We start from the raw sequence: 72,089 nt of genomic DNA, 5'->3' as shown, positions 1-72,089 counted from the left end.
CATATTCACAGTGATTTGACTCCAGTGGCATTAATATAAATGGACTGATGGAGAGAACAACCAGAATTAGACTATGTGGTATGATGCATTGCCCTTTCAGGCAGCTTTACAAATGGTGAGCCCTATATCTGCACAGAGTTTATGTTACATTTAGGCTCTTGTCAAGGAATCCAATCTGTGTGGGAAGTCTTTCATGGGTGCATAGAATTCCATTAATGACAGCAAGGGCCCATCCAGGCAGCAGTACATGCATGTGTCTAGGTAAAGGATGGTGGGAAATGTATTTATTTATTTATCTATAATGAAAATGCCATCATTAGTCACAAAAATGTTTTATTTCCAGGGTGAAAGAAAGCTCTTTCACACTCATTCTGCTGTGGCACTTCAAGACAGCTCTGAGTGTCTTATCAAGCCGATGACACTAAGATAGTGGAGGATCATATGGAAATTATGTGCCTGGAGTTTTGCCAGAGCTACTGTATCACACGCTTGGATCTTTCTAAAAGCAGTTGTGCTCTTTGGAACCTTGTACCATTAAGCCTGTACTGGCCATTAGCATGGTGCTCACTTTTCACAGCCAACTACGAAATAGGTGGAAGGTTCTTTTCTTCTGGCTTTATCATCCATGTATCTGGAAATTTGGGTAGGCAGAGACAGTCCTATTCCTCTGTCACATGCAAACAGGTATGCTGTGACATAGGGCATCTGTAGCAGCACTTTTTAATTTTTTTCAGGTAAGAAATCTATGTTCAGAACTTGTTTCTGAGAGCCCAATCAAAGGGAAGAAAACCCTTTATTGACAGCACGCTCCTGTATGCTAATTAACTGATAGGCAGAGGAAGTGGGAACTGTCCTTGTACCCTCCTTTAATCAGTTGGTGGTGGAAATCTTCTTTATCATGGCAGCAAGTGGAAAAATATAGCAGAAAGAGGAGCATACTTTCTGTGCTGACTTGCAATTGTGGCAAAGGTTTGATTTGCTTGTAAAGCTCTGCCAGTGCAGTGGCAGCTCAGTGAAACTGGGCTGTTGTAATAAGTGTGATTATTTGCAGCCTTGTGTATGCCCTTGGGTGACTCTGTAGCCATCCATGGGGGCTGCCAAGGTCTTCTCTAAGCAACACCCCTTGTTCTCCACTCTAACAATAACCTCACTGCGTAGCTTTGGCTGGCACCTCGCTCGTGACTGTTAGGCAGGGCTCTGTTTGTAATTAGATACAACAGGCCACTTTCAGAGTGAATGCTGAGCCTGCAATTACAAATTCATGCCTACAAAACCACAGCTACAGCATGGCTATGATGGTTTCTCAGAGGTGTTCTTGCAGCAGAATGTGGCTGGGTGTGATGACTGATGTGTGGGGTAGGTAAACTCATACCTCTATCTCTTCATTTGTGGTCTCAGGCTGTGATCAGGCATGTTACTTGAGATAGAATTGCACCAGGGTAAGAGGTTATCATCCCTGTCTGCTTGCCATGATTCTACTGACTACTCAGGGTACTCCCATCCCTATACCTCCTGAAATAACTGCTTTTGTGGACCCTGCCTTCTCTAAGCTTCCCTCCTCACCAAATAGAGAGGGCATTTAAACTTAATGACATAAGTAACATATTTATTTATTTATTTATTTATTTATTTATCTCTCTCTTGATTGACTGGTTTTCTGAACAGTGTGGTTTTGGAAAAGGTAGTTTAAGATTGGTCGATACCAGTGGGTTGGTGAGATTTTTTAACAATTTACCCTTCCCAAGTGAAGTTTTACCACTAACATGGCCACACTCCTGCTGTTCCTCTTGTGCTAAGCTCAGGTGATGATCACACATATGCATGAACCTTTTGCTAATTGAATGAGCTGACTCAACTCTCCAGAAGGGTAAAGTGAACACTAGAACTGGTGAAGGAAAGGCCTGGACTGTGCAGCTGGGGCAGAGAAAATAGTGTACAACCATTTGCTGACAGCTTGTGCCTACAGATGTGGGCAGATGAGGCAAGCATGGGAGCTCCTTGTACAGCTCCACTGCTAGATGTGAAGAGGTGGCAACTTCAGGATATGGCAAGAGACTGATGATGAGTTGATGACCTCCCTACTAAGGCTTCTGGATGCTTAGCAACTTATTAAAATGTTCAGGGAGATAGAGATCACTAAATGCATCCTTTTGAGAAACTAGTCAGGAGTTGGTAGCTTCTCCAGGCTGCAGCTGGGAATACAATTTGCATTTGGAACCATGGGAAGTTGTTTGGTTAAAGTCCTTGCACATGCTTTATTGGAGGGCTGCCTCAACAGTGCCTGTTTCTTGAGGTTTGATGGGATTCTGGTAGGATGAGGACATGAGGGCCTGGTGGGCTCTCCCCATGCCAGGCGAGAGTGGCTTGGCAGACAGCTGATCCAGTGATCCAGTGAATTGCAAATTGAACTGTCCTGCAAGTGATGATGAGCATGAAAGGCAGGAATAGCAACCATGGAATTTAATTACAGTATTTCAACTGGTTTCATTACCTATGCCCTGCATCTTCAGAATTCCCACCCTTCTAGAGAAGAATGAGGAGCTGTCCATGACCAGTGCAACACACTTGGCAGGGCAGATGTATATCTGCGCGCCACTGAATGGCAGATAAACATCTTTGCTGTTGTATCTCAAGTGTAGGTAAATGAGAGGATTAAGTTCTGATTTTCCTCAATTTTCAACTCAGGCATGTCTTTGTAACCCAGCATGCTCCTGTTTATACAGAGAAATGCCAGCTCAGCAGTGATGAGCAGTATGATTTCCCACTCTCCTTGGTGCTTAAGTTGGGACATTTTGTTACAAGTGATTAGCCCATTAACTCACCAACTCAAAACAGACTAAGAAGGAATGAAATGCTGTGGGAAAGATTTGTTCAGTAGTGTTTTAACTTGCTCTGTTCCTCAGGGCAAGATCCATAAGCCTCGTGGATGTAGCCAGAGACCTGTTCAAATAAACCCTGACCCTGGGCACTTCATTGGTGAATGCATTGTGCAATTTCACCCACTCTTTCCATCAGACTTTTCAGACACCTCCTGTGCAGTCTCACCCTTCATAAGAGCTGAGAGCTACAGTAGCTATAAAACTTGAGGAGTAATGAAGCTCATCCCTAATTGAAATGAACACCTCAGATTATATGTTGGAGCTTCCTGTTTTATTAGACGCTGTTCCCTTCCCCTGTGTTGTCATCCAAGAAGTTACACGATGAATTTGCAACTTCCCCAAATAATGAGGACTTTCTGATGGAAAAGCCTGGGCTGGAGGAGTGAGAAGCCTGAGAAACTCGTCATCGCAAATACCCCATCTCCCACACAGCCAGGGTGTGTGTGAGCCTGGAGGATTTCCGCAGAGGGAGGTGGTGATAAGGCAGTCCTGTTTCACAGCTCCGCTGGTGTGGAGCTGTGAGATTCCTCCAGCAGAGAGTTTCGCTGATCCCTGGCTGAGATCACTGCCCATGAGCCAGCCCAGTGGGGAACACGCCTGGCCCTTCCAACCCCACTGTGGCACAAGCTGCCAGTGCAGCTGTAACCTCAAACCCATCAGTCCAGAGAGGGATGTGGCTCAAGCTCATGGCTCAGCTCTGTGTCTACCGTGCTCTTTGGGGAGAGGAGGGCAGCACTGCAGTCCCCATCCAAGATTTTCTATTTCCTCCATTTTCCAGCTTCTCTCTTCCTTGAAGACAAGTGATGAGCCAGATTCCCTACAAAGGTCCTGACACCCTTCTCCCAGCTGCCCTGGCCTCCCCTCACCTTCTGCCCTTGTGTGTGTGGGGGCTCTGTGGGGGCCCATGGCTCTGTGGGCAGCCTGTGCACCTCACCTGTGAGATACCCCCAAGAATATGGGGGCAGGATAATAAAGTCATGGAATCATCAAAGACCTCCGAGGTCATTGACTCCAACTGCTAACCTAGCACTGCCAAGGAAAGCCAGCGCCCCATCTCTGTCAGCTGCATGTTGCCCTTTCAGGATTTATTTTGTGCCACTTTTGTAATTAAAATGTGTTAGAAAGGATGTGCAGGCTCCTTGTTTTTGCAGAAGGTCTTGGCTTTTTTCCATGTGTTCGTGCTGTGGGCTGTGTGAAGGAAAGCAGAGTGGAGTCTGCTGTGATCTCATGCTTGGCTTTCACCAGCTTGTCTCTAGAGACACACAAAATTTTGGCTAGCAGGGGCTTTAAAAAATCTTGAGAATCTGTAAAATGTTCTATAGAACAGTGAGTGTGGAGAGGTGATGCAGTGGTTCTTAGCTTCTCATCTGAATTTTGTAGCTGAACCTAAATTTTGGCTTTAGGTTCAGTGTGCCCATCTGGGAAGTGGGTCCTGGAATGCTAAGGTGGGTTCCTTCAGCTCAGTTTATTCCCACTTCCACAGCTTATCTTGTAGGAGATGTGGGGAGAGACTTTCATCAAGCAACAGGCCAGACTGTCCCTGTCTCTGTAGGTTAATGTGCTCACAGACTCACTGCAGTAGAGGTGGGAGGATGACCTCCAACAGGGTTGGTCTTCAGCTGGCAGTATGGAACAGGCCTCTGCAAAGGGAATGGTTCTGCACAGCACATCATTTTGGTGTTTCTTTGCAGCGACATGGGCTTGGCTGGTCTGATGCTTACAAATTAAAGTCCCTGTCATAGAAACACCAGGGAAGCATTAGACAATGAAGGCAACACAGCCTTCATGCCTCTTGTGGGTGGGTGGAAAAGAGAACCTTGTGTTTCCTCACACTGAGATCAGTGCCATTCAGAGAGCTTTAATGAGTTACACAGAAAGAGTTAGGAGTAAAACAAGGAAAAAGAAACAAACCTCGCCCTTCTGTGAAAGCAGAGTCACAAAAACCCCCTGAATCTAGATAGTCAGGACTGGAAAAGAAAATGGCCTCACCCATAATTTATGGCTCACTATATAGCCACAGAAGCTTTGCCGCTTGCAAATACGACCCTTTGTGGGTTATTAACCCGAGTCTCAAGCGGCTCACGTTAACACATTCATGCTGTTAATTAATTAGCTGAAATATGCATGCCTTCCTCTGATGCTAGCTTGCAAAGGGTAACATGAATTTTGATTATACTTAATCCCATATGAAATACAACAGACGCTCACACTATGTAAACACTGACGGGGAACTTAGAAACCTCTGTGATCCAACAGGATCTGATCACAAGTGCTGGTGTCTGGCAATCCAAAACAATATTTCAACACAGAACTGCCATGGTATTAAAAATAAAGTGGTGTTTGTTTCATCATAGGCTTGTTTTTGTCAGCAAGGGATGCAGCTGTAATACCAATGCCAGTCAGGCAGTCATGTTACAGAGGCATTATCAATACACTTTTCAAACTTTGTGGAAGAGGCATAAATTTATTTGCATCCAGAAGCCTGCCATCTACAAAGCTGCTATAAAGCTTTGGCAGTGAATAGCTGACTTCGAATGTCCTGCTACACACCTTTCCCAAACATTTGATACACAGCAGGTGAATGTAAAAGGCTTATCAGTCCAACCCAGTGTTATTTCCTGTCATAACTTTGCACAACAAAAGAAGTTTCTGTCCTTGCTGAGCTTTGGTGTTGCGATATGTACTGAGGTTCCTCCAGAGAAACCACTTTAATCCTTGGGAAGTTGAAATCACAGAGAAAGGGACAGGGATATTGCTTCTGCAAACTGCAATTTTATCAGCACCCAGCTATATCAAAGTGTGCGACATGGGAGGCAGCATGAGCGATGGAGGGATGCTTGCCCAGACTTCTGCCTTAGCAGAATAAAAGAGAGCCTGAACCATATTTCCAGTGTTACATTTTAGTTTCCCAGTGCTATAAAACAGGAAACAAAAAGAAAGTCTAGGACTTATATTTAAACCTATTTGGTTAGAACTTCTTTTAGGGAGACATCTTTTGAGGAAGATAAAGGGATGATGCATTGACCAGTATGCCACCAGAACAATTATTTTCCCTTAGGAAACTGCTGTGACTTTGTAGTACAAGTAGATGGGTTTTGCAATGCCCTGTATATTTGGCATAGGCATGAGAGGGGGAAAAAATGTATTCATTTAAAGGGGACTTGAGATCTGCTGCTTTTGTGTGAATAGCCAATTCAGAAAAAGAGCTGGGCTTCCTGTGATTTCATGACAATAGAAATCTTGTCAGCCCCTAGATTTGCCCTTGAAATGTTGTTAGGGCTGACAGAATGCTGCTTCTCCTCTTCCCCAGTAGCCCCATCTGATGTGGGGGAACACACTGTAGTTCCTTGTCCTGTAACCAGAGGCTGGGAAGAGGTAAAAAGTAGACCTGACCCCATCTCCAATAGCTAAGGGGCATAAAGTGGCAGTGCAAGGCAGTACAGCAGGGACTAATCTAAGTGCATTTGCCCTTGGCTGTTCCTTGTCCTGAACTGAGTTGCTGAGAGGGCTGAGGTCCCTGTCCTGCCTTGTGCCCACTGGGGCATCCTCCACCACAGAGCAGAGCAGCGGGGGGATCACAGCCTCCACAGGCCTGTTATGGTGTGCATGTGCCTTCAGCTGTGTTGGAGGAAAACAGATGTGAAAAAAGGGAAAATAGGTCTTCTGAAGATCATAGAAGCATAGAATCATAGAATATCCTGAATTTGAAGGGAACCATAAAGATAATTGGGTCCAAATTCTGGCCCTGCTCAGGACAGCCCCAAGAACCATATGATGTGCCTGAGTATGTTGTCCAATGCTTTTCCTAATATCCAACCTAAACTTCCCCTGAAACACCTTCACGATGTTTCCTGGGATCCTGTCACTGGTCACCATAGGCAAGAGATGAGTGTCTGCCCCTTCCTTTTCCCCCCATGAGGAAGCTGTAGACAGCTGAGATCTTCCCTCAGTCTCCCCTTCTACAGGCTGCTGATGCCTTACTTGTGAAGTCCAACTCAAAATAAAACTACTCAACTTTCATGAGCATAAATGTGAATATAACCACATTTTTTTTTTTTAAATGTCAAGGACCTTTGCTGGATATTAGGCAAAATGTAGGAAAATTTGACTGAGGCAGGAGTCTGTAAGAAATGATGTGTGTATGTGTGCACATATAAGCCCATATGTGTACACACATCTGTCTTTGAGGTGCAGTGCCTTATGCAAGTGCAGAAAGAGGCATCTTCTGCAAGGGGTTTTATTCTTTCAAATAAAGCCAATGATGGTGTGTGCTAAATGGAAGTCTGTCTGCATAGGCAAATTGTTACAATTTAACTAAATAGGTTTCTAAATTAATTTAGTTTAGTCAGTACAACCCCTTTAGTAGCTAACATTGATTCAGCTTAATTGAGTTTGTTCTCAAATTAAGCTAAATCAGCATAAAGCACTCAAAGCATTAAGGGCTGGCAATTTCTGCATGTCAGCCAGGCCTGGGTGAGCTGGGGGGGGGGTATCCTGATATCCCCAGTGTCCCCTCTGATGGTGAAATGACCAGGGAGTGCTGCTCCACCTACCTGGTGGAGGTGACTTTGGGACAGCCACCTTGAGGATCACATCAGGATCTTGATTTGTTCTTGGTCCTAAACAGGGCTCCTAATGTGTGACTTTGTAATATTATTAGAGGTTGGTGTCACTTGGGAACTTCTTCCATGACAATTATGTGTTAAGTGAACAATAAAAGTTTCTCTTTCAAGACATTGGTAATGGATTTTAACCAGAGAAATATAGTAATAATTTAAAGTACCCAAACCCATTTTTGAGGAGAAAGTAGCACAAATTCTCTTGTTTTTCTTTTGACCTGGAAAGTAAAATTCTTAAAATCATGGGCTGACAAAATCTCCTTTATGTTCAAGGAAACATAAAATATTGCTCAAGAAACAAGCAAAAAAAAAGATGTAAAATGCAGACAGAGCTGGCTTTTCACTGTATTATTTCCTCCAGAAGTTTTTCTTGGATATTGCTGTAGTATATATTAATAATGGGACAATATTTCTTTATAGGGTGTATAATTCAATGAAACATATTAATGAGATAGTCACTTTAAAATAAACATATTCTTCACATCAAATGTCAGAAAAGAAAATGTTTTGTTTTGTAGATGAATCTAATATGTGTTAGCCAGAAGCTGACTGTTAACCAGGGTAACATAAAAGCTACTGTAAATGGTACTGGAAAACCAAGGGAATAAAACCCCCATCCTTTCATATTCCCTGAGAAATGTTGGTTCATTGTGTTGGCTTTAAGGCAGAGTACTACAATTCAGCCCACAGGGTAAGTGGATGTGTCTGTAGTAGGTCATTTGGCTTCAAATGAGTGTTCCCACTTCCATCCTTTTTTTTTTTTTTTTTTTTAAGTAAAGTAGGATTTCTGTCTGACAGGTCAGACTGGAAGTGAAAGAAGAGATCAGCAAAGGGGGACTGAGCTCTGTTTTTATACCAAAGACTTTGTGGGCTTTTATAGCAGGAAAGTCTTTAAGACTTTGAGGACTTCAAGAGATCATGAAGGCAGGACAGCAGTGGAACTGCCTCTTCAAGGGCCCCCTAAACGGTTTCACGTCAGGCACGTGTTGTGGACAACAGAAGGTCCTTGTTTAGTAATGAAGAAAAAGGCAGCAGTTTTGCTTCTCCACAGCCAGATTTTTAAGCCATAATTGGATCTTGTAACACTGCCAAGGTAAAGGCAGAGGGCCACAACAGGGAAGCCTGACACTGCAAGTGAACTGAAACTAAATATAGTTCTCATGCAGTTTAAAAAAACACACATCAAAGCCCAGAGAACCCAGCCTCATCTGAGACTCTTGCAATGGAACAAAATGAGAAAACGACGATGATAACATATGTATTTTACTGTGGAGCTACAGGTGGCAAATGAAATAATCTGAGAGTGGCTTTGGCTGGTTGTGATTAAAGATCATTGCACACCAAGCAATCCAAGACAGAGTCCAAAACCTGACTGCTGAGAACGCTCCTGAGTAGAGGGAGCTGGGCGAGCCCCGTGCAGGCAGAAGGACAGCGGGTGCTGGGCATGGCAATTCTTGGTGAGAAGCTGGTGTACATGTCTCTGCTGACAGACCAGCACGGTTTGGGGCTGCACAGGGAGATCATATCACTGCCCCCATGGTAGCAGAGCTGTTTCATGCAGGCTGTTTCAATTTCTGGGCATCTGCAGGGCTCCTTTCCAAATGACAGTGGTGTCTGCTGCCATGTTTCCTTGAGGGTGGCAATGCCAGCCTGTCCTGGTTCCAGTCAGGACAGGGTCAAGTTTTGCAGTAGCCAGGAGTGGGGAGTAGCCAGGGAACCTGGATTATTCTTTACCACATCACATAATTTTCCAGAAATGGAGGAAAGGGTCCCTTTGTGTTTGGGGTAGCCTGACAAGGGAGTGGTTGGGTGTTCTTGGGGGTGACAACTCATGAGTGAATAATTCATTTCTTGTACACAACAGTATTGTTGATCTTACTGTTTATTTTCTGATCTCATTGCTATTTCTAGTAAATTGTTCTTTCCTCAACCCGTGATCTTTACTTTTTGTGTCTCCAAGTGTCCTCTCAAGAATGCCACATAGGAAGGGGGAGTGAGTGAGCGGCACAAGGTTTGGAGTGATTTCAGTGGGAACACTAAATTTGAGAACACCATTCCTAAATTTCATGATGGTATGGTTCTCAGCTGCACTCAGAGTTGATTGTCTGGGTATTTGCTAAGTCATCCCAGAGTACCAAATATCTGTAGCAAACTCAAGCAGTGTGTACAGAGTGCTTTGAATATGGACTTGGCTATCTTGGTTATCATCTGCTAGTGATCTATAAGCTCAGTTAAAGAATACTGATGGGTAGAAAACAGGTGGAAACAATAGTCAGAGATAGGTTATTTTTTTTTTCTGAGGCTAAGGAGTTGGACAAGTCGACTTGCAGACATTTCTTCTAGCCCTACATACTGCAAATGTTGCATTGCAATTTTTGGATGGCCCTCTAAGGACAGGCTTATTCAGAATTTGGAATTTGGTTGGTACCATTACTCAGACCAGAAGTTATCTGGCATGTGGGAATCTGGATTGAGGCTCAGATAGCCCTTCCCCTCACTCAGATGATATGCATTCCTCAGTTTAGTACGGACCACAAAAGTGGAAACAAAATAAAAATTGAAATGAACATCCGAGATATTTTCCAGCGTGGGAAAGCAAAACCATTTAGAAGTGAGAAGCTTTCAGAGTGTTTTGCATTCAAATTGCAGCTTTTATCCTAAGAGATCAAGTACTTCACACATAGCTACAGTCAGCACATCGCTCAATGCAGCCATTTCTGGGGTGGAGCACAGGAGAGGAAGATCAAATGTGTCTAAAGACATGGCCAAAAACGCTCACAGGAAAAGTGAGCATCTCTATAAAGCCATGAAAGCAGTAGCATCTAGAAAACCTATAGAAGATACAGACTGTGCAGATCACCTTAATATATTGAAGTGAAGAATAGAAGTGATTTTAATCCAGCGGGAAATGCTGTAGATATTTTCCCTGCCCGGAAGGCTTCCAAATCCTCTTCCAAGAGATGCAGGAGATTTATACTGCACGTGAAAGGTCTGTCTGGCCAGAAGGAATTGCACGCTTGACTTCTGAAAAGAAATACTAAGGAAAATAGAGTTTTCATGAAGAAAGCATCTGGTAGCTTTCATTCTTCCCTTTCATGGGAAAAAACGTGTAATGAAAAAATGAGATTTTCCTCATATGGTCAATGAGGAGCTGCAGCCCTTTAGTTTGCTCCTTCCCTCTAATATACAAGGGGATTCCACAGTCATGTTGGTGTTAAGTCAGGAGAACCTGTATGTGGGGATCCATCCAAGAAATTATGTAGTCTCTTTGTTTACCTGTTGCAATGCAGGATTTCCAACTTTTCAGCAATTTACATGCCAAAACTAAGGGTGTTGTTTTTTTTTGTTTTGTTTTTTTTGCTTGTTTATTTATTTGTTGTTGTTGTTTGGTGTTTGTTTTTTTTTTTTTACTCTGTGTTTTCCATTTATCCCCACATGCAACTTTTTGGAGAGCAAGCCCTTCTGATATCTTTTCAGGAGCTGGGCTCAATGATCTTTGTGGGTCCCTTCCAGTGTAGGATATTCTGTGATTCTATGTCTTACCAAAATTTTTTATATTATTTAATCTATTGAACTTTATCAATTTAATCCATAAAAGAAAATAATCAAAAATTATAATATATTGTATAACATGGAGGCAGATCCATAACCTTAATGGCAGTCTTGTGGGGCGCACCATGGGAGCTGAGGAATGGTATGGAAGATTTGTCCAGGAGGTGCAACTGAGGACATGGGAGGTACTGAGTACCAAGCCCTGGTGCTTGGGAAAGAACAGGCACATTTCTGGTTAAAGGAACATTTATGGTAAAGGGACAATAATCAGGGATTTTTATTACTGAACAACTCATTGGGACAGGAAATGGCTATTTTTTTTCCCCCAAGCAACAGGAAGAGACATCAGTAGGACACAGCTCTTTCAGTAGTAAGATGTGGTAATTTCTGTGATACCTCCACCAAGAGCAATACAGCTAGATACAGATGATCTATTATGTTCCTGGATGTGGCAAAGACGATGCTGTTCAGAAGGTAGGAGGACATGGGCAAGGGAGCCTTAAGTCTGTTTCTGACTAGCAGAGAATAACAGCCTGACAATCTAAAGAATGGGTGGTAATTTGGATGAAAGCAAGCATGAAATGATAAAGTTCACTATTCCAAGGGAAAAAGGTAGTCCAGCTGAATATGGATAAGGACTCAAAAAAAGTAGACTTCAGCAGACTTGGGGAACTGGTAAGGTCTCTGAGGAAAATAATCTCAGGGATAAAGGAATGCAGGGAAGCTGGCAGTTACTAAACCTATTTTAAAGGCAAATTCCTCTGATGCAGAAGGCATTGGAAGCAGAATGAGAGACCTGTATAATTTCCTCTGGAGCTCTTCAAAGACCTGAAAATAAAAAAGACTTGACAAATGGAGAATACAGAGATCCCAAGTAGAGTTTCCACTGGATTACTTTCCCTGCCATAAGATGAGGCTAAAAAGGCAACAGTCCTGAGTTGGGCTTTGAAGAGCCCTGGCTGAGGATGCAGCAGAGGGGGCTGTCATGGGGTGCTGTGTGTTTTATAACAGTGCACTGGTTGAGCTTGCTGAGCTCATGCATGAGTGTAGCACAGGGCCAAAGGAGGCACAAACAACCTGAGGGCCAAGTGGTGATGCAGCATCCAGAGACCATAGCGAGATCCTTGTGCTACTGGCAGAGCACTGCAGCTTTTGGCTGTCTAGTACAATAATGAACTTTGCTTTCCCCTTTGTCCTTTGTGCCCCAGCTTTTGCTCTTCAAGTGACCAGTGTACTAAAAGAGGGTCTCAAAGTGAATTTGAAATAGGAAGGTGCTTTCCCATGTATACTGCAGTTACAAGCCAAGTCAGTAGAAGAGACTGATTTGCAGACTCTATCTAATAGAAATCTCACTGTTTTGAAGGAGGAACTGACTGTGCAGTGCTGTACACTGGGACAATACAGACATTTATCCCTGCAACCCATCCCTATAGTGACACAGAAACCACAGTAGTTCTGCAGCTGCCTCTTCCCAGGAAGAACTACGGGGTCACTGCTGGTGTGAGAGGAAGGACACTGCAGGTTTTTCATGGGATAACCCACGTTTCTCTTCAGACATTGAGAATGGCCCATGGAGGGTGAGGAGTTGAGGCTGTAGCTAGTAGGCAGCAAAGTGAGGTTTCCTGATGAAAGTTACTGCAGCACAGGACTGAGATGTTGTGCTGAGTGACAGGGCTCTGTAAGTTGGCTTGTGAGACATCATGAGATGGATAGCAAGCAGAGGCTTTTCCAGGAGTGGATGAGGGACCCTCTCTGCCATTTGAGGCAGGGGCTCAGAGCAGTTGTACCTGCTTGTAGGGACACAGTTTGTGGGGATTGGGAGTGGGACTGTGGCCAAGTGTCAACCCCAATGGGCTACAGCTGTGCCAGACAGGGGAACAGCATTGAAGGTAATGAGACAGGGAGTGCTGAGGTGTACTGACCAATCACAAAAGGGTACAGAGGGCACACAGGTGTAATGCATGTAGGATAAAGGGTATAAAAGATTGTACTGAAGACTAAAATGCTGATGCTTGAAGCCTTCTTTGGTGTAAGTCATATCTTCACTGTCACCTGCTGTCCCTTCTCTGAACACAACAACTTTCTCTACCCTTTCCATCCACTTCCTTGGGAATGAAGAAATAGAGGCACCCCATTAGTCCAGGAAAAGGCAGTCTCTTTTATCTTTGCCACAATTCCAGCATCACACTGAGGACCCCAGCAGCATGGTGAGAGATGCCACCATTGCACTGTGAAGGTCCATCAGTGCCTTAGTTAAAGCCATTATTCTGTTATGCTTAAAGCAGTCCTCAAACTAGAGGGATATCACAGATCCTTAAGGAACAGTTGGAGCACTCCTAGTGGGGGTTGATGACCCACTAACCTTCACATCTGTGGGGTTATCCTGCACTGAGCCCCCCTTGTGGGGAGAGAGGTCTGGTAGCACTTTTGGTACTTCATTAATGGAGAAGTTATTGCAGGGAATGAAGGAGCCCAAACTTGCCCTTTTACTGCTGTCAGACTTGTGTTTAAGGCTGGTGGTTTACATCCCAGGATGCCTTGCATAATTGCTAATGAATTTGCCTGATGGAGCAGGAATGGGGAAGACAAGACAGCACTGTGAAGGCATGTGGGGAATCAGGAATGCCATATGAGGTTCTAAAATAAAAAGGAGATGAAGGGAAGGGTGGGTAAGAAAGGCCAAATCAGTGTTGGCTGTTGGAAGGAGGTGAGGTGGGTGCTACTGGCAACTGGGGCAAGCCCAACATCCAGGGTTTGCAGAGCAGAAACCTTTTCCCAGACCTAAAGAATTTGTTGAAGAGTCCTTAGGTCTTTCTGAATAAAGATTTACACCAGGAAATTTAATGGCACCACAGGGGCATAAGGATAATCATTCGTTAGTACGACTTTGCTTCTGGACGTCTTAAGGAGGAGTTGAATTGCCTTAATTTCTAATGCTTTCCCAGTTGCATATAACATTAGGCCATTGAATAAACAAGTGTTAAAGGATAATGAGCTGTTTATTCATTACCTGCATCCCTTGATTTGTGTCTGATTTCCATCTGGCCTTCATGAGAGCTCTCTATTGATTAGTGGGTATGTGGTCTGCCAGCTTTAAGGACAGCAGGTCTAAGTGTTCTTTTAAACTGAGACTAATATGCTTGATTTCAGGATGCCAAAGATACAGTTTTAGAAACATGTCTTCTGTACATCAACACACAATTATTTTCCTCTCAATGTTCTTTTCTTGACAAGCAAGCTAAGGTCCTAAGAGTGCATAGTGGACATGATTGGAAACTTTAAATACCTATGGTCAGACATTGTAAGATTAGTCGTTTCCTAAATATATGACCTGCTGAGAATGAAGTTTTCACCAGGAGTTGTAGATGTGAATGACCTGCAAGTAAATGCAGAAGACCCTGACCTCAACAGGCAAAATACCCCTGGCAGAAAATCCCTCTAAGCCAGTAAAATGTCACCCTGGTGTGCAGGAACAAAAGCTTGTCAGAAATTCCTGTGGACTGTCTACTAGCCTGCCTTTCCCCAGGACACAGGTGAAGGCATCAAGCAGAGGTGCAAGAGCTTCCCCAAGCCCCACCAGAGGCTGACAGTTCAAGAGGGCAGGAGTCACCTCCAGCAGCAAGAGGCAGAACCACTGCCACCCCATCACCTCAGGCAAGACTATTGGTCCATATTTATTAATAAGCAGGTAATAAGGTTGAACAAAATCTGAACTAAATTACTTTGAAATCTCCTAAAATTCCTGGGAATTTTCAAGGCAGAAGCTCTGGCAAACTTTGCAGCACTTTGTAGTTATACTACAAAATGCTTAGTTTGGCTTGATTGCAGCAAATCTGATTATTTTTCTTTTTTTTTTATTTTTATTTGATAAAACAGAATTCCAAATTAATTAGTTTATGCTGCTGTTTTCTCTGATAAGTGGTGTGCTTGATGTATCCTATTTGTTTTCACTTGGTCAGCTAGTATTAATGGCAGTAGAATTCAAGTGCACAAAGACTTTTGTTACTGAATTTCAATTGAAATCTTTTAGGCAGACATAGTAAGAACTTGTCAATGTGTGTTAAACAGTTTTGCTTGTTATGGTTTCAAATGGAATAGAGAACTGATGCAGATCCTTCAAGCTGACAGTATTTGTGACTTCCACATCAAGAAAAGACAAGAATTTTTGCAATGTTCAATTGAAAGCAAAATTTCTCCTTGAGCCAAGGGCCATCTTAAACAGGAACCTGGAGGATGGTGATGGCAGCATGTTGGCAGTAAATGCATAGATGAAGCATTTGCTAGAAGCAAAAAAAAAAAAAAAAACAACAAAAAACAGGAAATGACAATTTTCTTCATGCTTTGAATAATAAATGCTTGAATCTTTAAATTCTGTGTCTTTTTCTCATGTTTTGAGGGTTGGGGTCAGGGAATACCCACTTGTCTTCTCCTTGAGTGATGAAAAGGACTGTAACTCAAGACCCTGTCTTTTTTTAGACCACGAGTACCTACAGCACAGGTTACAAGATTAATGCATAAATATGAAAGATTCTTAGTGTTAAAAAAAGCAAAGGATCTTACACATTTTGCTAGGTGTACTCTGTGCTTTGCATAGCTAATGGTGTAAAAGATCATTATGAGATACAGAACTTTTCAGTGGTTCAGACAGCATCTCCAAGACTTTTGCCTAAGAATGAGAACAGACTAAAAATAAATGACAGCTGGGGTCATTGAGTTCAAACTTCTGCAAATGGAGACAATGAGTTGTTTTTGTTTAATTCAAAAGTCAGAGCTGTTCAAGTTCAAAAGAGTTTTGGGCCATATGTTAAACTACAAACACAGAGTAGAAAAGACTAAAGTCTGAAGTTAGCTCCTTCATTGTATTTCTCTGATTCTGTGCAAGCCTCTGAATAAACAAGGCATGTGTTACTACTTTATTGCTAGACTTGGGCTGATGAAGTTTCTGATGAATGCTTCACTCCATAGGTGGATGTTGTAGTGAAAAGGAAAACACTACATGTAACTACAAACAGTGAAGACAAATGAGATGCTTCACACTTTGAAAAGTGTCACTATGAATACTTAAACTAAGGAACAAAATGCTGCACTTTTATCCTGGCTGTTTAGTATGTTCCAGAATGTTTAAGGTAGATTTGACTCCCAAAAAGATAGCAGCAGGATGACAAATTGCATAGGACACAAACACAGAAAAATAAAGCAGCCCTTATAACTTCTTTTTAGATTTACTTCTGTTTTGGCTGGCTCTATATAATGCTGGAAGACTGAGTGCTGCAAGTCTATGCCAATACTGGTGAAGATCCACTTATGCAGAAGTTTCAGGACATCCAGCCATGAGCCAAAGGGTCCTCTCTCTGACTCAGGTGGTTTGGTATTGTGGTGGCTCAGCAAATGATGGGGCAATGCTTCTTTGGTCCTCACCAAAACCTACATTTCTCTCTTGCCTGGCTTTCCTCTCATTGACATGTCTCTGTGCCAGCAATGATGCCAAGCATTATGACAGAGAAGAGGGGAAAGACAGGCATCTCCTTCCTAGAGAGCCTTGGCAGCGACGTGCTGGCACTGGATCAGCAAAGGCATTCAGGGCTCCTGCTACGGAGCTGGTCAGCTATTACAAGAAGACAATTTCCTGCCAGACAAGAGAGTTTTGCTGAATTTAGGCATCTTAGCCTGTTATGCAACAGCCTCAGCTAAATTACTATAATCTCAGTAATGTAATAGTCACTTGGCATTTTGAGCCAGTGGTGCCAGCACTTACCAACCAACACAACTAAGCACACCAGACCTCTCTTCTCTGTGTGATAATTTGTCATTTAACCTCAGGCTGGCTTTTCAGAGCTCTTCAAGGTCATGCTTTGTTCACACCCCTGAGACTCTACTCTGGCAGCTATCAAGCATTGGTGGTGGAAAAACATTCTCCATGTTACAATAGTGCTGCTCATCTTAATGTATAACATAGGTCTTTGTTTTCCTTTTACTAGTCTGCCAGTTCTAGACTGTAGACTCTCTGGAGCAGGAACCAGTCTTTTACAAAAGTTCTGACTTTCAAAATTGGACCACCCTGTTGTAAAAGACCTGGTCTGAAAGGTACTATGGCATCAGCCATTTGGATACAACAATATTCAAAATTAATATAAAATTAATTTTTAAAAAATAAGTCAGTGTATGTTCTAGACTCCTACTAGGAATGATCTGGCTGTTTGGCCGTGAAGAACAGCTGTACATAGCTGTTGTCTTCTAAGATATAGTATGCATCAATTTTCTCCCTTTCAATTTGCATTTCTTCACCTGAAATTTACATTTATTCTAGCCTTTATTCTGAGTTTGGTGAAAGATCTGAGCCTGAAACTGTCTAATCTAGCTAAAAAGACTAGAGGTAAGCATCTCTGACACCAGGAAAAAAGAGATGCTGAACATCCAGTGGTGGATACACAACCTTGCAACTGGTTTTCCCCAAGTTACTAGACATTATATTTGTGATCTCCAGTGACAAAACAGCAAAGGTCATATTTAGAATTTGTGTGACTTTACATTGTTCTCTGATCATCAGATAATTAAAGATATATCGCTTAACTTTGTCCTTCTCAGCAAAGGGAAATTCTGCTTGTTTGTGGGGAATGTGGGTCAGGAGCAACTCTGTTGAAGTTTGTGGAGTTCCACCAGTATTAAAATTGTGTTACTGAAAGGAAAACTAGAACCAGAGATTGGAGAGTTTTGCTCATGATAACTAAAGCTTTGTCTAGACTGGGGATTTGCCCTGATTACTGCCACTGGCTACCAGCCACTGGTGTTTCTGCACCACTGTGAGTCCTTGCATTGGCAGGTCATGATGCTAATGGTGGAGGTAGAGTTTTGTCACTTTAGGCATGGATAACATTCTCTGCTGAATGTGTTGGCTTTCTCCATTTACATGTGAGATCTGTTAGTGTTTAGTTGACTGTGACTGGAACCTGGCAAGTATATAGGGCCCATGGATACAGAGACAGGAAAAATGTCAAATTCCCTCAAAGTTTTCCAGAAATTCTCAAAGCCTTTCTAAATTAGCTTTTTTGACACTTATGTGTTAGATAGAGAACACATGAAGGTGTTACTGGGGACAGAAAGTGAATATTAATATAAGAAAAGGTTAGTTCTGTTATTTGAGAGTGCTATAGAAGAAGAAATTTAGAAATGCCAAGTTTATCAGCCCATCTAGTCCCTATCCCAATAATTTTATTAAGTCATCTTGCTGTATAGTTTGCATTGCTTTGTCTAGTCTAGTTCTCAGTGACTCAACTTACAGAGTCTGCACCACTTCTCCAGGGAGAAAGTTTTCCACAGTTTGAACTGTTATGATATTTTTCCTGATATCTAGCCTACCATTTCATTTCATCTCATTAGTCTTAGCCTCCTCCTTCCTCTCAAGCACACCCAAACAATCCTCTTTTTTTGGTGTTTACACCATTTGAAGTCTCATAGACATTTATTTTCCTGTTAGCTGTTCCACATCTATGTGTTCTCATATTTACAATGAAATATTCTGGACTGTATAAAGAAGGAGCATGTCATGTATACAACAAGCAGGGTCACTTTTCTGCTCCACTTGGCACTGGTAAAAGTCTCAACTGGCATAGTGAATTCAGTTTTGGACACTGCTCTTTAAGAAAAGACACTAACAAATTGAAGAAACCTCAAAGGACAATAACAAAAATTATAAAATATTTAAAAATCAGACTTATGAGAAGCAGCTGAGACATCCGTGTTCAGTCTACAAAGACTAAAGGAAGGCAAAATAGCTGCTCACAAATACATTAAACGATGTGATAAAGGGAACAGGGGCCAGTTATTCTCATTAGCCAGAGAGAAAAGAAGTGCAGAAACTGATTTAAGCTGCAGAAAGGAAAATTCCAGCTACATATGTGAGAGATGTGTTTCAGCTACTCAAACAATTAGGCAATGGAACAAGCTGCTGTGAAAGGTTACAGAGTTAAAATGGGTAGAGAGATTCCAGGCTAGACTCAACTGCTGGGTCTAATGAAAAAAACTCCCACCCTGATTTTGGAAAGTTAACCAGATGGGCTGCTGATGGCAGAGTCTCACAAGTGAATAGGATTCCATCTGAGAGATAGCATGTGCTCTAATACTAGGCCCCTAAGGGGACACATAAGTGCTGAAAATCTGTCCATCTTCTCAGCTTTCTATCTCACTACAAAGTAGAGAAAGGAAGAGAAATTGTGTGGAGACATTGAAAAGCCGTGGAGATGGAGGCTATGACTAACCTGGGTGTAAGCAGGTGCTTCATGCATGGACATGTGGCAGCTTCATTTCAAAGGCAGAGTGACTGAATGGGCATCATGTGTCAGGGAGTGAACAAGCCCAGCTGAGAGGTGCAGGAAGAGTCCAGGACATGGGCAGATCAAGTGTGGGTATGAATTTTTACAAGTCAGCTTATCCCACTGGACTTGTCTGAAGTCACTGACGAGGAGCTGGATCCAGATGTCTGTATTTTCAGGCCAACACTTCGACCACAAGCCCATTTCTCCTCTTTGTAGCACTGCTTTCTCACCATCTCCTCATGAGCTGAGCAGCCATCTGATCCTGCCTGGCTCATGCATCCTGAATTCCTGCAAACTTGTGAGGAATTTTCTGAGCATTGAGAAAAACCAAACCAAACCAAACCACCAACAAAAGGAGACAGGAATAAAGAGCAAGTTGATTTTTTGTCCTGATGTTCTCCACCAGGTAAGATACACCTCTAGGAGCTGGCATGGCTGTGGGCTGCATATAAAAAGATCAACATCTCATGAAATGGTAGCTGATGATTGGCAACACAAGAACCCAAAACCTTAGCCTGCCATTTGAATCAGTCCTCACTACAAGTTTAGTCTCCTGGGCATGTACCACTCCCATGAGCCTCCTGCCAGCTGAGCAGTGCTCATGTCTGCAGTGGAGAGTAAGGATCTTTGCTTGCCATTGAAGACCGATTCTTGCAATTGATGACTGTGGATTTTATCCTCAGAAATCTGTGGGGCTCAACCCTCCTTGAAGTAAGAGCAGTATTTTTACATTGCATGTGGTGTGTTTAACATATTATGGGGCGTTACTTTCTGGCACTGAGTTTTGAACTTTAAACAGCATTGAATAATTCCCCAGGATCACATTACTGTGATTTGGCTGGACATTCCACCAAGTCAGGATAATGCATAAAATGAAGATGGTTCTAGCACTGGAATCAGAAAAGTATTAGCTGGGTGGTATCCAGCCAGGATGTTCAATATGAATTATTGTCACTTGTCAGCTGGTATGTCTTATTCTTATGGGCTACCACAGTGGAATTACAATTCTTCCCTCCCATTAGTCATCACCACTACACAAATTTTATTTGGAGGAAAAAGGTCATGGCAAAGAGTCATATCTGTCCTGGCTGTTGCTCAGGATAAAAAAAAAAAGTACCCGGGCAATTCCCTGGAATAAATTAAGAGACTGAGAATGCAGCTCTACTTTTTACCTGTCTGCCTGTGGGCAAAAATATCTGTTAGAGTGTGATCTGAAGCCCCTTCTCGTGGCTGATGTGAGGCTGTAGCTTCCAGCACTACTTGGCACCATGCCACCCAGGAGTGGAAGGGGAATTCCTAAGCAGGCATTCCAGGCAGCTTTTTTCAGACACTTTGGGCTGTTGGAATTGGTTTTGCAATCTATGCTTTCATCTTGAGATTTTCCACTTAACAAACTAGGAATTATTTTCTTGGGTGTATCCTATTAGCGGGAAATGGAAAGGAGAAAACTTGTGAAAGGGGTGGTGTGAAAGCTGCTAAAACCTGAGTTAGACTCTTAGTTCTATTTTTTGTTTCACAGTCTTTTAAAGTGATTCTGCAATCCTGGTAGGAAGCTGTCTTGGCAGCAGGGTAGGACTGAGGTACCGACAGTAGCACTTTCTTGTGATTTATTTTTCTCTAAGCACTGTGCATGTGTCAGACAGCCTCACCTAGGAGAAATCAGTGCTTTTCCAGAGAGTGACTTCTCCCCCTAGGAGCATCCAGTGTGTGTTGTGCTTCTGTTGGCTGCCTTGCTTTGAAAATCTATAATTGTCATAATGGTTGTCTCTGGGTTTAAGCATTGAATTTGGGTGGTTTCAGATATCATCAGGGTCTTGTAGCCTGCTGCTCTAAAGAAGGGGACTGATGAGTACTCTGAGTCCTTGAGGCTTGGTGCAGCTGTGGAGAGACATGGCAAGGCATGATAGGACTGAATTTCCCGACATGCATGATGAGCAACCTCAGCTTTTCCTGATGTGCAGAACCATCTGTGTCTGGGGTTCTATAAAACTGGTGTCCAGATCTGAGACTGGTCCCAAGCCAATCCACAGGAGGTCTTACAGAGGGTGTCTCACATGCAACGCTGACCTGTGCTACTGCCTGGTGCCATTCTAAGAAAATTTTGTTTCTGGTCTTGGCCCTTGTGCTTTGGGAAAAAAAACCTTGGAGAGTTATCTCAAACATAGCTAGATGTTTGTGCTCTCCTTCCTGACTTTCCCTGCAGAAGAGCACAGGATGGTCCATAGCCTCTTCTCTTCCCATTGCAGACCAATCCCCAGAAAAATGTGTCACTGCTAGTGTTTTCCACTGATATCTGTGGGGTTTGAATTAAATCACAAATAGTGGTGTAATTTGGTCTTTAACAAGACCACTTGCAATGGTTTATGGTGGATTATGGATGGCAGAGTTCAGCCTTTGGACTCTATGCCTCCTTCAGATGAAATGATTTCTAGATACACAATGCCTTCATATGGGAAACTGAAGCAGTGCACTGGAGCTATGGCCACTCAAGGAACAGAGATCAGAGCAAATGAAATTGTCTCTTCCAGTACTTCATTGGAAAAGAATTTCTAGGCAAGCTGCCTAGCAGGCACACTGCACTATATTCTTAGAAAGCAATAGATCTATTTAGGACTGCTGTATCTCTTTGGAATTTACTGTATGAAAAAAACCCCTTTGGCAGGAACTGATCTTTAGTGCTGACTGAGATTTGCAGCTTCTGACTGACAGACTAATCCAAGCATTTTATTAGAGATTGCTTCCCTGTAAGTCCTGTTTGCATTGCATCTGAATTTAGGAGGATCATGTCAGAATGAGAAATGAAGCAGATTTTTTGCTGAATTTTTATCTCCCCTTCATTCACAGGTGCATACACACACACCCTACAAACACACACACACACACACACACATATATATATATTTGCATTGTAGTGCATGTGCAGGTTTTTATGTTATACACAACAAATGTATTCCAGCTTGCTCCTAATACTTTCCTACTGATAATGTAGATAAGCTAAGTGACTGGTGACTTTTAATTATTTAAAAGGGCGGAAATACTTTTTTTTGTGTGTGTATAAGTGGCACAGTCTCCATTATAAGAATCTATTCCTGCCCCAGTGTTTTTGTAAAGCTTATGAAGTTCAGTGAGTCACCTCACAGAACTGTTCCAGCTTTGCATGTTCTCTGAATGCACAGCTCCAAGAGCAGGCTGCTGAGGCAGTGCATTGTGTTCAGCTTCCATCCAGCCTGGATGCAGAATTGCAACCCAAGCCACCCTGTGGGTGCACTGTGAGGGGAAACCTCATGTCAGTGCTCCAGACAAAGGAGCAAGGCAAGCCTGCAACCTTTCTATGTGATTCATAAGCGAGGAATACATTCTGTACATTCTGGTTTCCTGGCACCAGAACACAGTGTAGACTCCTGAAAATCTGCACCTGGACTTCTGCAGTTCTTGCTGGAATGAAACAATTTGGTCCTCTGTTTGTGGGACTGTCACTTACAAGCACAGTTGGGCCTAAGACTGAAACTGAACTCTAGCAATATATATTCAAGGGTGAAATGGACCATTAGGAACAGCTTAGTACACAGATGTGGATAGTAATATTTCACCTTAAGGCATGATTTCCAGTATTGATTATAGGACTCAAAAGTAAGAAGACACTGACCTCCACATGGAAAGTTTTCAGAAATACTTGGGGATCTCAGCTATGTCAAGTCCCTGAGAATAAGAAGTCACATGGTAAATAGTTATCTGCAAGAAGCAAAGTGGCAGATGGAACAGCAGACCTGCACAGGCTCCTCAGCCCTGGAAGCCCTTTGGAGTGACAGAGCTCTCACTCACAACGTGCCCGCAGAGCCTGCAGCCCTGCAAAGCCTGTACCTTCTTATGACCTTTATGTGCTGCATGAAGGACAGGCTAACCAGCACAGAGGGAAAAAGAAAAATCACAAATGGAAATAATTTTCTGAAATTTGTTTTACCTGTAGTCAGGCAAAAAAAAAAAAAAAATTTGTTTTAAGTTCAGACTTGTAAAATATACAAACTTTACCATCCTGTTGCTAAATGAGAGGGTATGAACAATAAATGTCCCACAGAGACAGTGACTTACGCATGTAGTAGATTAAAAGAAAAGTGAGAATCTTCCAAATGTCTGGCTCTGTAACTCTTGCCACTGTAGTTTGGAAATGTAATGGAATTATTGTCTATGAAAAACATACATATGTCTTTCCCCTTCAAACATACCCACAATATCTGCTTTTGAAGTTGTGCAGGAGTATTGTCAAACTTGTGATGATGTTGTGATGCAAGCTTTAATTGTGAGATACAATTCGTTAAATACTTTTCTATGCTGATGTTTGAACCAATGAAAAGTATTGAGTTCCCTTTAATAAATACATTTTAGAAGCACTTTTGTTTAAATTTTAATTACAAAGGGAGATATTATTCCTGTCTGCTGAAAGGCATTTCACTGTTTTTTTCTCCTTTTAATTTTGAAACATAATTCTAAAGCTACACCTTCCCAGTAGAATAGCTTGTCATTTACATGTGCAAATCCCAGCTTCAGCTGCAGCAAGAAGAAACAAGTGAAAAAGCTGTAAATGAATCTCATATATCATGTAATTTTTGGTGAGCAGTATTTAACTGTATCAAGTTTGCTCTGATCTCTTAACTATGCTGACACAAGCATTTCTGCTAATACACCCATGGATCCAGAAGGAACACAAATGTGAATATGAAGAGTTCAGATTTTATATGAGATTCTGGAGTAGGACATCAGGGCCAAAGACATTTCTGCATGAACTGGGTACAGGCAGAATGTAAGAATTGTTCACACATTGGGTTAGTCTGAGAATGGAGCTGAACCAGTTGTGTTTCATCATAAATACAAAGTGGAGAAGAAATACAAATTTTTCATGCCTCTTGTAATGGAGAGATGGGTTACCCTACACTTCCCTTTCCCTGGACAGGAGGCTCTCAAAGCTCAGTTCTTCTAAGGAACGGGACCCAACAAAGAGGGTCTTTGCCCAGATCTGTTTCTTAACACTGGCCATGGCTGGACCTTCTGTATGAAAACAGACCTAAGCCATTTTCTCAAGGGAAATAAGGAAGTTGAGGACTCTTTGTGGCTGACTCGAGTGTCCTTTTTTCTCTGGAATAAATGTCATCCCAAGATCTCTCTCTCTGAGCACCTCTTCAGCCAGAATGCTTCAAAGGGTCAGTTTCCATCCCTGTGACTGTAAGAGGTAACTGCTTTCCAGATACTCTGCAAATCATAGTCTGGGCTAAAATGCTATTTGTAGTACATTTTTTAGCAGTTTGATGACAGGATTTAGAAAACTCTTTCTTCTGATGGAGTAACTCAGAAGTGGGCAACTCTATCACCAAGATATGAAATGTCTCCCAAGAGCTTATTTTGGAAATCAGATTTTAGTGTTGATCATCACTGGCACCATTTGTTCTGGGATTTGAGCTGCTTGGGAAGCCCTGTCCTGAAGAAATGGTGCAGAACTGCAGTGCTTGGCTGGAGAAAGACCCTCTCCTCCTGCTGTTGGATAGGCTTGGGAACCTGTATTTTCTCAGCAGCTCCTATTTCTGAGTGAACACTTCATTTCAGTGCTGATCTGGCACCGCTTCAGATCTGGTCACAGCTGGAAGCTCAGCTGTGGTCAGATAATGACCTGGGATGCTTGTTTAAATGCATGACCTCTCAAGGACATTGGCAGGGTTATGGCAGCAGCAAACTGCCAGGACACCAAGATTTCCTTGTCCTTCACATTAAGGATTTCTCATCTCTCATCTCACTGCCTTCATTTACTCATACGTAAACTAAGTTTAGAAAGAGGACATAATGTTCCTTCCCAGAGTGATTTGAGGCTGATTTAGGAGTGTTTATACAGCTATTTGCAAATAGATAGCCTATGGTGTAGGTTACTACAGGCTTAGGGGGATGGTGGAGTTAATGAGATTTCTGTTCAGGAGACTGTACCTTTTGAACCACCAAGAGGTGTGCTCCAGGACTCAGTGTAATGAGGAGTGAATCCTACAAGGTGTTGAACACCTCCTGTGAGATGCTGAGAGCTCTCTGTGCCTGATGGAACATTGTCACAGGAACCTGGCTTTATAATCATAAATTTGAAATTTGAAATGTAATCTCATGGAGCATCTTTGTGGAGGATAACAAAGACAAAGAAATCTTTCTGGTGCTTAAAAGCTTGTGTGAGAGAGAAAAAAATTCCCCTCTTCATTTGCTGAACCTTGAAAAAAAAAAGGGGGTGGAGGGGACAGATGAAATATGTTTTATCTATTTTACCTACTTTGGTAATTAAGATTGTAATCTAGATGATTACCAGAGCTTGTAATGAGATTATACCCTCCATTAAAAAGAATGCTCCGGAGCTGCAGTGAAGAATGCCTCAGATCTGTTTAGTATGCTATCTGTCTTAGCAGAAAGCAGCAAAATGCATTAAACACACTAGGAAACAGCCTTGTAGACATACATTCCCAGTCTAATTTTCAATAGAGTGAGTTGGCATTGGATGTGTAGTTCTCATCAATATTTGTAAGCAGATCCATTTAGAAAATAGTTTTCATAATTCTCAATTGTCTCTAAATCACATTTGGAAATAACTCCTCATCCCATTTTTTTCTGAAGATCAGAACTTTCCTAAAAATTTGCAGACTGGTATTTCATTGTGAAGAAACCCAAAAAAGCCATTGTTATGGAAAAAAAATTACTTTCTCTTGATCCATTGGTTTTACTGGTCTCAGCTTGTGAAGTTGCAGTAACTATTCTGTCCTTGCAGTGTATGGAGAGACTGAAAATCAAGTGTAAAAATAGCTGGTTTATGGAGCTTTGATGATTTATAAATGATGCTGAAATGCTGCTGGAAGGCAAAGCTGTTACTATAACTGCTTCTTTCCCTGGGTATCATCAGTGGCATTTTAGTAAAAGTAAACAGCAATAGCACAGTGAATAGTACATACAAATCACCTCAGAGTAGAAATGGAGTGAAATGTCTTTTCTGCCTTTACAGTGTAGATAGAGCACTGTGATTCCTTTCAAATCCAGGGACAATTACAGGGAATGGAGTTCATCCTAGAGGTGCTTCTTTCTCCTGCTTTTCCCAAACCTGACAGACTTTATGCTCCTGCAGCTGCTGTTACATTTCTGGAAGTGCAGTACGTGCAATACAATGACAATATTTCCCTGGTCATACTGTGCAGCTTATGCATTATTAGGACTGGCACCAAATATTTCTTTGAGCAACAAAGCCAGGAAAGACTAATTTTTTCGGTGCTGAGGCCACTTGAAAGATGGTTTCTGGAAAAGAGTCCTGTAGTCCTTCTAAGAAATTATTACCCTCCCTGCAACATCTGCACCTTCTCTTTATGTCATTGACCCCATGACAGCAAGAGGAGCTTACCATGCTCTGGCTGCTCTGGCTTGCAGTGTCGTGCTTGAGCTCAGCACATTAAAAACTGGGTTTGCATTAATCAATGTGAATTTTGCTCCTCAAAATAGGATGTTTCCTTCCCATGATGTTTTGATTTTCCTCATAAAATGGCTTGGTCTTTGTCTTACTGAGACAGGTGAATAAAATGAGTTGAATGGGAAGAATCACTTTATTCATTTGGTATTCCTTAGTCTCAATAAAATTTTGAAGATTTAAAGATTTTTCTGAGCTAAGATCAAATTTGGTGCCTGAAGTAAGTGGGCCAGATATATCTGCTTTGCTCTAAGTACTACAAAGAGCAGGGAGTTGAACTTGATGATCTTTATGGATCCCTTCCAACCAGAGATACTCTGTGATCTGTGACTCTGTCTGACATCTTGTGACTGGTTATTAGCTGAACCTTGGACATAAAACTATTGTGGTGTCAATGGAATGGAAAATGGAAGAGTAAGAGAAAACCCGGGAAACTACAGGCCATTAAAGCAAACATCCACACTAGGTAAGATGATAGAAACTATAATAAAGTGTAACATTAGCAGGCATGTGGGTAAATATGATATATTGAGGAAGAGTCCCTGTGGCATTTATAGAGTTGTGCATCATAAATCTATCCTTTGAAGAAGTCAATAACCACATAGACAAGGGAGATCCAGGCAATACTTGGGTTTCTAGAAGGCCCTTGACGAGGTTTCTCATCAAAGCCTTTTAAAGAAACTGAGCTACAAAAGGATAAAAGGAAAGGTTCTTGCATAGATGAAAGAGTGGTTAAAAGACACAAGAAAAAAGGGAAGAATTAAATTGTCAGTTTTGTCAATGGAGGAAAGCCCCTCTGGTGTCTCATAGACATTTTCAGTCAGTGTGCACAGTTCAGTATCTTCATAGCTGGTTTAGGAAAGGATGTAAATAGTAAGATGACAAATTTTGCTCATGACACCAAACTATTTAATGTTGTAAAATGAAAACTCCTTATAAAGAATTTAGGAAAACTCCCATGATACTGAACAAGAAAGATCAAATATAAAGTAACACATATGGAGAAAAACTTAGGAAGAACAGGCTGCAGAGTAAACATTGCTCATCAGAAATGAAGTCTTGGGGTTATAACCAAGAACTTGTGAGGAAAAAATACCAAGAACTCTATGAAAAAATTAACTCAATGTTGACTAGAAACAAAGGATATATATTATAAATATTTTTGAGAGGAATAGAGAATAAAACATTGTGTGTGGTGTAGGCAGCTTCATAAGGACAAAATGCATTTTTGGTATTCCAATCACTAAAACCATAGACTAGAATTGTAAAATATGCAGAGACTGGACAATGTGGCTAATCAAAACTATGAATTGGCTTCTGTTTTAGCAGCACCACAAAAGCCTAAAGGCAGAAGATGTTGTGGGAGCCAAATGTTTACATAGGCTTAAAAATCATTAGCTACATTTATGAAAGAAAGACGCATGGAGGGTTATTACATGCAAAGGTATTTCCATTGCTGAGCAAGTTCATGAACCGTAGGCAGGCAGAGATTGAACTGTATAGAACAAAATGTAATTTACATTCTTGCTGGGTTCCAACATCTTTCACCTGGGCATCCGACCATGCTTGCAAGAACAACATTGGATTAGATGGACCCTTAGTCTGACTTTACAAGAACACTCCTACTGACTTGATGCCTCCAGATGTGAAGCTTCGATGGAGTTTAAGCAGGTTTTGGTTTGTTGCCTGAGGTCACTGACGGATGAGGAGCAAAGCTGGGTGTGGAACATTAAAAACCTTTCTTCATGTCTAAGCCTTGTAATTATTTCATTTTTTAATTATATTGCAAATCCAGGTTTGTAATCAGCCCTGGAGAGAAGCCAGAGTACATACTTTAGTTTTGTCTAGTGACACAATTTTAGGGAAAAAAATCTTATTTTTTTAAAAACATGTTATTTGCAATAAAGTAATAAGGACAAAATTTTAAATATGTTTGACCTGCAATTTGCATGGAACCTGAGACTCTTCTATTATTAGAATCCTAGGAGCTCACAGTTTGGGACAGTTAGTGGTCATACCCTTTCCTATGCCTCCACTCTGAAATGTGTGATGTAGTAGTGTACTTTATGTAGAAATGAGGCATGGGTACAAAATGATTGTGACTAGGTTACACAGAGATCCCATGGGAAAGAAATTACTGAAGGTCCTCTGGTGTGGTGCTGGATCAGCTCTCTTCCATCCTGTAACTCTTTACTCTCTTGGGAGAGTGTGAAGCCTTCTGTGTCTGCTCTACCTCTGCTGTTCTGGGCCTGAGACCCAGCAGCACAGAGTCTCAGATGTCTCAACTTTGGTTTCTTTTCTTCCCTTCTGTGGAAGCAGCATGGAACCATGCTCATTGTTGTCCTCTGAGCGCTCTCCATGGGGCCTGGTGCAGGGAGAGCAGTCAGGGAAGCAGTGCAGAGGAGCAAGGCTGAAGCAAGACTTGCAGCATTGTGCTGCTGCAGTGGCCTGGGCTGTTGTCCTGACTGGGATGCATTCCATCAGGATCAGTCTCAGTCCTCTGAAGCAGTCTTAAGTGGAGAGTACAACTGGGGCTCAAAGTCACCTTGGTCTCAGCTCTTGAGCTGCAGGTCCTGTACTCTGGCTCTCAGAGAACTTCCCCTGGGGAAGTTTTTTCCCAGCCACTGATTTTAGTGAGACTTGGTTCAGGTCCTCTTGTGATCTCTTTTACACTGTATTGATTGTTGCTTCACTGCAGCAAGTGATTAAAAGGCAAGGGATAGTGCAGCAGCCATTAAATGCCCCAAGCAAAAGTAATTTTTCTCTCCTTTCTTTTTGCAGTAATTGTGAATTTCTTGCTAAATCTGGGAATAAATCTGTCTAGATCAATTCTGTCTCACTGTCATCTGTGACAATATGCTTCTTTCAGGTTGTTCTCATCAGCTCAGGGGATATAATTTATTGGAGATTTTTAATAGAGAAAGAATAAATGAGTGTACATGTTATGGGGGAAATCTGTTAAACATATATGAATCCATAAAGTCTTTTTTGGAGAGACAGAAGTCTGCAGTTCTGTAAGTGGTATTCCTCTGCTTCATTAGTATTTGCTCTCTAAAAATATAGGCAAAAGATTTATCCATCAGTTGTCCACTTTTGTTTTTGTGACTTTGCCATTATGTTAGTTCTGGTTTTAATTCTGCATACATTGTTGTGGTCTGTGGTTTGATCTCTGGTTGTTCAACTCCTGAATTATTCTGCAGGCTTGATTTGAGTTACTTCTGTATTATACATTTGTAAAAAAGGGAAGAATTAAATCATGGACGTTTATTTTCAGTTTATTTATTTTTATTCAAGAGGGTTCATCTACAGGGCTTTATAGCAAGCTGCTGTTTAGTTTTATGTTGGTGGGATTATTCCTGTTAATCATTGCCCAGACTTCTTTTTTGAAGTAAAAGCTTTATTGTACTGCTTTTAAAGTTGTTATCAAATTACAGATTGAAATTCTCAATTTCAGGTACAAAGGTAACTAAAATTTGTTATGAAGGTTTTAAGAAAATTATTAAATAAATATTTACCTGGGCATGGTTGTAGTGTACAGAGATTGAGTGGATTCTCACCACTGTTGTAGCATCCAGCTTCCCAGGTAAATATCCTTAAGATGCCTCTGGAGTTAAAAGAACCACTTCCAGGGAACAATTCAAAGCTCTGGATTTGGGTTTTTGCTCTGCATTGGCTCCTGAGGAACCTCTCCTTCTGTCCAATAAAATGGGAAACTGCAGGAGGTTTTCCCCCACTGATGGGATTTTTCTGAACCGCAAAATCAGTTCCTGGGAAGGGGAACCCATGCTCAGCTGTGTGGTGGAGTACCCAGCTCTGAGGAAGGGTGCTCGTGAGCAAGGAGGAGAGCCACACACACCTCAGTGGCCATGAGGCTGCAACTTGCAGTTCTGCTGTTTTTAATGAAAAAAAGGATTATGCTTGTATATGATATCTAACAATGGTACGGGGCACAGAATAATCTTGCAGCATTTCATTTTCACCCTGATGCCTCACAAATAGAGGTTGGCCTGAAGCTTGGGGCAGAGGTTGCTATATAATCCTAGAGTATTTCTGTGCTGGTTTTAGTAATTTGAATGCTCTTATTCATGAAAAAATATGTTCTGGTTTTGAGTTGTCTTTCATCTCTGAGGTTCATGGGTATCTACCCATATTCACAGGCCAAAAGCCAATGAAGTAGAGCTCATTTTAGGGCTGCAGCAGTTATTGGACCACTTTTCAGAGCTGTTCTAGCATAAATATAGCCCTGTAAAAAGCTGAAATTCCTTGTCTACTTTTCGCAGACTATTCATTACTTTGTTCTTTACTTGTGTCCTCCTCTGATTTACCCTCCAAAAGATAAGCAATCCTTGTCTTTATCAAATCTGTATTTTGTTATCCTCCTTTGATCCCTACAATTCCAGAGTTCTCTTTTGAAGTGCTGTAACAAATGTTGCATACCCTGTTCCAGGAATGGCTAAGCAATTGGTTTATTATGCATTGTGTGTCTTCCAGTACTCTTTATGCTATTCCGTAAGCTTGCAATGTCTATGTTTCTTTTAATCCTTTTTTTTCTTTTTCTGTAGCTGCATATTGAGTTGAAGTCTTCATTAGGCTGTCTTCAAAGAAAGGGACTTTATTTCATGGAAATAAGCAATTTTGAAACCTTTTAGGTAGATGACTATTTGATATTTTTTTAAAGCAATGTGCATTATTTTGTGTGTAGGTCCATTGCTCCCTAGCATTGATGTTGTTCCTGGTGCTTAAATGATGTAGTGATGGGAACTCTCAGGAGAGGAAGATGCTGACAATTCTGCCTGAAGAATAAGGGATACTGTAGGGACTCTGTGCTTTCCCATGGAGTAAAACTGACTTGTTTTACTAACACAAGATGATGGCTATACACACGTACACTTTGGGCTGAGTTCTTTTTGCTGCTGCTTCCATGATAGATTCCTGTCTGCTAGCTGTCAGTCAGTGTTGGTGTCAAAATTTTCTCATTTCATCAGTGAAACAACGTTTGTTGCTGGGCTGATTTGTAACACGGGGAATCATTTGTATTTTAAATAATGCAATGATGTAGTAGGTACTGAGAGAAATATGAGTTGAATGTGAGTTGAATTGCTGAGAGCATTGAAAAATGGAAATAATTTTATAGATAAGATTTAAATGTCACTGGAAAAGTTCAGATTTTGACCTGTCTTGAAGTGTCCTGCCTTAAACTGTCTCTGAATATCAAGGAGCTGATAGGAAGAATAAATTTGTTTAAAATAAAAGAACACATATTTGAGGGAGTTACAAAGAAAAGTGTGACTTTTGCTGGCTAAAAACCTATTCAGCATGCAAAGTGTGAAATGTTCTAATGATCAGAGCCACCTCTCTCATTGCAATAGAAATGATGGTTGCAGTTATGATGAGCCAAGTATCTGAGAGAAAGCCTTAAGGTGGAAGTGCTATCCTTACACCAACTGATATATTTGTGAAGTCGAATCTCAAATAAACTTTCAGGTATACAAATTAATTGTCCAGTCTCTTTTATATTGAGTAGATGGCTATTCCAATATGATTATTTTTAATTAGCCCACACTATGTATCAGCTCCAAGAAAAATAAAAAGAGGGCTAATGTCCCAGACCATCTATGCTGCATTTTGGTTCCCCATTTTAGCTCTCCATAATCCTTGCTAAAGATTAAGAGCAAACATATATAATGGAATACATCTCGGAGCAGCTAAACTGACAGTAACTTTTGAGAACAACTACGTCAGGATTACTGTGCACATTTTTATTGAGATACTATTTTTCCCCCCCCCTTCTAAATGTGATAAACAGCCCCAAACAACTATTGCAGGTTATTTATAATCTTGCACTGTTATTATAACATGAGAAATAGAGGACTTAGAAGTTCTTCTCTGAATCTTGCAACTTAACCATTCATAAAAATAGTTTATTCCCAAGGATTTTGCATGCACCGTTTGCATACTACTGCCATATCCAGTCTCAGAGAAATGATCTGATGGCTAAAAACCTCAGCCCAGCTTTCTTAATGCCATACTGGGAGTCAATTTGTACTGGCAAGATAATAAAAAAACATCTGTCTCTGCCTTGCACAGCCAGCTAGCATCACCAAACATGAGTCTGATGTAAAAGAAGTAATTTGTCATTAAATTTTTTGGGTTAGAGGAAATATCAAAAGCTAGCTTCCAGAAAAATCTGACACTAACATAGCCTTTTCCATGGATTCAGGTTCATTGGAGAGTTGCTGATTAACTTGCATTACTGCCAGAAGACTGAATCCAAATCCATGGGAATGGGGATAGGAGGTGATTAGTGAAGGGTTACTGGTTCTTCCTTGAATTCTGTAGGTAAAGAAGAGAAATAAAACTCCTGGGTGCCCAAGCTGCCCCATGAGGGAGATTTCCTCTTGTTCACCTGCACATGCTGCTCACACACAGGATGTGACACTGCCACATAGGGCTGAGTGCATCTCAGAGAAAAGTCACTGTCCCCCTCTCCCTTTCAGTGCTGTGAAGTGGCAACTGCAAACAGAGATTACTTGTCCTCCTGAGTGATCCTGAAGGGCCTGATTCAATGAAGGGAAAAAGCCTGGCATCTCTGTAGGTCTGGATCTTTCCCTAATTTTTGGCCTCAATGCTTTTATCTCTCAGCAATTGCTCTACTTGCTTCCTCATTCCTTTCTCCCTAAGGCTCAATGAGGACCAAAGGGAGGAAGTGCAGGGAGCCAAGGCTGTGCTTGAAGTGAATTACATCTCTTTCATTTTGTTCTGCTATGTACAATTTGATCTTTCTGAGCAGTGATATATCCTGAGGGACTTACAGCACTGTGCTCCACGACTCACGATGGACGAGGCTGTAGGCTTTAGGAGCCATGGTGCACAGCACTGTCAAGGTTCCTCTGCCTCTGTGCTCACAAGGAAAGCAGAGGAAGACATCTGCCTTGACTGCCTGAAGAGAAAAATGGTCATATTCATGGACGTTGAGATTATTCCAGTTGGTTGAATTTTGCAGCCGGCACAAAATGACATTATAATTTTATTTTTATTTTTGCCTTTAGTTTGACGTTTAATATGAGAAAAAACATGTTGGCTGTATTTAATCACTCCAATTTGAGGAAGGACTTCGGGGAAACCACATCTAAGAATCATTCACAAGATACAGAACAGGACAGAGCAAAATGCTGTTTATCTGGTGTGTGAGAAAAATCTAATTAAGCTGTTTGTTCCATTAAAGTAAACAAATGCCTCCATAAAAATGTCTTCTGTTGGTATTCTGTAGTGCTTGTCAAGTGATTCTTAAAAGATTTATTTGGGATCCAAAGCAGCTTCCCCATGTCAGCTGTTGGCTGGTCCAGGGGGTCAGGCATTAGTCTCAGAAGCAGACTGGCTCTGCTGCTGGCTTGGCTTGGCTTGCTGTAGAATCTGGGAACATTGATTTTACCTTGATGCATTTATCCCTTTGCCTATCTTGTGCATTCAGACAGACTCCTCATCAGAGCAAGGACTTGTTTCCTGTTACAGTGCCTGGCACAACTATTTGATTGATGTTGGGCATCTCAGGCTTTCCAGCCAGACAAAATCTTGCATGGTGCTGACATAGTTTTGACCCTGAGAGAGGCACAGCATTTCAGATGAGAGCTTAAGAGAAAACGGCTATCACAGAAAAATCATGAGGAGTAAAATACCTGCAGACAGATGCTCAGCAACACAGGGTCAGGACCAGGAATGGTGTGGCTACTTTGGATCCCAAATAAGTGTCAACATGTCCTGCCATGTTGTCCCTCCACCAGCTATCCCTATGACTGAAATCCCCAATGAGGACCAGGGTTTGCAGGTGTGAGGCTGCTCCTAAATGCCTATAGGGGATTTCATCCACACCATCCTCCTGATTAGGTGGCTTGTAGTAGACCTCCCCTATGACATCTCCTCTACCTGTCCTCCCTTTAACCTGACCCACAAGCTCTTGGTTGGCTTTTTGTCCTTCCCCAGGCAGAATTCCATACTCTTTGGCTGGTCATTGACGTAGAGGGCTACACACTCTTCTCATGTCCCTACCTGTCTTTCCTAAAACAGTAATTGGAGCCATGCTACCTTGTCTCCATGATCCCAGTGATATCATATCCACCCAGGCATGTGCAAATCTCTAGTTCCTCTTGTTTGTTCCTCATACTATGTGTGTTTCTGTACAGGCATCTGAGCTGGGCCCCAGATAAAGCCAGTGTGTTGGCTGGAGTATCTGGAATGCCTTTGCACTGTTCCAGGCATCCATTACAGGTGTTGGCATCTCACTGGCAGGACTGAGATGGGTAAGTGCCCCCTTCCCTTGAGAAATTCAGTTTAAATTTAGATTTTAGATTGTTTTCACAAGATGGATAACATTTGGCAAAGTATACATTTTCTTTTGTTTGCCACTTCCTCACCATCTACTAGTCTCTGTGATTTCACTCCTGAACATGGAAACAAACTGAGAATGGAAGGCACTGGGATCTTTATGGTCCCGTGGCCTGCAATCTGTACAGGTCCTTATCTCTTGTGGTTGGTCTAATGAAAGATACTACCTCAACTTACAGCCCAAGTGTTTACCTGACCTTTGTCACTGGCACCCAGTCACCAAACCACCAGAACGTTAATTTTTACAATACCTGAGTGAGATGGGAAAAGGTGTTTTGTCTGTGTTGAAGGAAAGAAGGTGTCACGTTGTCATTGCTGCACTTAAGCTGGTGCCTGGAGTCGCCAGGAGTGCCCAAGGTGGGTGCACTGCCCCTTTGCTCCCCATTATGACTCCTAACCCAGGTGATGTGACTGCTTCTTCCCTTTCTTGGTACACAACAGCTGGCTTGAACTGCTTGGATGTCATAGGTTCTTGATGCTTTAATCTTTAGCAAATTTTAGGCCCCTCTGGTGCATGGCCTGACATGGCCCTAAATAACTGGCAAAGGTCACGCAGGAAGAAAATCTTATTTTCCAGCTTCATGGACAGATTTCCTAAAAATCACATCATTTCTATTTTTCATTGCTGTTGAATTATGGGTTATGGGATGAGTAATGGGATGTCAGAAAGGAAGAGTTGTGATTACTGCTTATTTTCCCTTTCCACCTGGTTCTTTGCCTTTTTCAGTGCTCAGTTAACTATTTAACCAAACTGTAAACAAGAGAAAAGCCAGGTCTGAGATTCAGGTGTGGAGAGGATTATTTTCTTAAGGCTCTAGATCATCAAAGACAAATACTGAAAAAGCAGAACAATCTATGTTCATCTCTAAATCTATTCTATCAAAAAAGATGTTTACTTGGCATTTTGATCTAAAAGCCAAAAAAATGGAAAGGTAACTATTTGTCACTGGACAAACATAAAAGCTCAACAGGTTAAAAACAATCAAATAGCAGTACTCAGACAGTCTCAAGATACCCAAACTCTGTCTCATCATTCCATACATCTTGTTTATGTGGCCCCACACAGAGGAAATCATCGGCTTGGCACTCACTGGTTTAAAAATCCTTTTTTGTCAAGATGAGGTTTGCTGTAGGAAGAACACAAATCATGAAGCCTTAAAGACTGTAAATCTCATCTAAATGGCAAAACCCCTTTTACTGTGTGCTTGAGTAGCCCTGCTTGCATCTGGAAAAATAGAGACTATTATCTTGTCATTTTTAATTTCAATCTACAAGTCATAAACCAGCAAGGCTCCTATGTCAATCCCAAAGGTCCAGCTCAAGCAGAGGACCTGGATATTGAATGTCTTGATACTACACTTGTTGAAATACAAATTCAGTATTAATAGAAACAATATTTGTTATGAGTTTTTCTTTTTCTAGAAAGCTTATACACGGATAAACTGAGAGTTGTCAAATTTCTGTAGGTGAATTTTAGGAAGAGAGGAAAATTTTCAATGTCATTTTGGGTTAACTTGAGTTCTTTAAATTCTTGAATTCTCTTGAATTCTTTAAATAGTTTCAGTTCATTCACTTCAGGTGAGTAACACTCTAACTATTTCTTTCCTGGGACCTACCTTGCTGAGTGTTCAAGGTAATCAAGGTAATGACCAACTATTCAGCACTTTGCCCTGTCTTCCTTGGATTCTCTTTATCACACTATTCAGTGAAGTCTTCAGGGTTCTATTCTGCATTCTGGGGGCATGCTGACTTACTTATTTTCCCTCTGAAGGCAATCCTTACTCTACCAAAGCCCCTGAGCTGCCTGTTCTCTCTATTGTACCAGTGAAGCTGCAGAAAGGACACTCATGTTGTACTTCCCAGAATAGCAGCTCGTTTACAGAATCGCAGGATCACAGAATGCGTAGGGCTGGAAAGGACCACTGGTGGGATCATCTGGTCGAATCTCTCTGCTAAAGCAGAGTCTTCCTAGAGCACATGGCACAGGATTTTGTTCAAGTTGTTCTTGCATATTTTCAGAGAGGGAGACCCCACAGCATCTCCTCTAATCTGTTTCTTCTCTAGGAATTAAGCTTGGTCTCTTATTTCCACAGTTGGTTTGAGGAAAAACAGGGTGCAGAAGGCAGGTGGGAAGAAATCAAGAGCAGGAGAGCTTAAGTTGGCATGAGCTGATTTCTCACATTTCTCAGCTCTTTCTTCAAGGATGTAGCACAGAACATCCTGTGAGGAGAAGGAAATGTCTCAGTCTTACCTGCAGGTTTCCTCAGACAGCAGTCTCTGGACTTGCAGGCTTCCTCAGTGGCCTCTAAGGGTTGACATGATGAACTTTGAATGCAGCGGCTGGGGGGTCCAAACATAGCCAAAGCCTTAATGTCTGGGTTTTGTGACAGTATGTTGAAAAGGGTTGTGAATTCAACTGGTGTCTAAAGATTGGACACTAAAGCCCAACGGCTGTAGTTAAGCTCAGATAAGGAAGAATCTTTTATTCATTTGTATGAAGCTTTGGGGATATTTTGTAATAATCTGGATACAAATTGCTCCTAAGCTGCATAGACACCTCTGTACAAATGCTACCCTCAAAAAATGTCTGGGTTATAGCTGGAGGGCTGGCAGGGGCTCAGCAGAGACAAGTGCAATGTCCAGACCTGCTGAGGAAACACTTTGGGTGAGTGGTGCAAGCCCAGATTCTCATAAAGATTAAGATTTTTGATGCTCCCTGTGCTACTTGGGAGCCCAGAATTTAAGAGACTTTGAGCTCTTGGGCCTTGTTTTGGCCTGCCTGAGCATGTCAGCAGTTGTACTTTGAGGGAGCAATATTTGTATTTTGCTTCCACGCTGGGGAGGAGCGAGGGGAGTGAGGACTAAAGCTGACCAGCGTGAAGTACTGTCATGGTGTCGCAGCAGTGGTGGTGTCTGTGCCACGTAGAAGACTGATGGAAATCTCTGTGATGGAAGGCGTAAACCAGTGGGCTGAAATGAATGTTGTTGGCATGACACACTGAAAGAGAACGGAGTTGATTTCTGCCCTGCTCTTATTTTTCCATGTCTAAGTTACTCTAAATGGACTTGATGCTAATGCTCTCACACAGACAAGGCTCCACCTCAGTGGGTGTTTCACATGCATAAAGGTGCTCCTGTCACCAGCCTTCAGATTCTGACAGGCAAAAGTAACCCTTAAGTATGAAAGAATGTGGGTTTTTTCAATTCAGTTGAAATTCCTGCTTGAGATTTTCTAGTCTGGAGGAGGGATCTCTCCCTCTGTTTCTGTACAGTTTTGAGCACAGAGGTGCTTGGGATGGCGACTCTCAGCTAGCCTGGACTATAAAGACTAGCCAGGTTAAAGCAACAAAGCAGGTTAATGAACTGGCTTTTAAGCCTTTTCAATGCTTTCTCTCCTTAACTAACTCAGCCTATGAAGTTTGAATTAATTCTGTTTGCTCAACAAAGCAAAGGTTAGCGTGAATTGGTCTGTGGAACCAAACAAAAGAGATAATGGTTCAGCTAGCATGGATTTATTGCCAAGGTTAATTTGGCCCACACCCCAGATCAAAACTGATTCTATAGAGAAAAATGACAGGTCATTGTTTAAGAGACTCCCTTCTGAAGGAAACAGAATGCCCAATATGCAAACTGGACCCACTTCTTAGGGAAACCTGCTGCCTCCCTGGAATCTGAGATAAAGATCTGAAGAGAAGCACAAATAGTCTTGCTCTGGTACAGCCCTCAAATTATTCACCATTACTCTTCTTTTTAAGTAGGTGATGGAGTGGCAACAAGAAGTCTGAGGTCAGTCAAGAGAGTCTTCATCGCCTTGGGATGACTGGACTAAGGATCAGAAGCATAAGTAGTGATCTCCTCTATTCTTCCAGTTCCAGGGAATGATGAGGGAGGAAAGAGGAGGACACTGCAGATCAATACTTGGCTCCAAGCCTGGTTTCACTGGCAAATTTGCAGCTTTTTGATTGTGAGTTGGTTTAGACAACACCAGGCCTGCTGTCAGCAGATGGAGCACACCTGTCTTTAAGGATTTTTGCACAGGAGATAGCAGGGCCTGTCAAAATTGCATTGAACTAGATTTGAGGAGGAGAAGGGATAAAACCAGACTCACTAGGGAAAAGCATGGGGGCACTATTTGTTTGGGGAAGTTTTACTGTCTGAGCTTCACAGTGATGTTGAAAAGGTTTATGTTAATGAATAAAAAGCAGAGAAACATGCAGATATCATGGTAGGAGTCTGTTATAGATCACCCAGCCAGGATGAAGAGGCAGACAAGATATTCCTTAAGCAGCTGGGAGAAGCTTCACATTCACTGCCTCTTGCTCTTGTAGTGGCCTTCAGTTTAGTAGCTGTCTTATGGAAATACAGCACAATGCAGAGCAAACAGTTCAGGAGGTTGTTGGAAGAGCTCAACAAGCTGCTCTCCATTTACCAGAAGTCCTGGTTAAGCAGGGAGGTCCCAGAAGGCTGGAGTTTGCCAATGTGGCATCCATTTACAAGAAGGGCAGGAAGGAAGATCTGGAAAACTCCAGGCCTGTCAGCCTGGCCTTGGTGCCAGCAAAGGTTGCGGACGTTTGGGTGCCATCACACAGCACATGCAGGACAAGCAGGGCATCAGCGCAGCCAGCACGTCTTCTCGAAGGCAGGTGCTGCTTGATCAAAGTGTTCTCCTTCTATGACAAGGTGACCTGCTTATTGGGTGAGGGGAAGGATGCTGTCCCCCTGGACTTTAGTGAAGCCATGGCATTGTCCTGGAGAGCCTGGCTGCTGGAGGCTTGGGAAGGTGCACTGTTCAGCAGCTGGATGGACAGGCCCAGAGTGGTGAAAGGTGTTGTTGGCCAGCCACCGGGCATGTTCCCCAGGGCACAATATTGGCATCAGTATTTTTAGTCCAGCAGAAAGGACCTGTGAGTGCTGATCAGCAACCAGGTGAACATGAGCCAGAGTGTGCCCAGGTGGCCACGAAGGCCTGGCCTGTATCAGAAATAGTGTGGCCAGCAGGACCAAGGCAGTGACTGTCCCCTATACTCAACAATGGTGAGGTCACACCTTGGATACTGTGTCCAGTTTTGGGTCCCTCACTACAAGAAATGTTTTGAATTGCTGGAGTATGTCCAGAAAAGAGTGACAGAGCTGTTGAAGACTCAGAGACACAAGTCTTATGAGGAAGGGCTGTTGTTCAGCCTGGAGAAAAGGAGGCTCAGGGGAGCCCTTATTGCTCTTTACAATTCACTGTAAGGAGGTTGTAGCCAGGTGGGGGTTGGTCTCTTCTCTCAAGTAATAAGTGACAGGACAAGAGAAAATGTCTCAAGTTGCAGCAGGGAAGGTTTTGATTGGATATTAGGAAAAATTTCTTCACCAAAAGCATTATCAAGCATTGGAACAGGCTGCCCAGGGAAGTGGCTGAGTCATTACCCTGGACGGATTTAAAAAATGTGTACTTGAGGACACGGTTTGGTGATTACTTGGGAGTGCTGGGTTAAAGGCTGGATTCACTGATCTTTAAAGATGCTTTCCCGCCTAAACAATTCTGTGATTCTATGATTTTAAGACTAAGTCATTTGAAGTAGCACTGAGAGTCAAATGCCCTAAGAAAAGTGTCTGTTTTACTTAAGGACTTGTTTGATTCCAAATGATGCCTTCATCCTCAAAGTACCATTCCTGAGGATGCAAAACTGTGGGTACAAAAAAAATTTGGCAGGTATTGGAGCATTGCGTGAGCTAGGAATTAAAGGAAAAAGCATATGCAGATTAAGAAAAAGCACTGCTGAAGGAGCAGACATTTTTTGGCAGATTGCCAGGGATTATTCAAGATGTTTTTTGTGTATTTATTATCCCCTTGCACACATGGTTGAACTTATGCAGCACAGAGGGTCTTGCTGAAGATCACTGAATGCTACTGTAAAAGAGAAGGAATGGAGATCAGTGTCTGTGCACCACTTCCTATCTCTGAGGGGAGGCAGCTGGCCTGGGTGGGAGATTTTTATATATTTTTTGACCCACAGCCTACTTTCCTTGGTACATATAAATATGGCTATGCATCAAACTGTGTCAAAACAGTTTCCTTTTCTTTTTTTGCCAGACTTTCCTACTTTAGACAGGGAATTAATTTATGCTACCTCTGAGTGTCCTGAACTAGGGGGAACAAATGAGAAAGCGCAGATTTCTTTTTGCAGTCATGTAGTGCTTTCAGCTTGTGGTTAAACATAGATTGTACAAGAAAATCTTGTTAATAATAAATATGTTAAGTAGGTACCAATGGACTGGGCTGATTGCTAAGAACAGATCTTGCAGTCATAAAACAGTTTAAAGCCTGAAGCACTTGGGCCAGAGCACTAATTATTACACATTTTCAGCCTATTGTCTTAGCTCTAGGAAATGTATTATTTTTAGTGATTTTCATTACTTGTTGGATTTAAAAATAGACTGAGTTACAGCCAGTCGTTGTTCTGCTGGAATGAATTACAGTTTGTTGAGGCAACTGCTTATTTTGTCTTGTCCCATGACATTATGTGAAGCCAGACAATAAAAAAAGGAAATATGAGTGGCATTAACCTTTTGAAATAGAAGGGAAAAGGAGCCTTAATGAAATAGAGCAATCAGGCAATTATATTGCAGCTCTTAGTTATCATATAAAAAAGGAAACTGTGTCCTATATCATTTAACCCTTTACCTCCTGCTGTGGAGATTAGGGAGATGCAATAGACTCACAGATGGTTTTTCTGCAAGTAACTGATTAGGAGGTGCTAATTAAGAAGGCTAGAAAGAGATATCTTATTTAGGGATACACAAAGGAGCAGAGTCAAGATAATACTGAGTGTCTTAATTTCTGCAGTTATTTCTGTCTGATAATGCAGCCCTCAGTTATCAAAACTGACTTTTTCCCACACTTCTTTCCCCCTACCCTGTTCTTTCTTTCTTTTTCTAAAGGAAGGTAAGAGACTTTTTACTGGGGGCAATACTGTTCTCTGTCCATAGTTATTTGATTTTGACTTTTTCATTCTGACTGGGCGGTATTTTAAAGACTCAAGTGTTTTTCGAGTATGTTAAGAATACAAGCTCAGAAATAGGTCCCACAGGCATTTAAAAAAAAAAAATCCTCCTACTTCTTTTGCTGAGGGCATGATCAGATGAACTGCTCTGAAAAGTGCTGAACCAAATGAAGCTATCTCCCTGCTGGGCCTTCCCACCCTGCTCTTTGTGAAGGCTGTCTCCAAGTTTGCAAGTTTAACCATTTGTTTGATTACTTCTCACCCAGTTCAGTAAGGAACCTGAGTTAAAAAGCAAACCTGCCTCACTTTGACTTACTTGGTTTTTTTGATTTTTTTTTCTTTTAAGAGTATTTCTCTTGATTGAGAAAGTTTTACAAATCTCTGTTACTGAGTGAGGCTTGCAAAGTCCCAGGAATTACTTCTTGCTATGGCAAAAACCATCCTAGTGAATAGCGACACATATATAAACTAGGTTACCCTCTTTTTTTCTGTGTTAAAACACCACCCCTACCTTAAACTGTTTTGCAATGTGAGAATTAGGAAGCTGTAAGTCAGAGTTTCTTACCTGTTTATGACTTTTATAAAATATCCCTTTATATTTGACAGCAATTAAATTGATAGCTACTGAGAAAACTGCAAGCCTACAGTGTTTCACTGAGGCAAAAATCATTATCTTCCCTGAGTCTCAGTCCTCCCATACTCAGACTAGATGTAATTTCTATTGAGCAGAGTGGATCCAGCTTGACTTACTGCCACTGTGGTCTGGCTTGTGAGGCAAAACTAATCTCCAGGATGCTGCTCCCCACAGTAAGTGCCACAGCTGCAGACTGAGGACTACAATCAGGCTGCATGTACTAAAGAACTTTTGCAAAAGCTTCTCATAATCACAGTGTTCATGTCTTTGGTGCCTTCCCTGTGAAGAGAATGGCTCTTGGAAGAGAGGCTGAGGAACCAGCTCTTTAGGGGGAAGCTGAGACAAAAGAGACAGGGTTTCACTTCTAGCCTCAATTCTGATAGCTCTCCAGCATAAACTGCATTGAAAGCAGATTTCTTGGCTGAGGAATGGAAATTGAGCATGAATTTGAGGTGATAATCAGTGAGTTCTTGTTCAGCGAAGGAAAATGCCTTGATTTAAGTTGTTGGCCTGGCATTTCTTTTTAATAAGCAATCTTGTTTCAATCTTCAGCTCTTCTGTTTGGCCTTGGGCCTCAGTTTCATGCCAGAAAAACAAGATGGTGATTATTTCCTTTGCCTGTCTTGTAAACTGTTTGTGGCAAGACCTGACTCTCCTGTTAACACAGTGCTTGGCAGGAGAGGTTGCTAATCTATGCTGGGGCCTTTTGGTGTTCCTATGGTTCAACTGGAAATATGTAATTATGTACTTTTAAAGGTGGATACCAGAATAAGGCCCCTTAAATCCCTGTTTAGATATCTTTGATAGATATAAGTTGTTTGGTTTCCTGAACTTGTGCTTGTCTGCAGTTCCTACCACAAGGCTTCTCTTGACTCACCTGAGGTGAATGGAGAAATGGTTTAATTTTTGAGACTTTGCCTACAGCAAGCTCTTCCCATTGGAGAAGATTAGGCATCCATCCAAGCCTGTATCTGTGTGTGGATGCATGTTTCATGTGTGCTTCTTCTGGATTTGTTCCAATGCAAAGGCTTTCACACAACAATTAAAATGCAAATGTAGATGCAAATTGTGACAGGCTAAAATGGCAAACTCACCTGCAGAAGAATCATAATATATGTCATCTTTGACATTTCTCTTCCTCTCTCCTCACTGTTTTTGTTTCAGCAGACTATAATTTCCCCATACAATGAGGTTCTCAAAACCTTGTCAAAACACAGGTAGCAGTCTATTTTCACAGTGTTGATTCTTCTCTCAGACAAACATTTCCTCTCTGGAGCACAATCCAGCAGGCAAGTGCTTTGCATCTACAGCTCACTGTAAGGATGGAGGGATTTATTGGCAGCAGGTAGTAGTACCTCTCATTCCTGGCTCTCACCAGGGCAAGGATCCTGTCTGGTCCCAACCACTTCAATAGATGAGTGATAGTGTTTGAAGGATGACTTACTCTGCCAAGTTTAACTCTGATAGTTTACTATGTAAATTCATACTTGTTACAAGGTAAAATGATATAATTTTTGCAGTACTGGAAGAGCTGCTGTGTTTACCAGCACGCACACACACACACACACACACACACACACACACACACACACACACACGGAAAAGAAGTGCCTGTCTGATTTCAGACTGTCTGAAGGACAGAAAGGGAAATCAGTGAACCTGCCTGATTCACCCACAAGTTGTTGAGATAAAGAGATTTGGATCCATGCATTCTTTTAGCCCTTAATTCAAAAGCCCCACTCTTATCTTCTCCCTCCCTGCCCAGACTGTGTCATTCCAGCTTTTGGGACTGCTGCAATCCACAATGGTATTTGCTGTGATTCCTGATGAGCTTGGCCATATCATAAGCGGTAGCTACACCCTTGGTTTGTGGTTCTAGCATGACATTTCTTCCAAGCCTTCCTCCATCTTATCCTGCTCAGTTCCTTTTCACTTATTTCCTCTGGACATCCTCTAATCCTCAAAGAAAGGGATACATTTAAAATAAGCTTGGGATCTGGCTGTGGAACTAATAGCAGACATTTGCTGTTATTATGTTATTTGCTCTGCTTGTGTGTCTTATCCTTGCCCCTGCTTGTTTCAGGTTTCCCACTTCCCATGCTGTTTGCTTCACGGTAAATAGGAGGTCTTCTGCAATGAGGGCTGGATCTCTGCATAAATGTTCCTGGCTCTTCAGTGACCCTAGGAGACAGTAAGAGTACTGGGAAGCTCCTTGTACTTTGAGGACAAACCTCAGCAGATATGACTCAGCAGAGCAACAAATTTGATTCTTTGTTCCCTGATAGGAATCATCAATATGTGCTTTTGTGACACAAAAGCCTATAGGCTCCTTCCTGATAGGTCGATGGTGGTAGACCACCAGCAGTGGTCTAGGAACACTGATACTGTAAACATCTATTTTCACAGCAATCTGAGATGCTGCCTGGATCTGCAGCACCCAGGCGAGCAAAATGCCTGTGGTGAAAACATAGGTTTGTCTAAAATGCCTGTGTTTCAATGCTTTCAGAGGATAAATAAAATGGAACATCTTTCTTGTATCTTGTAATAGTGCTAGTTTTACCAATTGGGAAGGTTTTTTTTTTTTTAATTTGACCAGAGATATTCTCATGGGAGTTTGCATTACACAATGGGGAAACCAGAGATGAGATGCCTAAATGTAAAAAGGATCTTTCTGCACTTTAGACATCTTTCAGGTGTCTGAAAAATAACACTTTAAAATGTCTTAGATGATGTCTTTTGTAGAACACTTTAGGAATTTAAAAATCTGAACCTGTTTTTGCTACTGATTATTTGCTTGAGGGTCTTAGAGCATTTCCTTTGTCAAACCTTCCACCTGAGGCTTATAAAAGTGAATATAATTGCTCGTTCCTGATGCTACATCAGTCTCAAAGGTACCTCAGTATTTGGCAAAAGAACACTTGGATCTTCAGTTGTTAGAGTAGGATGAATCAAGATGAGACACTGTTATCTTTAAAATCAAAAGGAGGCAGCCAACTCCCGGAGCCTCTGTGAGGATGGCAGCTTTCTGTCTGTTTTCTGAAAACAGGAAAGAAAGAAACCTAACCTTTTATTAACAGTTTGGTTATACACGAAGGGATACAGACAAATATTTCAGCATCTACTCTACACAAATACATGAAACACACTGCACTAATTACACCAGTCAGACGCTGGTTGAACGACAGTTAATTGGTTTTTAGAATATCTCAATCAACACAGACAGCAAGACACACATCCGAGGATTTGAAAAGTCAGCAGTAATAGATGTCTGTCTGTGAATTCTCTGTTGCAAAGTAAACCTTTATTTTCACTACAGCGTGTTTTATAGTGCAATAAAAAAGAAGGAAGTCAATAGCTATATCTAATATAACTGTAGCTGAAAAGATACTTTACTGATTCAATATTGCTTGAAGGGCAGTGTAATATAGGTATTTGACCTTAACCAAGGGCTTACATGCAGGTGTTGGGTTCAGACTGAATTGTTGATGAAAGAATCTGAGCCCAATTCAGACCAAGAACATGTTAAAATGAGTTAGTTTTCACACTATTTTTTACAAAAACATATAAGTTGTCTACTAAGTTTTCTCTGCTTTTAATCTTGCTTAGGCCCATCTACTCCTAAATATCTAATACATATTTATTTTTATTGAACCAGGATATTTGCTGCATTTTTGTGAAATTCAGCCTTAAGTGTACTTGGTCTTTCAGTTTTGTTCTTTTCCTGTTGTCTTAGTTAGGGTTTTTTTGCTAATGATAAAAATACTTTATCATCTTATGGTGAAATTATTGAAGAGAGAAAAAAAAATAGGAGTGGGAAAAAATGGCTACACATGACATTTTGACAGGCTCTTTTCTCCTCAGCTCTGAAGCAGGGATGTTCCACAAACACACTGAAATTTCTATTAGAATTGCTGGGAACACTTATGGTGCATAAATGCATGCATTTTACAGGACTGATACCTGATTCATGAGCTGTTCTAGCATCACTTGTGAGTTCATCAGTGCCTTTACTATGACAAATCTGAATAATGTTTCTGCCACTACAGCTATGTTTTGGAGAGAAAGAATAAAGTTTTACAGGTTTGCAGGTGCAACTGCATAGGTTTTCAGGTGTGACTGCATCCTCTCTTGGAGCAGTCACTGTAGTATTTCCAGGCAAGTGTAAGCTTGCTCTGACTGTACTGTTAGCAAAGTGGAAGCCCTGTAGGTCTCCTCATCATGTTTCTGAAATTGAGCTAAGTCGTCTGAGAGTCTGCACATACTGAGTCTGCACTGAGTTATTTTGTCCAAGAGTCAGCTTGTACCTTGGCAGAGTAAGTTTATATCTGCCTGCAGAAGGTTGTACAGCTACCCCCTGAATGTTTTCCTGAGGTGTCCTGGAGCTTTTTAAAGCTGTCCATGATGCTCCCACTGATTTCAGAAACAAGAAAGTTAGGCCAGTGCTAAACCCCAAATGAAAAGGTCTGTCCTCCTTTCGTTCAAGAGTGAAACAATTCCAGATCTGTGAATACAGTCTGGGACTTTGTGTTCCCACTTTGAGCTCACCTTAAAGACAGGTTATGACTGAGTTTTACAAACACACTCCAAGATCTTAGGCAATGCTTAAACAAATAATTTCAAATAGTGTATAAAACTCAGGTAAAGGGAAGTCTTGGATCTGACCTGTGAAAAAGACTTACTGTCTCCAAAAACTTAGAAAGTAGCAACAACTCAGAAAAATATTCTGAGTATTTTCTACAAAGTTTAGTTTGTTCAGAGTTTAATTTCAGGAGTTTAATTTTGTTTTGTGTTTCTGGCCATTCATTCAATTTGGTTTAATGCAGTTCTTTAGGTGATTATATGTTGCCCTGGTCCTGCTCAGCCAAGCACTTCCCCCATTCTCTATGAGTCAAAACTTGTTTTAGTATGTTGGAAAATAAATCCTTTAAAATTTGGGCAAATAATTTCAATTTTTAATGATTCTTAGGGCAAAGCATTGTTTTGGAGAATCCAGCTGTTGCTACTGACTTCTAACAGAGACTATGAAGATTATACATGAGTTTCAGTGACCTTATTGATTTTCTAATTCTAAGCTTCAGGTTAAGAGACAGCAACAAACTTAGCAAAGCATCAGGAAGATCCACCTGATTTTTCTGGCATGTCCCAGTATTCTTTTAACTCTGCCATTCTCTTCCAGATTCTACAGAAATTGTAATAAAGCCAGATGATCTTCCTGAAGAACATTCTGCTACATGGAGAAGTTTTCTTTTGGGAGAAAGCAGCAGAAATGTCACATTTCCTCCAGAGAGAGATTGTTTAGGATTAAAATTAGAAAATAATTAGTCAAGGTACAAGTCTTTTGTAAAATGGTGTTGACTGGACTTCCAGAGAAGAGAATCCAGGATTCAACATCATTTGAGAATAAAGTAAGGTATTTCACCCCTTTTGGGCACCTCTCTCAGGCTTTCTGCTCATACATGTGGATGTTGCTGTATATCAGATCTGACTTTGACTCTCAGTGTGGGTTCAGTGTTAGAAAATGGTGTGGACCTTAATCTGGTGAAATGAAGGCTGGGAAGGTAAATGGCATCATGAACAAACTGCAGCAGTGCAAGTGTTGGGTTTTCAAAGAGTGTGGATTAAAGCAATGGCAATGAGCATGGAGTTTTGCCTTTTTCAAGTCTATGATATGAGGGTGGATTGTGAGGATTTTTTTTTTTTTTTAATTGAGGAGACACTCACTATCCCTCTAGAAAAGCAAAAGGTTCTTGGCCATGGACCAGCTTGAACCAAAGATCAAAGATCCTTCCTCAGCTCTGTTATGCCTCTATGTGTGTGACTGTGGTATTTTTGCTTCTTGATAGTGTCTCCTCAGGCTCTGTCTCCATGGATTTACAGCCTGAAATACTGGTTTCCTTACTGTTCTTCTTCAGAAAGCTGTAAAGCCAGAAATGCAGCTGGCAATTATATTGTAAGCTTATGTGTTTAAAATTAATAAAATACAACAAGATCTATTATTTATCCAGTTGGCCAAATTATTCCCCGGTATAATTATTTGGTGATTGTATTTCATGTAATGATTCCATACAGAAAGGACTAATAATTAATCTTAAATGTTAGAGGGCTGTCACAAAATAGGGCATTAGCAGAGGTTTGGAGACTGGAACTATGTGGTCTTCAAGGTCCTACTCATCCCAGATCATTCTATGATTTTATGATAATTTAAGGAAAAAGCTAAACCAGCCTTTGGAAATGGGCTTTGCTGACTTTTGTCTGTGCCATAGTGTTACCCCATAATGATGCAGAAAGAAGGTGTCTGCAAGCTCTGGTATTGTGGGCTTTACGTGGCCCACAGGTGAGAGATTTCCTGTCATGTACAGGCCCAAGGCTACAGAAGTATATGGTATAAGTCATCTCTTGGATCACTCAACACTTCATTCCTTATTTGTTGAAGTGCTTAGTACTGCATTTACTCTCTAGAAATCATAGATGGATTATCTTTGAGAAGTGCCACTGAATTCACAGGTCAGGCTCCAAGCATTAGAAGGTCTCAGTTGTGGAAAATCGTCAGGGGGATGGAGACACTTTTGCCCAGAGGAAGCCACAGGTTCATCACAGGACAGCCTGTTAGCAGCAGGATCTACCTGAATATATTGGGGTGCAGGATCGCGTGCCTTGCTCCCTGCAAGGGCTCTTGACAGGAAAATCTTCTAGAGGGAGAAAAGTATGTATTCATTTTATATACTTCAAGTTGAGCTTTCTATATTTTCATGGTAATTTTGGACATAAATCTTTCTGTGTTCATGTTAATAAGTTTTAGAGTTAAAGAAGCTTTTTGATTCCAGGGCTTTTGCTGGGAGCTGCTGAAATTACCAAAGATTCATCTCCTAGTTTAATTCACTCTTTTCGATTTATCATCTTCTGAAAACATCCTGATGGCAAAGAATTCAGAGGTATTTGTGGGACTTGGACACTGAATTTACCAAGTGAACTGTAATTTACCTGGTAATTTTGCACAGAACAGAAAAACAAACAAACAAACAAAACCCCAAACCAACAACAAAATCCCCACACTTATGACATTTCCAGAGAATAAAAAAAAAAATCCCAATCAGCAGAGGACTGCACAAAATATTTTCAATGGCTTTTGGTTAAAATATCTTGAGCTTAAATTTCAAGCTGACCGGGAAAATGCTCTTCTGAGAGTAATTCTTTTCTATATGAGACAGCACTAATCCTGAAGTCCTGCATGAAGACAAAAAGTCCTGTAGAAGGCTGTGGTTTGGGAAAGGTACAGAAATGACCAGTCTATTCTGAGAACAAACAAGAGAGATTATGCATTGTAGAATTACAGTACATAAAAAAGGTAGCTTTGCAAGCCTGTGAAATGTGTGGCATGTGTCATGTCCCAGTAGTCTCAAAATGAAAATGAAATGTTATCAAAAGATTATGCTCTAGGCCATAGGCTGTATCTTTGTGGACCTTGGGAAACATAAACCACCTTGCTATTATTGCTTCCTTAAACAAGAAAAAAACACAAGGAGCAGAGTAAGGGTTTCCCTTTGTTTTTCATGTCTCAGGAGCATAAAGGTAAAGCCGTGTGAGACGTCAAAGAATTTCCAAAGTCTGGTCATTCTGTACATGTCAATATTCATTACAGGTATGAGAAAAAAAAAATCCTAGGTACCCATGTATATCATTGTTCCTTTTCTTATTTACCAAACTGTTATTATCAAGGTTGGTTAGAATTCAGAAGGTGAATGCACATTTTACAAATATTAGGAGATTTTTAGTTGTAAAATTGCATGAGGCTTATGCACAGCAGATAATGTGGTCTGGTTTTTATAAATACAATACATGAGTTGTTTCCAGAAAGACTGGAGGTGTGTTAAGTGTTTGCAGTGCTGAGGAGAGCATGAAGTGAATGGTCTTGGAAGTATCTGGAGAGTACATGTGAAACTTTAAATTTGGTACAGCTTCTCTGACTATACTGTAAAGTCAGGATGAGTTCTTAATAAGAACAGCTTTGTAAAAAGAGTGGAAGCAAAGAGCATATTTTTCAGTAGGTCTGGACAAACAAGTACAGTGTCATACAATGAAGAGCAATGAATGCAGGCAGTTTCTGCAGCATGAGGACTGTCCTGAGAAAGTGTAGGACTTGGAAAGACTTATGGGTCATGTAAGATCATCCATGGACATGAACTACAGTCACTTTACCAGAAATGCTAATTTAGAAATGTAAATATGAATATCAATGTTTTGGTGTGAAGTGGAGAGTGACAATTGCTTCTGCACTTGAATGGTCCTCTCATAATCTACAGCAATGCTGTGTCCACTGCTGTATTTCAGGAGTGACTGATAAGTTAAAACTGAGAACTGAGAAACTTTGTGGAACAATGAAACATGACTTATTGAGAAAATTTTAAGGATCATAGTCTGATTAACTTATTGAGGGCTTTAAGGGTGATTTTGCTGGTCTATGAGTACCTCCTTGGAGAGCAGGAACATGATTACAGAGTTCTTCAGTTTGACAGAAAAAGATACAGGAGATTGAATATCTGGCAGTTGAAGCAAGGTGTAATTGGACTACAGATATGTCAATTGAAACCAAGATAGCATTAAGTGACTCCTTGATGTAGAAGTGCAAAATTTCAGGTCAATATTGGGAGATGTTAAATAGATTTGTGTTGTAGTTGTGTGTAGTAGACAGCCTGTGGTCTCAGGCTGTCTTTGATATGTGAATCCCTGTGGATTTCCCAAGGGGAATAATAGAACCATAAAACACTTTGGGCTGGAAGAGACCTTAAAGATCATCTAGTTTCAACCCCACTGCCATGGACAGGGACACCTTCCACTAAACCACATTCTCAAGGTCTCATGTAACCAGACCTTGCACATTTACAGGGATGGGACATGATACACTTTTGTATAGCCTTTTCTAATAGCAAGTTATGTAGTTTCTAGGGACATAATTCTGCAAGATCCATGGACCACAGATTGAAAAGCTACAATTCAATCCTATATCAGGGGCTTCAAGCAGGAATCAGCCAAGCAAGTCCTGTGGTCTGTGGACAACAATGGTCAGGCTAAGTAATAAAAATATGTTTCCTCTAACATTGTGATCTAGGAATGTCAGCCCAAAATACAGCTGCCTCCAAAGAACACTGCTGCTTTAGCCCTTACTCAGCTATTGCTCTCTACCCTGAAAAACCCTGATGTGCAGAAGATGGCTTAATGGCTTTAACCATATTGCTTACAAATTTTACAGCACTGAAGCCAGAAGCCAAATCCCTTCTTCACTGAATTACTCTGGTTCAGTTGTTTTCATTGCCTCTGCTTTCTCTGTTGTGATCACACACGAAAATGAGGCAGAAAGGTGCAAAGACAGACAGGTTTTTATTCATTTACAATAGCCTGGATCCCGAAAGCTGAATGGTCAATGTATTGCAATATTAACAGATCAGCTCTGCACAGGCACTTGTTCTCAGCCCCATGTTATCCTCTTCTGGCAAAAGCATGAAAAGAATTGGGCCACCAGCTCACAGGAAAACGATTTGAGCCTTCCTTCCTTCCTTCCTTCCTTCCTTCCTTCCTTCCTTCCTTCCTTCCTTCCTTCCTTCCTTCCTTCCTTCCTTCCTTCCTTCCTTCCTTCCTTCCTTCCTTCCTTCCTTCCTTCCTTCCTTCCTTCCTTCCTTCCTTCCTTCCTTCCTTCCTTCCTTCCTTCCTTCCCTCCCTCCCTCCCTCCCTCCCTCCTTCCCTTTTATTATGTAAATTTCTACCAAGATCTGTCCCTGAGCTGTTTCTCTGTAAGAATGCACAAATATTCACCTACTCCTTGGCACAAAACATAGGAAGCTTTTAGAATAGAACTGGGCATTTGAGGAATTTAATGACAAAACCAACCAAAACAAAGCCAAATACAACTATGTGCTGTAGTTTAAGCTTTTGCTTATCACTGTCCTCATATGGTTTTCCTGCTTTGACTTTATTCCCTGGATATTAGGAAATGTCTTGCTGATAGTTCTACGATTTTTTTTGGGGAATAGAAGATGACGCAATCAGATATAATTTTAAAGATGCAAAATATTTACTGTAGGTAATTATTTCCTTTCATCTTGGGTTTGACAGCTTTCACATCCAGCTATTTAACTGTAACTCCCCAGTCAGTTAAACTCATTTTGATGGATTGGATTGACACTGATATCCATTTACCTCCATTTTTATTCCAGCTTCCTTTTAGCAAACAATTATGGAACAGCAATAGCTTCCCGCTGGGCAGACAAATTCTTTCTGTCTTCCTTTAACACAGCTGTGCATTTTTCCAAGTGATGAATGCAGTAGAACCAAATCATATGGATCTGCGATCTGTTCCAGCTGCTGTTGGAAAGAAATGATTAAAACAACAGAAACAAAGTGGAAAGAACACTCCCTGCTTTTTTCCTTCCAAGCCAGCAAATGTTATCATTGAGCATAAGCAGCAAAATGCATTTTTAAACTCAAGAAGCAAATGTGCATATAAGCAATAAGAGGCTAAGCAAATAATAAAGCAGAATGACATGACACCATATCACAATCCTCAACGAGTAAGTAGCACAGTTCAACCTCAAAAGCTACTGAGTAAGACGAAAATGTCTCTTTAACAGTATTAGGGGACAATTTATTATGTGTCTCCTTCGAGTGCGGCACAATGTCACTGCAGGCCCATTGCATTTGCATTATTTCCAGACAACGGCAGCAGCAGAAAAGGACACTGATTTATTTCAGAGCAGGCACAGGTGATTTTTATGTCTGTTGGGACTCAGCCAGATATGGCTTAACCCATTCAAGTCTTTCCTGCTTATACGAAAAGGTGTCTTTTTGCAACATCCTTATCTTCCAGCTCAGATTTCATTTAAGTTACTCAAGGAAAAGATAGGGGATTTTGAAGTCCTTTGCTCTTTCAGTTACTACAGCTTTGTTCAATTCAGAGAGAATGAGTGATCAGCAATAGCTTAATCTGTTTAAAATAATTCTAATGATCATTTTCACTGTTCAGCTTTTAACTTACTGTGTGACTTCCACACCTTATAGTAGCCAAAATCAAATGATTGCCTGATAATGTTATTCCCTATTGCATGTAGCTAATTTGCCAGGATCAAAAAATAACACACAAGAAAGAGAAGTCACTGTCTGGCTGTCATAATCCAAAGACACAAGCTTTGTTTCTGCTCAATTGGAGAGCCTGAGGACTGCCTGCATCTCAGTTTTCCAGCATTATAGAAAAGGAAAATCTGGCATCTTGCTGAAAGTGCCACCTTACAAAGAGATAAAAAACTGGGGTTGAGACTAAGTGCCATTGCTAATGGCAATTAGAGAGAAAGCAAAGATATTAATCCAAAGCAAGTATAGCTGGCTTCTGATAGTCCATCACTTTTATTTCTTCTGTTAAGTACCAGTATTTTTTCCCCTTTCTGAACAATTGCCTGGCATTGTGTGGGTATATGGCTGTAATTCTGCTGATGGCTGAAAGAGATGCAGAAAGCCAAAATGTGAATTCATGTCCTGAATGGTGACTCCTGCATAACTGCAGTGATGTACACTGTGCCTGGCACTGCAGCTAAGAAAGGGGATTTTTTTTTTTCAGGGGTTAGCTACAGGAATTGTTTGATCCCAAATAGGAGTAAAACTGAGTATTCTGAAATTTTTGCAGCAGAGTTTTGTAAAAGTTTCCTTTTAGGTCCATTAAAATACTTTCAGTGTAGCTTGGGGTTGCCCCCAAGAAGAGGCATTATGAATCTGATTGAAAGCATCAGAAGAGAACAAAGGAAAATTTCGCACATGATATAAATTTTTAAAAAGGACAGTCTTTGGAATCAATTATTTTGTTGTCTACTAAAAGAATATTCTGGTAAATTAGCCCACTTTTGTGAAGTTTTCATTTCCACTGCATTCAAAGCATCTGCTGGAGCACTGCCCTGATGCTCTGATCTGCTCTTCTCTCCTTTCTGGTCCCTCTGGCCTACTTCAGGAAAAAGAGATTAGTCAGTGTGCAAATAAGTGAGCACACTTCAGTGAGTGCAATATATGTAAATGCAGACTTTTTAAAAAATGTTATTCAGCGTGTTTTGATGCCTGTGATGAGTCAGAGGTACTTGTAGAAGTGGAGAACATGCCCTTGCTCTGGAAAAAGCAATCATGGGAGGCAGCTGAAACAAATCACTGTTGTGCTTGCAGACTTGCTGGGGAGTGATTCTTGCACTCCGTCTTCAGGATGAATTGCTGCTTTTATCTTGCTGCAGGAGGAAAGCAGAGCTCAGTGGCTGGTGCACACACTAGAGCAGCAGCAGGTTGTAAGGCCAGCTCTGTCACTGGGCATTCTTGGCAGGTTTCTGTGGCCCATCCCTTCCCTCAGTAACATTGTTTGCTCCTTTTTCAAGCATTTTGAGAGCTTTTAATAACACACACACTTCTGGCATGGCAGAGGGTAGTATTGCAGCTCCATGATTTTGATAGGACTGAATGGACTCAATGCGGAGCCTGGGTGTTGATGGGTCAGGCACTGTGCTTACTGCTGGAAATCTTGATCCCAGATTTAAGAAGCTTACAAAAAGAAAAAGTCACTGCAACAACAAAAAAAGCAATAACTAAAACGGGCAAAGTAGAGGAGGAAATGATCCCTGGGACTCATTCAGTCCCATAAGTTAACAATTTGCACAAACTCTGCTGAATTTAGTTTGGCTTCTTCCTAGTCCAACAGGCTGTCAGGCCTCTTAGCTATAAATCACATATTCTGAATAGGAATTACCTGGTATTATGGTGAATTATAGCAGATATCTGCTTTCTGCAGTGATGTTTCAAATGGGCAGCTGAAGCCTATGTAATATTAATAAAAAGGTCATTGTGTTTTGACGAAAATATAGCAATGCTGCTTCTGCTTTATAAAGAAAATAGTCTCATGATTAAGCACAATATACCTAGGTGATGAATCATGTGGACTGAGGAAAAGACAGGTTTCTAAAAATTAAGATAGTATTTCTTTCTCCCTTTCTTCCTTCATTGACAGTTAAAATACCCTTTAAATATCATAGGACCTGAATGCTGCCTTTGTTGATCACTCAGTTCAGATATAGTTTAGTCAGTACTGAGAAATTTAGAAACAATCTGTACTTTTTCCTCACCTTAAGTCTAATTGATGAAAAAAACAAGTAAAATATAGCACAAATTCTTACAGAAAATAGATTCAAATTAGCATACAAATTAAACCAATTAAACCTATCCTCAAAGAAGCTATATAAAATAAATATGCCAAAGTGCTTCCTAAATAGCTTGAATCAGTTTTTAAAGCAAAATATGCATTTCAAGGGTGATGGGTAAGGAATGACCATTCATGTCTGCTGTGCTTGACACTAATCACAGGGGTACTGTGGTACAGAGATATTAACAAGCAGCATCATCAGATGCCCACTAGAAAAATGGCAGTTCCTGATGAGAGTAGGGCAGCCATGCAGCTGCTCATCACAGTCTTTTACCCAGCCCATGGGCCTGATCCATGGGAAGGGAGTATGACTTTCCACCAGCTACACAAGATGGGTTTTTTTATTTTTTAGCTGCCACCAGAGGTAACTCCAGGTCAGTTTGTGCCTCGGGATAAACAGGGCTGTGAGTGCCATGAAGCAGACACAGATCCCTTTGGTTTAAGGCATCCAGACTTCTCAAAGGTCTTCACAGGGCTGGCAAACACCATCTCTAATGTTGGTTTGGTTTGATTTTTTCTCTTCCTCTCTTGTGCCTACAAAACTTGCTCTGCTGTCTTTCAGCTTAGGCCTTGCAGAAATAGCTGCCAATGAGGGTGTTATCTGGCAATCATGGTGTGTACATCTCTTGATGAAGCACCTACTTTTGTGCATTGTTCTTAATACTACATTTGATTTTGGTACTGAGTGTAATATTGGGTCCATCTGGCAGTACATACCCAACTCCTGATCTGTGAGGACAGGCAGGAACTGGCCTTAAAGTGGCCCAGGACATCTGATACCTAATTGATAAAAAGATAGATTTAGAGCCAATAACACACCAATGCTTTAACTGACATCACGAAGCACAATTGTGGCCTTAACGATATGTATTTAGTGAAACTAATGCAAATACACAAGTAGAAGGGGATAAAGCATAAGTGCCATATTTAAAATCAGTTGAATTTAGCACCTGTAGAAGGCTGCAGAAGAAATAGATTCCTTTGTGCATCATGCCTTTCCACCACATTAATATCACACTTTTACTGCCCTTACCATGCACAACCTGTCTGTAACCTAGTGACAGCAACCAAGTGCTTCTTCCAAACAACAAAGCAGAAGTTTGGTTGCACAACTGCTTTTTATAATAGAGCAAAAACATCGCTCACATAATTAACTGTAACTCATGGCTCCAGGCCAGAGCTGAAATGAGGGAAGTGATGCTATCAAGAAGCACCTTAATCGATTTTCTAGGAGCCATTAGGATGTCCTTTTCAGAAACAGGTGACTGATGTGGGGCGCAGTAAAACATCCCAGCAGGCTCTTACTTGCTGTGGGTGGAGGCGACTGCAGCTCTCTGCCTCCATGCCCTGCTCAGAAGCACTCCTTGCTGTGATGGGTGCTTGGTTGTTTCAGTGGGAGCTGCTGCCAGGGGACTCAGGGAATCTGCTGGCTGAGGGTGGCATTCACCCCACAGCCCCTGCTGGCTCTGCCGTGGGGTATCAGCTCTCACTACATGGGGTCACGAGCTGGTGGGACTTTCACACCTTGAAGAGCTCCAGCCTTTTCCAAAGGTGAGATTCCTGCCATGAGATCAGCCACTTCCAAAAACATCTTTGACACTAGAAAGACAAAACCTCATAGATTTTCAGGTGTGATTCCAAAAAGGCAATAGCTGTTTTTTCCCTCCTAGGAGTGCCACTTCTAATTTTAAGATGTCCAAACTAATAGTTAAATCTCTAAAACACTAGTATTCACTGCTTTTAAGAGTACATTAAATCTTCAACCCTGTTGTTTATTTTCAAAGGTGTATATTCCGGTGACACATGTTGAATTGGATTTTATTACTGGGTTGAACCAAGTCATTTAATGTTCAGAGAATTATAAGGATTACCTAGGAGCAATCACAAGAGGTATGTTTTCTTGAATAATATAAAGAGACTAAACCTAGGGCTAGTCTTAAAAATCTGTTTTTAAGAAAGTAAATAAATCTGGGGGAAAAAAATTCTGAACTTGTAACTTTCCCAAAATTACTCTGTTGTTACTATTATTTATCAGGTCCCTCAAACATTCCCTGATCTCATGAAAAGTCATTCCTTGCCTACCTCAAAGAACACATGACCAAAATGGGCAACAAAAAGTCAGGGAAGGGTCCTATCAGTCCTATCAGTCTGTGCCAGCCCAGCTCATCATGTGCCTGCTCAGTTCCCTTCTGCTCAGGCCTTGGCTCCCCTCCTGGCACTGCAGCACTGCCAGCAGCCTCAGCAGGGTCAGGGATGGGCTCAGCTGCAGTAAGAAGGAGTCACAGAGTTTCTGGCTAGGTAAGACAGAACAAATAAAGTTATTTTCACCATTTGTGGCAACATAATCAGCTGCTGCATGCATTCTGTTGGTGTAGCACAGAGAGCTGGCATGTGGAAACCCACCCATTTATAACCTGAGAACTGATCTTGTGCATGGTTTCAGCTGAGTAGCAGCAGCAGTAGGAACCAGCCCTTGCACATCCAATAGGCAGTGACTAAGCAGTTTGACTTAATTTTTGTTTATCACCCAAAAGGAAATGGTTAATTATTTGGGAGGGAAGATTGTAATATAAATCTCTGTGCAAGCCTCTGTGTGTTTGTACAAATTCATATGTATAGTAACATGTAATTAAAAGAAGTAATAACTTTTTGTTTATTTTGAATAGTGAAATTCATAGACATTATTTTTTGTGGGTATTTTTAGATGGTATTCTACTGGATGGCAAAACTCAACACCAAATCAGGGTGAAAAATCAAGCAGAAAAATCTACAGTGGAATTCTACTTACATATATTCAGTTTAGGCAATAAAGATCCAAAAAACTGATGAAATCAAGCAGCACTAACAGGCCTGTTAGTTTTGTTGTATGTCTTTGATATGAAACGACCTGGTTAAAAATGTTTTTGCAAATGATCACTAGACATTAAAGGAAATGAAGAATTGTGAAGAGAGTTTTAATGCATAGGCTCAAGGCTTTTGGGTTCTCCTTAACATTTTAGGCATGGAGAGACTATTCTGTCTTCTGCACTAAGAAAATTCAAACAATGAACAAGAAGGTTGTAGAACTACATGCTATATTTGTAGATATACTTTTCTGTTTGCTTCCTTACAGTTTAATGGACTTAACAATACATGGTGAATATCATTGGGCACAGAGGATGCTAGTTCTAAAGATGTGCCCTAACTTTGTACAGTCCAAATCCCTGTTTTATGGACTGCTTTTCCCAGAACCATGCAATGATCTCAGCTAAAAAAATTAACCAAACAAACAACCAGCCAACCAAAGACTCCCTCTGACATTACAGGATCCCAATAAAGTAAACTTTGACATCCAATTCATCATCACACCAAGATGTCATCTCCAAGGCAGTCTAAAAAGGCTGTGTATGGCACAGGAAAGTTCTTCAGTGGATAAGTATGGGTAGAAGAGTAGATGATGACTTACCCAATTTTCTGGTCAGCAGATTTTTTTTTTTTTTTTTTTTTGGCTCCTGGTATAGGCACAGGACAGAGATCTATGTTGCTCCTCATTTGTGCATTTCTCCCATATATTTGAGCTCATATGGCTCTTCAAAGGTTCTGTACACGTGGATTGAGATGCAGTTGTTCACATCTGGGATCACATGCAAGGTTTACTTTTCCCCAGCTATCAAGAAGTTGGGGAAAAAACATTATTTGGGAAGTGCCAAACTCTTTCCCAATTTCTTTCAACTTTACTGACTTGCAGAAGATAATGAATTAAGAAAGTGTGATTTTTTTAAATAACATTTTTTTGGGTGATGTTTTCAAAATGCTCTTATTTCTCTTGAAGAACAATGATTTCTCATTAAGAAATGTTCTTAATTTTTTTTAGAAAAGCTGCTTGCTACCAGAATGAATTTGGGTTAGAAGATGGCTGGGCAAAAAATTACTTCTGTGGTGACTTCAGAAATGCTAGTGAACAAGAAAATATTTGCACAGTGGCAGTGATCAAACCAAGATGCTTTGTTCTCAAGGAAGTTGTAGAAAACCCTTGCACAATATGCTGATGTGAAATAATCTGCACTCTCAGCCCCATGCTACAAAAATTAAGACACAGAGAACTTTTCTGCTCTTGAAGAAGAGATTAGCTTCGTCCTAAAACCAGGCCATTCAATTGTCTTTCTAAAATTTGCTGCTCCTCAATCTTGTGAAGTTCCAATCATTATTATTAGTCATATAAATGTCCAAGCAAGTGGGGCTTTTGCATTTTAAGTCTCAAGGCAGACCTGCAGACTTGGGCTCCATGGTTTGATTGCCCATGGTATGAAAAGAGGTAGTTCTCTGAGTGGTTTTGAATATCCTACCTTTTAATTTAGTTGAGTGCCCTTTGTTCTTTTCCTTTCTTAAACACGTGCTCATTTCAATCTCTTTTCACATGAAACGTTTTCCATCACTTTCTTTTGTCACCTCCCTTTCCTGAAAATTAATTTGCCTTTACCAGCATTTGCAAATTATCCCAGTCAAAGGCATTTTTATTCTTTTGGCTATATTTGCTTATTTCCAAGAGAGATATTTTCTTTTAAGATTATCCTCCTGTGCCTAAAATCTTTAGGCAAAACAGAGCTTTGTGGCAACTTCTGTATGTCTCCTTTACTCCTTTACTCTTGTGGCTGCTTCTGGCAGGGTTTATTTTGGCATTTTTATCCTTTGAGTGCGAGACTCAAGGAAACTTCCCTTTTTCTCAATTGGGTAAACAGGCCTCTCATGAGACTTAGCAAAAGCACAACACAGAGCTGTAGTTTGTTCTAAATTCTACAAATAAAATACTGTAGCTGTTTCAATTCAGGTTTAATTTATTTAGTTGGAAAGCACAGTTTTGTCACTGTTTGTGATAATTTCAGTATTATTATTGATTCAAGCATCCTTAATTTGCAGTGGAAAGTACTGAAGAGCTGGGGTGAAAATGTGCATAGAAAATGTGCAGACAAACAGATAGCTTCCATGGACAGCTGGTTTCTGAAGAAAGAATTGGCCACTTTTGAAGCTGTTTGCTTGCATGAAAGATAACATTATCATGATATTTTCTCAGCTGTGCTTAAGCAAAAGGAAACCACTGGCCTTTGCCTTATGGACATTGATTTCCTCCATTAGCCTATCTCCTGATTCTTCCTGGCAGTGAATGGTGTCACCAGTTGTTTTAAATTTAGTTCAACTCAAAGTAACAGAGCAAAAATTTTTGTGTTTCCTTTCATTCTTCAGCCTGGAACTGCTTCCTTGTGTGTTTGGATATTTCTGTTAACCATAAACACCACTCTACTACTTGCTTATTTTACATAAAAGTCACATTATGGAGGACTATTTTTTGGAGTGAAATTCCCTCTTATACAGAAAGAGCAATAGGCCAGCACATTACCTGGGATGTTGTCTCACAAGTCATGTAGTTGGTCACCTTTTGGTGCTAATGTCTCTAACTCCCTGATTTGTCTATCTTGATGACCCAGAAGCTCCCTTTTAGCCTTCACCTGAACAGTTCTGTCATATTTAACTTACAGTTGACAATTCCTGGCAAATGCAGATTTTAAAGCCAGAAGGGACTTTTATATCATTTAATCTGATTGTGCAATCTGCTCTTTGCCAAAGGTTTTGATGTGAACTCTGCAAAATTTTTGAATTCCATGGAAAGCAATCACATTGAAATCTCCCACTCATGATTTTAAATTGAATAAAAAAAGCAGATGAAGCTTAGATTCAGTTCTAAAAGACTAAAAAAGAGGTTTTCAGAATCTGGGAGTGAGAACACCTTGGTTTGTAGGATACCATGATACACCTTGGTTTTATTAGATACCATGATAAATGGTTTAAAGTACAAGTGCCTTGCACCTCTCTCTTGGATAAACTGACAGCCACTCAAAAAACTTCTAAGATTGATGTGTAATAAGTTTTAAGACTGTTTCAATATCATGGTTGGATTGATGGAAGTATTTCAAGTCTTGAAAAAGGAACTGATATGTAAGAAGAAATCCCTGCTAGGCTAAGTGTGATCCCCGATGTCCTGTCATGATTTACCTAATGATTTTCCAATAAAAGAGTCACATTAGATACTACAAATTAAATACTAGACATTTCAACCTTAGAACTGCTTTGTTTTTGTTATGAATTCCAGGAGGAATGTGCACCAGCTTAGGCTTGTCCTCTTACATAGGTAGTAAGAAGAGGAGGCATTGAGTTTATTTGGTTAATACTGCAATTTTGTGCAAACATGTACCAGTTGTCACTTAGACATTAAAGAGGTGAACACAGCTGTTCTTACAGCAGCAATATACTGGACATCCTCACAGAATCATTCATGTAAATAATTCTAACTTCAGCCTCTGTTTCCACACCTTAACCCTCTTTGGTGAAAACTTCTTATACCATCCACTTTGCTCTCTCTTGATGAATTATTTTGGTTTTGCTGTAGGTGTGAAAGGTAGGGAATGAAAATGCCTTATGTGTTTGATAAGGAGAAGGAAACTTTGATTTACAGATTTCAGAACAATAAAGAAATCTGACAACCTGCATGGGTACAAGGCTAACACTGGAAAGTTTTATGAATGACTGCTTGTAGCTATGGAAGTTATATAGGTATATGACTTTTAGAAAAGGAAATAAGTAAGACCCAGGGAATTACAGGCCAGTCAGTCTCACCTAAATGCTTATAAAAAATCATGGAGCAGATGGTCCTGGGAACTATAGTAAGACACACAGAAAATAAAGAGGAGATTGGTGACAGCCAAATTGTGCCTCACAAATCTGGTGTCCTTCTATCACAGGTTTACATCAGTGGTAGATGAGGGAACAGACATCATCTGCTTGAATTTGTGCAAAGCATTTGGCACTGTCCTGCACAACATCCTTGTCTCTAAACTGGAGAGACACGGATTTGACAGATGGATCACTCGGTGGATGAGGAATGGTGTGGATGGTTGCAGTCAGAGTGTAGTGGTCAATGGCTCGATGCCCAAATGGAGACAAGTGATGAGTAGTGATCTTCTGGGGTCAGTACTGGGACTGGAGCTGCTTAAAATCTCTGTTGGTGACAGGGACAGTGGAATCAAGTGCACCCTCAACAAGTTTGCTGATGACACCAAGCTCTGTGAGGCAGTAGACTCACTGGATGAAAGTCATCAAGAGGGACCTGGACAGGCTTGAGAGGTGGAAGTTCAGTAAGGACAAGTGCAAGGTTTTGCCCCTTTCTCAGGGCAATCCCAAACACAAATACAGGCTAGGTGGAGTATGGACTGAGAGGAGCCCTGATGAGAAGGACTTTAGACTTTAGTTGATAAGAAAGGGCCACAAAGATGATCAGGAGGCTGAAACACATCTCCTTTGAAGACAGATTGAAACAGTTGTGTCTGTTCAGCCTGGAGAACAGAAGGCTCTGAGGAGCCCTTATAGTACTTTAAAGTGCCTAAAGGGCACCTACAAGAAAGCCAGAGAAGGACTTGTTTTACTAGGGTGTGGAGTGACATCTAGATCCCTCTGAAGTCTCATCAGCTTGCACAAATCAGGATTCAAAATCAATAAGCAATTCAGGAGAGTTATCTTCCTTTGTGTGCAAGGGTGAAGGGACTGTGTGCTGATGGTCAGTATTGGAAGTTTGGTTCACAAAGGCCAAAACATTTTTATCATGTGCATATAGTCCTGGGGTGACAGCTATTGTACTCTAATATTATTTGTCAGCTGTTGTTTAAACAATAGGGCTTTCCTTAAAGATGGCAATCAGAAGGGAAATGTCACCATGAATACATCCTGGAAAAAAAAACTGGGTTGAGTGAAACTAAACCGTGTTCAGTCTTGGCTATACTCAAACCCATAAAACTTTTGCCTCTGGATGTTAGATCAGATTATAGAGAGACAAGCTATATAATCTGGAATAAATCCTCCAGCAATGGGTGCATTAAAAATAAAACAGATGCCTTAAATGGATTTATCCATCTATTTCAGTCAGTAGGAAAAAGTAGATACAAGTAACTGAGGAACTGTTGAGGCAAGAGGGCATGTGGACATTGAACTGCCTTGAACACTACACAGCATCTATGGAGAACAACACTGAGGAAGACTCTTGCAAGGCTGGATTGGTCCTGAGTTTCTATCAGACAAGTCATTGAAGGCATGCCAATTATTCTGTTTCAACATGAAGATCAGTAAAACCTCACTTTTGGTCACAAATTCTATTTGAAGATGCTTCATTTGCTCAGTGACCAGTTCTTCCAGCTTTAGTGCCCAGGAGTTGCTCTGAGTTGTCACTCTAATTCATTGAAAGTCAGAGGAGGAGAGGAGGCATGATAAGTAAAACCCTTTATTTCTAAATTACTTTCCAAGCTCCAATGGTAGCAGTCCCAGGCACCTTTCATCTTTCTCTCTGCTCTGCATCCCACAGGACAAAATATCCTCCAGTGTCAGCAGGTATTGAGTAAACAAGATATGGTAATAGAGATTTCCTATCCTCACTCTGCATTAGCCTAGAGCTAAATATCCCCCTCCAAACCTTCCAGAGAGCCATCTCTGCTTTGCCTGTTTGCAGATGGTCTGCCTTGATCAGGAGGGTCTCAAATACAGAAAGGAGCCTGGCACTGGAATTTGCTGCTCTCTTCATTATTTCTGTTTTCCTCTTCCTTTTTCTGTAACATCTTTCTGAACTACTTGCCAGAAAAGATGCATTTTGGGGTTGGTTGCTGTTCATATTAAGCTCTGTGTGGTTCAGAGGAAGGACTGTGTTTTTTTTTTTTTTCCGCTTGTTTATATACAGCATACACAGCAGTATCTATAGGTGTAGACAGCTATGAGGTAATAATAAAGTTGATGGTAAAAATAACATCTTTATTTTTCCATGTCCCATTATTCAATCTACCCTAAAATAATTCTCTTCTGAGAAAAATAATGAAAAGGTCTGGAGGGGATGTGATTTCTCTGTAAAAATCATGTTACCTCCACTGACTAATCACTCAGAGGTTTGTGTTGGTACTCTTGGGTCACACTGTTGTTCTCTAAAGGGTTTTTGTGGCCTCAGATTATACAGTTAAGCTTCTGTTTTAACAAGTTGCTGCACCTTTGCCCAGGGCTGTGATTGAATAAGTGGGCAGTCACTGTAGTTCAGTTCTCAACTGATATTTGAGAACTTATTATGCTGTGTTGACTTGATTCTTAATTTGCATCTTGGGGGGTTTATTTAACTCAAATACTCATTTTTGTGGTGACAAACTGAATCAAAAGCTCCAAATTTCACTTGAGAAGAAAAATCCAAATATATGGAAATTCCAGCACAAATTGATAGTGCTAGGCAGTAGGTAGGAATGCTTTTAAAAGGTGTGAAGGTTTTAGTGTACCTGTTGGGAAACAGTGTCTGAATGTAAAGCTTGTATAGAATTAGGAGATAAGAAATTTTATTGGAATGTTATATTATGTGGCATATATTTCACAGCAGTTCTGTGCCATCCTGGCTCTGTCTACCAAAACCAGTTTCATTTATTTTCTTGGTGTACCAAAATGCTTGTGGGGGGACCAGAGTTTGTAAGAATTTCTAAAGCATCTTTGGTGCTGGTCACTGCTGACAGAATGTCTCTAGTCTGATCTGGTCAGTCTGTTTTAATACTCTCCATGAGCATTTTCCCTGGCTGGGAGGCAGGTTGTGATCCTCCTAATCCTTGTGAGAAGGGTCCCAAGTCTGATGGTGCAGCTCCACTGATGAAAGATACAGACCCAAATGCTCATGCTGCATTTTAAAGAATTACAGCTGTTGAAAATATATCAAATATTTTTAGAGATTATGTGTTTTTCTTCTAACAGTGACACCTTTGAAATCACTACTGTTTTACCTAAAAACATCATCATCACTACTCTAACCTTTAAGTGATGACTCTCAACAATATGGAACACAAATCCAGGATGTTATCTGCTTGGTCAAGGGCCCTTATTGCCTCACAGCCTTTGGCTTAGCCAAGGAAGTGTCATAAAAAAATCCACTGTGACAGCATAGGCCATAGCAAGAACTATAAATATTTTCAGAACCAGCACTGTAATTATTACTGGCTACTAAATACTCTCCCTGCCAAAGAAAGAGAAAATATTTGAAAAAAAGGAGTAATTATAGCTGTGAACATTCTGATGCCAGGTCTCCATCATTAGCACAGGCCATACAGACATACAAAACAGAAGGCTTAGAAAGGGAAGGTGGGAGTAGCTCTCAGCCACCAGGCTAGAACAGACATGGTCCTTCCCCCAGGCAGTCTGGGGTGAGGCTGCAGCATCCTTTGGCTCCTTCCCCCATCAATCTGCCCCTGAGAGATAATATTTTCCCTTCCCCCAAAGCACTTTTAATCTGAAAAGTGAGTGGGTGACGCAGGAGTGGAACGTGGAGGGCAGATGAATTAATAGTGGCGAGGGCATGTTTTCACATACACTAACGTATGTGCACAATTTGTAGGAGTAATAAGTCAGTCTCTGCCTAGTGGGACAGAGGGTTTTAAAGGCATCATGGCTGAGACAGAGCACAAAGGTAAAGAGTGTGGAGGGAGTCCACATTCCAGCACTTCTTGTAGAATCTATTATTAGATTTCTCTCTTGCCTAAAAATGTTAAAAATAAAATGGTCCTGCCTGGTAAAGAATGGGGTGCAGTGAAAGATTAATTATGCTGCTCTGGATTTAATTTTGGTATCCTTACGCACCCTATTCTTATGTAAGACTCTTACCCTACGAAAGAGAAATGTGAGGGGTTTTAAAGCTTAATATGTTTTTATTTCTCATGAAATCCAATTCTTGATGGTTGAATAGGGAAAATTCATGTTCTGTAAAGCCACTTGCTGTGTGTGAGGAAAACAGCATTGCACCACATTGTGGCATGAAGGTATGTGGACCAGACATATACCCAGAAAGGTCTGCCACAGCTTCTTGATGACATGAAGTACATGGGAACTTAAAGTCTCTGATTATCAGCTGATGTAAATTACCAGAACTTGTCTGGCTTTACTATGAAGTAAACTTGATTTTAGCGAAGATTTGTCCATTTGTGTTCACAGTATTCATTAGATGCCAATATCTGAAGAATAACAGTAAAAAATTCCTGCTGGACCTCAGGCAACAGAAGATGAGAGGACACATACACTGGTAGGATACACCTCAGCATTTAGAAAGTAGTCTGAAAAATTAGGAAAGAAATCACAAAGTATGGAGGCTGGAAAACTCAGAATGTATTTACAGGTTCCTTCAATTCAATGCCATTTCATTGCATTGCCAAAATTAATCACTGTCTTCAGCTTCAGTCTTGGCTTCTTATTTATTGCCAGGTTGATCTCCTTGGTGAATTTTATTGCTTCCAACCATCATGCTCTTTTAACATAAGATCCAATACAGATTGCAAGGAAAGGAATAATGTGGGAACTGAGCAAATGGGAACTTATAGATCACATGTGACTGTCAAATGAAACACCTATTCCATTAACTACATAGTATACGCACATGCTCAGATGCTTATGTATAAAATAATTGGGTTATGTGTTGTTAACTACCAAGAACAAGAATCACAGATGTAATGGGTAAGTGATGTTATCAAAACAACAATCTGAAGAAGGCAGTGGTTTACCCTCAAGCCTTCCTGCAAACACAGCACTGACAGTGGCTCCCAGCTGTTCCCTGCTCTGCCACAGACAAGTGGCACAGAGTTGGTTTAGGTTTGAGAACTGTGAGAACTGAGTGAGCCCTTTTTCATTCAAAACATTGAATTGGTTTGGATTAGGCCTCTGAGGTGCTATATAACTGCAAAATACTCCAATGCTCCTTATTGTGTTGAACCTCTTCCCTTCCATGATGTTTTTTTTTTTTGGTACTACATTGCAATTTCTGAGGGATGAGAAAACTGTAATTACTCTGTGTATATGGTGTCTAGCACAACAGGGCCCTGACCCTAGCTGGATCCTTTGAGCTGAAGTCCATGTTTCTTAGAGGATGTCTCTAATAAAATGCTAGGATGTAATAAGGGCAAATGCCCCAAATGTCACTCCTTCACTCCTTTCTTGACCTTTGGAAGATCAGACTAAGCCCAGCTCATTAAATGGAAAAAAAAATCATCAAAACCCCCTGGATGAAATTAATAAGAATTCAAAATACTTTGAAGTATTTTGAGATAGACTGTGCATGTGAAAAATGTGCCAATTGTTTCTGCATGTCTTGACTAGATATATCACACTGGTAAGAAAAATGCTCACACAAGGAGGAAGAGTTGTAGTGAATGAAAACCATATGGCTGAATCCTTCAGAAAATACCCTCCAGTGCATCAGTGGGAAAGTGGGAGTTAACCTGGCTTAGGCAGAGCACTTGTTTTGATATCATAACAGAATGGCTAATGATATTTAATCTCTTTCTTTCCCCATGTCAGCACTACTCCCTCAACAACTTCATTGCCTCTGATTAACAGCAACCCACTTTAATCGGATAGTGATGATGAGCCCCTCTGACATAAATAGGTGCAGCTCCAAACAGCAGTGAGTTTGTTACTATTCCTTTTCCATAGCACAATCAGAATTGTGTGTATAATTGAGTTTAGGACATTGTCATTCTAGGTACTAGAAATGTCATATAATAAAATAATAAAAGATAATTCTCTATCCTGGAGGACAGACCTAGATGAGAAAGCTCAAACAGAAGTGTTTTTTTCAACATTTGAGAGGAAAGAGAAGATATGGAGATAGATCTTTGAAACCTCAGTTGTGTCCTTTGCACTCAGTTCAAAGTCAGCTTTCAGGCATTAGAGTCTTCTGCAGGGCTTTGGGATCCTTCAAAGACAGTCTACAGAGGAGGGCCAGTGAAAATCCTCACATTGCAGGTTTTAAAGGGAGGGCACTATTGGAGGGACTGTTACAGTGTGAGCCACCTGATAGCAATCTTAGAAGATATACTTTGGGATGATAGGTACCACCAATCAGGTCATGCAAGAGCATATAATTATTGTGTAATAATTTCCCATTTGTCATGTAAGGTTACATGCTTTCATAAGGTGTGGAGTTGCATTTTACACAGCAACCACATAGCTTGGGGCACCTAATCCCAGGTGAAATTGCTGCACTGTAGAATATAGTGATCTCTGAGCAGACAAATGCTTCATTTCTGTTACCATGCAATGATCTTTTATATTGTCTATGTGTCTTAGGTCTCAGAAAGCTCATGAAGATGCTAATTTTGCCCTTTCATTCTGCAAGTGAACTCAAGCAATTAGGACAAAAGTGTGTCTCATAGTTAGCTATTTTAACATTTTGCTGATTGTAACATGGAGAAGATGGTAGTTCAAAGTTCCATGAGGAGAAGACCAATGAAGTGGCCTTTGATTGAGCCATTATACCTTTTTCTCAATTTCATTTTTTTTTCTGGAAAAAACAACAGATATTACAAATCATCAAGATTTGCATGGGTGACTGAGCAGCCAGCACTTTAGAAAACAAGCTAAAATAAATGCCATGTTCCTCTGAAGGTGATGGACTGAAAAAGTGGCTTTCCAGGCTACATGCAACTTTAATATATGTTTTGTACAGGCCTCTTGTTAAAAGTAATTTCCATTAAGAGCTATACCTAATTATCAGATTTGGGTGAAGCTGGACGAAATCACATAATTGTAGAATTGTCATCAAAATGCATTCAAAAAGTTGGCACAAATCTTGTTTCCCAGCAAAAAGCAGGAAAAGCAAAAATCTCTAAATTGTATGTGAAGTTTTCTCCAGTCTTCTTGAGAAACTTGCACCAAATCATATGTTTCAACAAAGGAAGAGGATTAAGGAAGGTATCTGGAGAGAAGGACTTGGTTATTCACATGGGCAGCTGATTCAGCTTTAGGACATCAGAGAACTAAACAGCTCCTGGAGCCAAAACCAAACCTGTGATCTTCCTGCTCTATTTCTGCCCAATGTAAAACCTTCCACTGCTGTTTCTGCTTTGCTGTACTCCCCTGCCTCACCAGGCCAGCTGCCATTTGTCCACTTTGTGACATTTCAGTTTTCTCTTCAATTTTCTCTTCAGGATGCTGAAATTCTGCAGGAGGTAAGAATCTCACATTTCTAAATATGGTTCAGGTTTTTGGTTTGGGGTATTCTATAGAAAATATCTTGACAATATAGCTCAAATCTAAAACTTCAAATATAAGTAGTAAGGTAAAAGGCCCTTGAATGCTTTTGGAGTTGAAGGAGTTATTTTCAGCTGGTAATACTGAAACCTGAATGTTCATAACATCTGGTTTCCTGGTGTTATGTACTTGCTGACTGAGATTCTAGGGACATACAGTTTTGGGTAACAAAGTAAAAATCAACACAAATACATTGACTTGCACCCACTGGTGTACACCAACAGGCTTGCTGTGTCTTTCATTGTCATCTGCTGACATACCTTCTGGTTTGCCTAAACAGAACAAATGAAGAACAAAGAAATTCTAAAGCCTTTATGCTTCTCAGCTTTGAAAGAATGGAGTAAATATTGGATGCTCCCATTTTTTCTAGATACATCTGGGCTATAACCCTAACACTTTGACTTCAATGGACTTTGTTCCTAGAGTCTCACCCTTTCTGTTCCTGTCCAGTATGGCCCTGCAAGTCACATCTTTGCTATGCTGTACTCCCACAACTGTGTTTACCTTGTCTGTTTACATTGCCATTTATTTTCAAAAGGCTACAGCTTTTCTGTGTTTGTATGTAGGCTGTCAGCTGGGCTTTGAACTGGTGCTGTCATAGTTAGCAGTGTTACCCTGAAGATTCTTTCTAACATAAAAGTATATGCAAAAGAGATATTTGCTCCTTTTTTAATGTAAAAAATAAATGTAAAACTCTTGTGATATTGAATAACTGTCACTAGAATGTAATTTGGATAAACACCCTACGGTGAAACTTTCATCTGAATTAGAGGTGAGTCTGAACTTACTAGGAGCACTATCACAGTTTTGAGAGCTCCATATTTGCATCCTTGAGCCTATCTGTGATCTTTAGAGTCTGCACATTTTGGCTGGGGACTTTCCAGGAAAGAGGCATTGCACCTCCCACTGTAAACTTTGCAGGAAAAGTCTTGCTCTTGAGACTTTGGAGGAAAGGTCTATCTAAATTACACAGAATTTGGGCTGGATCTTATTCTGAAGGCAAAGGGAAGTGTTGAAAACTCAGTTGGGTATGTCTGCATGCACTTCCATCATACTTCTGATTAGGATGAGATATAACCTGAGCGTTTGGCCTGTCATAGCCTGTGGTTTCTAGTCAAGCAAGTCACACCTTTGTGCAATGCAGACACATATCCCTACAAGGATAACTCCACTGTGGTTCAGCAGCGCTGAGTTCCCCTCTGGGCACAAGCTAATGAAGGTGAATCACAGTTTCACACTGACTTGAAATGTGCTAACAAACCTTTTCAGGCAATGGGCTACCTTCTTTGCAAATGGCTTCTTTGGGTTCTGTCTATGTGTCCAGTGTACCAGAGATGCCCAAAGCTCCTTGTGTATTTTCATCTGGTGTTCTGCACTCTATTCTGGGAAGACTTCTTCATGCTGAGCTTGCAGAAAAGGTGTCCAGTATGGAAAAGGTAGGCTTTGCAATAGCAACAACAAATTCCATTAAGTTACAGGATAATCAGCTAAAGGTACTGTTGATACACAAGATCTATACTAAAAACAATTAACTCCACAAAGAGAGAAGCACAGCGAGGAAGCATCATGTCACCATATCACATAATGAAGCAAGAGACTATATTAAGAGTAAAACCAACTGTTACTCCATTTATTTTCAATGAATTTGTGTATGTATCTCTGTGTACTTTCTGTTATGTTTAATTATTCCTGTACAGCTGTCATGGGAAAGAACTGCCATTCAGTGCTAGATGTCTGAGACATATAGTAAGGATTAAAAATAAATTAATCCCTTTAACTTTGCCAAGCCAAAGTCTAAAAAGGTGTAGTTCATTCTGCAATGAATGTTGTACTCTGTATCAAATTAATCTTTCAGAGCCCCCTATCCCTAAGGAAGTCAAGATCATCTGTCATGATACACTTTTATTTCATTATCTTCAAACACAGAGCAAC

The sequence above is a fragment of the Lonchura striata genome, chromosome 2, assembly GCF_050655825.1.
Source record: "Lonchura striata isolate lonStrDom1 chromosome 2, ASM5065582v1, whole genome shotgun sequence".
Lineage (NCBI taxonomy): Eukaryota > Metazoa > Chordata > Aves > Passeriformes > Estrildidae > Lonchura > Lonchura striata.
Note: the sequence above shows the minus strand (reverse complement) of the source record.